The 72,089-nt window shown below is 41.9% G+C and overlaps 1 protein-coding gene across 1 annotated transcript; it reads right to left on the bottom strand.

The window, feature by feature from the left end:
* Positions 1 to 15,460: 15,460 nt before the first annotated feature.
* Positions 15,461 to 55,833, bottom strand: snx7 (sorting nexin 7). The gene is given in 11 exon segments (XM_078408286.1): positions 15,461 to 17,391; positions 17,393 to 17,433; positions 19,345 to 19,497; positions 26,118 to 26,222; positions 26,483 to 26,569; positions 29,304 to 29,503; positions 32,681 to 32,879; positions 34,422 to 34,580; positions 38,309 to 38,419; positions 41,638 to 41,808; positions 55,602 to 55,833. Coding segments are annotated over 11 exon segments (1,422 nt in total). The 5' UTR covers positions 55,761 to 55,833; the 3' UTR covers positions 15,461 to 17,354.
* Between the last annotated feature and the right edge of the window lie 16,256 nt (positions 55,834 to 72,089).

The following is a 72,089-nucleotide window of genomic DNA, read 5'->3' as shown; positions in this document are numbered from 1 at the left end:
GCCATGCAGTCATGACAGTAAAGAGCACGAGACATCCAATTACATAAGTTTAACATAGACAACCATCACAGTGACTCCTCCAGGCACTCCTCCTCACTGTGATGGAAGGCAAAGAAAGTCTTATCTCTTCCTTTGTTATATATTGAATAAAAAGGGCGACAATTAAATAAATACTTTGTCGAAACATGGAACTGCAGACGCTGGTTGAGAAAAAAAAGAGGCAAAGTACTGGAGTAACTCAGTGGCTCAGGCATAATCTCTGGAGAATATGGATTGGTGCCAGTTTGGTTCAGGACCTTTCTTCAGACCCAAAATACTGTGAAATACTTCCAAAATACTTTGGTTCCAGAAGAGGGCACCAATTACTTGTAAGGAATGCTGGGAAAGCAAGGGTTTAATGAAAAGAGAAATTAAAGCAAATTGGTTTTAGTAAAAAAACAGTCCTGGAATAAATAGGTCATGATAATCTGTATTCCAGCATACTAAAAGTCATAGAAACAGCAGATGCATTCGTTGCCACTTTCCAATATTCTATGCCTTGTGGAACAGATCCTGCAGAATAATGGATGAATATTAAAAGACACTTGGACAGGTTCATAGATGGGAAAGGTTTAGAAGGATAGAGGCCAAATGTGGGCAAGTGGGATTAGAATAGATGGGGCACCGCAGGCGGTATGGACAAGTTGAGCCAAAGGGCCTGTTTTTGTGCTGCATGAGTCAATAACAAATGTAATACCATCGATTAAAAAGTGAGGGAGAGCAAAAATGGAGGAACACAAATTGGGTAGCCTGGCATTAGCCAGAGGGACTGTGCTAGAATTCATGATAAATGATCGGATTTGACAAAGTTGATATACGTTTATGAAAAACAAGTTGTGTTTATCAAACCTCCAAGAGTTTACTCAGTACGTAACTGGTAGAAAAGCAAAGGGAGAACATATGGATATGGCATACTTGGATTTTCAGAAGACATTTAATAACATCCCATGCAAACTCTAAGTACCTGAGATCTCTGTATCTTTAGTTTAGTTTATTTTAGAGATACAGCGTGGAACCAGGCCCTTCGGCTCACTGAGTCCACACAGGCCAGTGATCCCCATACATTAACACACAGTTGGGACAATTTACAATTTTTACCGAAGCCAATTAACCTACAAACCTGTAATTTGTTGGGAGTATGGGAGGAAACCTGAGCACTTGAGGAAAACTCATGCAGCCATGGAGAGAACGTACAAATTCCCTACAGACAGCATCACAGTCAGGATTGAACCCGGGTCTCTGGCGCTGTAAGGCTGTGCCACCATGCTGCCCCCCTTGGTCTCTGTCTCAAATATCTCTGTATATTGCTCATTTGTTGATTTGTCTGGCCAATGCAGGGAAATACTTTGTGCAACTGATCTATCAACAAAATAAACCATTTCCTGACGCACATAATTTATTGTTATGTTTGCAATATGAAAGTGATCGGATGTTCTATTCATTCATGACATTGCTTTGCTTGTTGCTAGTTCCATTCATTCAGGAATGGTGGAGTTGTGCAAGTTAATTTTCTACATTTTGACACTATAAAACCACAAGAAAATGGACCTGCTGTTTTGTAGTTAATCAAACAATTAATCATGTCACATTCTCGTGAAGTGAACATGCTGGTGTGGTTGACAGTTTCATACAGAGGCCAGCAGCCAAGTCTAGTTGAACAGGAGTTACATTCAGAATCTCTGCCACCTTGGATTAATTTACCCACTCACCAGAATGATGATTCCCAACCTGGAGATTAGGTGGCAAAAAGGTAAGTTTAGTTATTTAGTTTAGTTTAGAGATACAGCAAGGAAACAGGCTCACTGAGTCCATGTCCACCATCGATTATAAGTTCACACTAGTTTATGTCACTCCACTCTCTACACACTCAGGGCAATTTACAGAAGCCAATTAACCTACAAACCCACACGTCTTTGCAATGTGGGATCCCCACTTCAAGCAAGCTCTGCTCTTAAAGTTGGTTTTCATTCATGGGACTTTTCTATTGCAGAATCATCCTTGTCATTGTGCCGAGAATCATCTCTAATGACCCATTCCTTCTCTCCGGAGATGCTGCCTGAGGCATTCCAGCATTTTGTGTCTATCCAAGGAACTGACTGTTGACTTTGTAAGAAGGTCAAGGATTTACAAGCCTATCTTCATTGATGGAACAGTGGTGGAGAGTCAACATTTTCAAATTCCTGGGCGTGCATATCTCTGAAGATCTGCCCTGGACCCAGCACATTGAAGCAATCACTGAGAAACCCCATCAACGCCTCTACTTCATTAGTAGATTGAGGAGATTTGGTATGTCAATGAATACTCTCTTGAACTTCTACAGGTGTGCAGTAGAGAGTATATTGACAAGTTGTATCACGGTCTGGTGTTCTGCTACTCGAACGCTCAGGAACAAAGAAGATTGCAGAAAGTGGTGAACACTGCCCAGTCCATCACAGGTACTGACCTCCCCACCATCAAAGAGAACTACAGGTGTCGCTGCCTCAAAATGGCAGCCAGCATCATCAGAGACCCACACCCCTCTGCTCACACCCCCATTTCACTCCTGCATTGGGAACAAGGTACAGGAGCCTGAAAACGGCAATGCCATGTCCAGGAGTAGCCTCTTCCCTACAAGCATTAGGCTATTGAATAGCACAACCTCCAAGCCTATGTAGTTCGGAGATTACTTGTTTTCAGGATTTGGGCATTTATTGACTAATTATCTTTGAAAAAGTAGTGGTGAGCCACTTCTGCACACTCTGCAGTGCTTCTGGTGAAGGTACCGCCACAGTACTGATGGAGAAGGAGCTTCTTAAACCCAACTGTTTCTCAGTTGAAGACATTGCAGGACAGGGAAAGAGTTTTGTTTCGATAGCTGTGGTCTATGAAGCTCAGAACTTATTCCAGGATCCTGATGAACTTCGAGAAATGTTATCGATGCAAACACCGCAGTGAAGGAAAGCGTACACGTGAATTTATAAAGCATTTTTCACAATATCAAAACATCCCAAAGATATGCAAGTACTGGTTGGCTGCATAGCAACTGTGACTGTAACTAGGAACACAAGATTCCAGCACCTTGAAATAAGCCAATGGGATCAATAAGTTTTAAAACAGCTATTAATGCACAATGGCATTTTATTTCAAACAATAAGCACCCTCCATTGTGTGACACTACAGCAAGACAAGTGTTTCCTTGGTGCTTGTGTAAACACATTGAGTCAGATGAGAATGTTCGCAGGCTGTGATTAACCGGCTAATCTACCGTGATGCAGTACTAATACAATTGTGTTTTGTCCAAATGTTGTAGCCTAAATGTCCAGCAAATACTATATTTATGCAGTTCAGGGTAGGCTGTGGAGACATCAGGGACCTGTGCCTCAAGTTGAGCAGCAGGGGTGGAGAGGAGTTGCCCTGACGGTGGGGTAAATGGTGGTGGGATTTGATTGAAAGTAAGGAGGGGCACGGTGGCACAGCAGTAGAGCTGCTGCCTTACAGCGCCAGAGAGCCGGGTTCTACGTGGAGATTTAACGTTCTCTCTGTGACTGCTTGGGTTTTCCCTGGTTGCTATGGCTTCCTCCAAAGACGTACTGGTTTGTAGGTTAATTGGCTTTGGCAAAAATTGTTAATTGTCCCTAGTGTATAGGATAGTGCTATTGTACAGGGATCGCTGGTTGGCGCGGACTCAGTGGACCGAAGAGCCTGTTTCCGCGCTGTATCTCTAAACCTAGCCCTCAACGGGGTTATGATCAAGATTGGGGAGCGGTGAAATATGCTAGAAATACAAAAGATAAGGATCCCTGTCCAACTGTGTATGGGATGGACCAGAATTTCCTGGAAATGCCCAGTGATGGTTATTCCCAGGCAAATGTGGTCCCAGATCCCATGCAACGCTCCAACAGAAGGTGGGGATGGGATATTAGGTTATCTTGTGTGCGACTGGGGCATAAATCCAGGCACAAGGATAATTCTAATTTCTGAAGTGACACGAAACACTCATTATGAGCTTCACTACAGTGTAGGATTAATACCAGGCAACAAGACGTACAGGTATGTAGGTTAATTGGCTGGGTAAATGTAAAAATTGTCCCTAGTGGGTGTAGGATAGTGTTAATGGACGGGGATCGCTGGGCGGCACGGACTTGGTGGGCCGAAAAGGCCTGTTTCCGGCTGTATATATATGATATGATATGATAAGAGTTTTAAACATGGAGATGGGATCCCTTTCACCTCTACGAAGAAGCCACTTAGATCCTGATCATACTTCACCTGCAAGGTAGCATCGCTGACATCGTGGCACTTTTTTCAGTCCGCATTGAAATGCCAACCGAAATTATATGCTTGTGTGGAGACACAAAATGCTGGAGTAACTCGGCGGGACAGGCAGCATCTCTGGAGAGAAGGAATGGGTGACGTTTCGGGTCGAGACCCTTCTTCAGACCCTGACCCAAAAAACACGTCTTAACCCAGACCCAAAAAAGTTATTCCCTGCACATTATATACTTGTGTACCAGCTTCAAGCAGTAACCTCGTGGTTCTGACAGAATAATGATCTCACTTGAACCAGCTACAAACCAAACTGTTAAAAGCTTATAACTAATGCATTTCCAGGCTCTGTTCACTCACATCATTGTTAACAACTAGAAACACTGGTTTGGCTGTAGTGCAAGGAGGAAGCCTGGTGGTGGGACCAGAAACGATGTTATTGATATCTCCAGAGATACAAAAACAAAAAATGGAATTTTCCATCTTACCTTCATCATCAGTGCCGTCAATAACTTCCCAATGTGCAAAAAGCGAATGTGTGCTTTTCCATCTGAAAGATAAAATCGTACTCAAAGTGATTGATGATTAAAGAAATGGAGTGCACCTTATAAACAACTACTGATTCACTATCATTTACTTTCCTAGCAACAATAGTGACCAAGTTTAGCCCAACCAGCTTTGAAGGGAGATGGAGCCTTATGCATTAGGAATTTCTATTCTATTGGTTGCAGCAGATAAAATGCAACTAACAAGGCAACATAATTAACTTCATGTGAACTGTCTACTCCGTTAAACCCCGAGGTGCACTTGCACTGAAATGGTTGCGCTGATGTCAATAAAAGGACCATTGTGTGAAGGATTAATGGAGGTTATCTCAAGATGACCATTAAAACTATGGATAGATTGAACAGAATAGAAGTGGTAAGAATGCTTCTGCTTTTGAGGAAATGCAAAAATAAGCAGGATGGTAAAGAGAGTTTCTAAATCGGAGAGTGAGAAGAACGTCGAACTCAGAACCCCAGATTCAGATTAGTTTATCACTATATTACTTTATTACTATATTACTACATATTACGTACGTTATTACTATTATTACTGGGGGGCGGCACTGTGGTAGAGTTGCTGCCTTACAGCGCCAGAGACCCGGGTTCAATTATTGGTGCGGTCTGTACAGAGTTTGTACGTTTTCCCTGTGACCTGCGTGGGTTTTCTCCGAGATCTCTGGTTTCCTCCCACACGCCTAAGGTTTGTAGGATAATTGGCTTGGTGTAAATGTAAATTGGTCCCTAGCAAAGATACTAGAGGAACAAGATAGACCACTCCGTTGAAATCATCTCTGCTGAAGTGTAGTACACAAAGGAGCCATTTTAGTAAGCAAAACCCACCGTTCGTTATGCCTCTCGCAGTGTAATCAGTGTTTTGGGGGAACAGTATGTGTGATGATACCATTAAAATGCAGAATATTTCTCATCTATCAATTCACAGATTTTTGTTATTTTTCTTTAAAAATGTCTCTGCATGTTTCTGCCAACTAAAATGGCGCCGTGACATATTACGGTTTTTAGGGTCGAGCGGTCTGTCTTGTTCCTCTAGTATCTTTGGTCCCTAGTTTGTAGGATAATGTTAATGTGTGGGGATCACTGGTCGGTGCGGACTCGGTGGGCCGAAGGTCCTGTTTCCACGCTGTATCTCGAAACGAAACGAAACTAGACAGGGTTGTGTTTATCACTCTCCCCTGCTTCTGTTGGCCAACAGCCACCTCTTTTATCTTGCTGACAATAAAGACTAAGTTGCTGTTCTGATACCATTACACACTGTTCCTCAAAAACATTCAGCCCAATTAATTTAGATCACAAAATAAGAATATATCAAAGGTTCAAAATGTGGCAGAGGGAATAGAAATGAACTCAGGCAGGGTATAAAGTTGGTGGGGTACTTAAACTGAATGGCTTCCTGCTGAGCTGTCTGCTGTTGGCAATGTTGCTCTCCTGCCTTCCAGAATCAGTTCGGTCAGAGGTCAGATTGTATAACATCCATTCACCTTTAATATAACATGCGTCCTAAAATTCTGCAACCCATTTACATCAATCTCATCCCTTCCCACCCAAACCACCCCCTCCCCAGGTATTTTCCCCTGCAACTGCACGAGATGTAACACTGTCCTTATACCTCCTCCCTCACATCCACCCAGGGACCCCAGCAGTAGTTCCAGGTAAGACAGAGGTTCACGTGCACCTACCTCATCTACTGCATTCTCTACCCCTGATGTGCCTACTTTACATCGGCGAGACCTTGCTATTGAGGGCAATTCTTGCTATTGAGGGCAATTCTTGCTATTGAGGGCGTGCAGCGTAGGTTCACTAGGTTAATTCCCGGAATGGCGGGACTGTCGTATGTTGAAAGGCTGGAGCAATTAGGCTTGTATACACTGGAATTTAGAAGGATGAGGGGGGATCTTATTGAAACATATAAGATAATTAGGGGATTGGACACATTAGAGGCAGGAAACATGTTCCCAATGTTGGGGGAGTCCAGAACAAGGGGCCACAGTTTAAGAATAAGGGGTAGGCCATTTAGAACGGAGATGAGGAAGAACTTTTTCAGTCAGAGAGTGGTGAAGGGGTGGAATTCTCTGCCTCAGAAGGCAGTGGAGGCCAGTTCGTTGGATGCTTTCAAGAGAGAGCTGGATAGAGCTCTTAAGGCTAGCGGAGTGAGGGGGTATGGGGAGAAGGCAGGAACGGGGTACTGATTGAGAGTGATCAGCCATGATCGCATTGAATGGCGGTGCTGGCTCGAAGGGCTGAATGGCCTACTCCTGCACCTATTGTCTATTGTAGACCAGGCAACCATTTTGTCAAATATTTGCGCTCCATCCATCAAGACCAGCCGGATCTCCCAGTTGCTAACCATTTTACCTTCCCTTCCCAGACTGACGTTTCTGTCCTCGGCCTCCTCTGTTGCCAATGTGAGGCCACACACAAACTGGAGGTGCAGCACCTCCCATTCCACTTGGGGAGCTTACAACCCAACGGTATGAATATTGAATTCTCCAATTTTAGTTAACTAACGTACAAACACCTCCCCTTCTCCCTTCCCTGTGCCCCACTTGGATGTGCACCCATTACTCCTATTCCCCTTTCCCTCCCCTTCCACCTCTACTCCTTCCTCTGGTTTTACATTTCATGTTTCTTCTATCCTAATCTTCTTATCTCAACTTTTTGTCATTTCATCGCTGGCCTTTGTCCAACCAACTGACAATCAACCCCACCCCTCTCCCTCCACCCCCACCACTGTATCCACCTATCACTTGCCGTTTTTGTTCTGCCCCACCTCTCTTCCCCCCCCCCCCCCCAAATCAGTATGAAGAAGACTAACCTGAAATATTGCCCATCCTTGTTCTCCAGAGATGCTGCCCGACCCGCTGAGTTATTCCAGTATTTTGTGCCTTTATTTGACATCAAAACAGGCTATTTGACCCAACTGCTCTGTCAACGTATAATCTCCATGACAGCAAATTGTTCAAACTGTGCCCCAAATTTCTCCTATTCTTAAATGTACGCAGATGTACTAATGCACTCAGGATGGCACGGTGGTGCAGAGGTAGAGTTGCTGCCTTACAACACCAGAGGCGTATGCTGTCTGTATGGAGTTTGCATGTTCTCCCCATGACTGCGTGGGTTTCCTCCCACCTCCCAATAATGTGCAGGTCTGTTGGATAATTGTCTTCTGTAAATGGTCCCTAGTGTGAGAACTTGTATACAGGTGATCGCTAGTCGGCGTGGACTCGGTGGCCGAAGGGCTTATTCCCACGCTGTGTTTCTAAACTAAACTAAACCTTCAGTAAAGATGTCTTTAATAACCTTTAGGGAAATTAATTTTCTGGGGAAACTTATTGATCTGTCTATGTTTTCACAACATTTTGCTGACGTTTCCAATTACTGCCCCAGAAAGATCATGATTAACTTTTTGTGATAATTTTTGCTGGTGGAAATGGACATGATTTTAAATTACCATTTATTTACTCCACACTATAAACAAAACACTAGCAATAAGTTAGATTTTCACGGTCATTTTTACTCGAATGAACCAGAGGGGCGCTCGCACGCCGTCCACGATACCCAAACAGACCAAAGTTGCAAACACAATGTACTGTACAACCAATTCCCAATAGCTTAGTTTTACATTTCACATGGAGAAGTACAATAAATAAATAAGCAAATAAATAAGTGAATAAATAAATAGATAAATAAATAAACAAATAAATAAGTAAGTAAGTAAATACATAAATAAAGGCACTGCAAAAAGTCAGCCTATATTTCAAAATAGTTTAAGGCACAAAGTGTTGGAGTAACTCAGCGGGTCAGGCAGCATCTCTGGAGAATATGAATAGGCGAAGTTTCAGGTCGGGACTTAACTCTTCTTCACCTGAAGATGGGTCCCCACACCTGAAACGCCACCTACCTTCCCGTGCTCACCATGGATGTCGCCTGACCCGCTGAGTTACTCTCGCACTTTCTGTCTTTTTATTTTGTTGCAAAGTCGCATCTGCAATTCCTTGCTTCTACTTCCATCGTGTGTTTTTACTGCCCCATCCCGCTTTACCTGCTGCTCGTTGTTTGCGCATTGACCTGCTGCCGATTTGCCTTCATTGCCTCCTTTTTGATCCTGCTGGGTTTCCAGGCGAATGAGATTGTGGGACGGGGTTTAACGTGCGGCGATTTAACGTTTGCTCTTTTCTCACTGAATGGTGGGTGAGTCAGGGAAGGTGACGCCCAAAGGTGTGTTCCTTGCCCTTCCACTACGCACACCCCGATTGCTGGGAACAAGAAGTGCCGATGGACTCTCAGACCACCTTCATAAGCAGGAGGTACTTATTTCACAAAATGCTGGAGTAACTCAGCAGGTCAGGCAGCATCTCAGGAGAGAAGGAATGGGTGATGTTTCGGGTGGCATCACCCATTCCTTCTCTCCTGAGATGCTGCCTGACCTGCTGAGTTACTCCAGCATTTTGTGAAATATATACCTTCAACTTGTACCAGCACCTGCAGTTATTTTCTTACACCTTCACAAGCAGGCTCGGTTCCCGAGTTAGGGGCAGGCAGCTTCGTGCATTTGTTTGGGCGTGGAATGCATCTCACTTCTTAGGACTTGAGAACTTGCATGAACCTGGAGTTTAAGCAGACTAAGAGAGTAGAGAGGGGTGGCACAGTGGCTAGGCTGCCACACAGCGCCAGAGACTCGTGTTCAATGCTGACTACAGGTGCTGCTGTCTGCGCGGAGTTTGCACGTCCTTGCTTCTGCTTCCATCGTGTGTTTTTACTGCCCCATCCCGCTTTACCTGTGACCGCGTGGGTTTTCTTCGGGTGCTCCGGTTTCCTTCTATATTCCAAAGACGTGCAGGGTTTTTTCGGTTAATTGGCTTGTGCAGAATTGTCATTCTGTGTGTAGGATAGAACTAGTTTACGGGCGATCTTGAGTCTCGTCTACACTGACTTGGTCGGCCGAAGGCGAAGGGTCTGTTTCCACGCTGTATCTTAACTGTTACACATTTCCAACTTCTCTACTAAATTCCATAACTAATGAAGGCCAATGTGCCGAAAGCCACCCTATCTACCTCTGATGCCCCTTTCAGTGAACTCTCCTGGCGGAGAGCGAAGAAGGGTTGGTTTAAACTGCACGTATTTTAATGCAATGGGCCTGACTGGTAAGGCAGATGAGCTTAGGGCATGGATAGGTACGAGCGACTGGGATGTTGTAGCCATGTCTGAAAGGGAGGGGCAGGGCTGGCAGCTCAATGTTCCGGGGTACAGGAGCTTCCGGAGAGACAGGGGTGAGGGAAAAAGAGGAGGGGGGGGGGGAGACATCCTGAGTATAGGAGCAGGGAGGTTCTGCTGCAGTTGTACAGGGCATTGGTGAGACCACACCTGGAGTATTGCGTACATTTTTGCTCTCCTAATCTGAGGAAAGACATTCTTGCCATAGAGGGAGTACAGAGAAGGTTCGCCAGATTGATTCCAGGGATGGCAGGACTTTCATATGAAGAAAGACTGGATATACTCGCTGGAATTTAGAAGATTGAGGGGGGATCTTATAGATCTTATAGAAACTTGCAAAATTCTTAAGGGGTTGGACAGGCTAGATGCAGGAAGTTGGATGTTGGGGAAGTCCAGAACAAGGGGTCACAGTTTAAGGATAAGGGGGAAGTCTTTTAGGATCGAGATGAGAAAGTTTTTTTTCACACTGAGAGTGGTGAATCTGTGGAATTCTCTGCCACTGATGGTAGTTGAGGCCAGTTCATTGGCTATATTTAAGAGGGAGTTAGATGTGGCCCTTGTGGCTAAAGGGATCAGGGGGTATGGAGTGAAGGCAGGTACGGGATACTGAGTTGGATGATCAGCCATGATCATATTGAATGGCGGTGCAGGCTCGAAGGGCCGAATAGCCTACTCCTGCACCTATTTTCTATGTTTCTATGTTTCACCATTGTTGGTGAAGGAGGATGTCACGGCTGTACAGAGGCGACATTACGGACGGTTCGTCTAGTGAGGCTATATGGGTGGAGCTGAGGAACAAGGGGTGATCACCTTGTTGGGGGGGGGGGGGGGGGGGGGGGTGTACTACAGATCCCTGAATAGTCAACGGGAATTAGAAGGACAAATGTGCCGGGTGATTGCAGACAGCAGCAGGTCAAATAAGGTTGTTGTAGTAGGGGGATTTTAACTTTCCCAATATAGACTGAGAAAATCATAGCGTGAAGGGTTCAGATGGGGTGCACTTCCTCAAAAGTGTTCAGGAGAGTTTTCTTAAGCAGTATGTGGAGGCCCCCACACACGAGAGGGCAACGCTGGATCTCGTATTGGGAAATTGGGAAGGGCAAGTTAATGAAATGTGTGTGGAGGAGCCTTTTGGGACCAGTGACCACAGTTTGATTAGGTTAAAGATAGTTAAGGATAGGGTCGGAGAGGGTCCATGTGTTAAAATGCTCAACTGTGGTAAGGCCAACTTTGAGGGTATGAGAGAAGGAATCGCTCAAGTTGACTGCAGCAGGTTATTAGAGGGGAAAGGAACATCGGTCAAGTGGGATATTTTTTAAAGTGTACTGAAGAAAGCTCAGGATGTGCACGTCCCCATTAGATTGAAGGGCAAAGCAGGCAAACATAGGGAAGCTTGGCTGTCGAGGGAAATTGAGACGTTAGTCAAAAACAAGGATGCATTGGACAGGTAAAGACAGCTGGGATCAAGTGCATCCCGGAGGAGTTTCGGGAGCTAAGGAGTAAACTAAAAAAGGAAATCAGAAGGGCAAAAGGGGGCCAGGAGATAGCTCTGGCAGGTAGCATTGACAATCCCAAAAGATTTTATAAATACATAAGGGGGAAAAGGCTAACTAGAGAGAGTGGGACCTCTCAGGAATCAAAGCAGTCACCTCTGTGTGGAGCCACAGGAGATGGGCAAGGTCCTAAATGAGTATTTCTTCTCTGTATTTACTGAGGAGAAAGACAGGAGGACGGAGGAAATTGGAGCAGTCACTGGAAGTGTCTTCAGAGCAGTCAGGGTTCCTGTCGAAGAAGTACTGAAGGTACTGTCGGGTTTGAAAGTGGACAAATCTCCAGGGCCTGATCTGATATATCCAAGGACAGTGCGGGAAACTGGAGGAAATTGCGGAAGCCCTGGTTGAAATTTGACATCTCAAAATGTAACATCTCACACTTACTTCCGAGTTAAACTCCATTAGTCTCTCCTCAACCCACTTGCCCAGATGATAAAGATCCTGCTGTAATTCTCGATAACCATCCTCACTGATTCAATCCTCAGATTGTAGTATTATAATATCCTGATGTGCATGGGAAAACTGGTGAGATTATATGAAGGTGTTGACCTTAAATGTCACCTATGTATGCTCTCCAGAGACGCTGCCTGAATTGCTGAGTTACCCCACCATTATGTTCTTTTGGGATTATCTAAATCTTTCCCAATTGGTGAAGCAAACTTAAAATAGTTAAAATCAAGTTCTGACATAAATCTCCTGCTGTTTTGGGATTGGCAGATTCATTGATTTTCCTTTAATACATGGTCTTATAACTACCAATGCATTGGAAATTAAATCCTTCATGTTGACTCTTTTTGTCATGAAAACAATAAATTGGTGGTCCTGACAGAATCTATTCAAGTAATGCTGTGGTGTTTTAAATTTATTGCTTAGCCTATCCTCCCAATGTTGTCGAGCAGAGGAATCTATGACTACAAGTACATAGCTCACTGAAAGTGATATTGGAGGCAACACTCACCCTTTTATTAACTCACTAATTTCTTAACTTCCGTTTTCACATTTTGTTGGTGTTGATACTACATCCAATGACAATATTTATATATACTTTTAGTTATATTGCAACTCAATTGTTTTCATAAGTTCATAAATTATGGGAGCAGAATTAGGCAGTTTGGCCCATCAAGTCTTCTCCGCCATTCAATCATGGGCTCTCCAATCTCTCTCTTCCTCTCGACCCCATTCTCCTGCCTTCTTCCCATAACTCCTGGCACCTTCACTAACCAAGAATTGTTTTGCAAAATCTAGATTTATAATGAAGTTTCTGCTGTAATCTCAGCAATCAAAATTACTTTTAAACAGCAACATTTATGCCAAATTGGCAATTTTATCTATTCAAAATATTGAGCATATTAGAATCGATGGTCTACTTTTATTCCATGCATCTGGTGAATCATCACCAAACCATAAGCCTTCGGGATAAATTGCATACAATTATTAACCAATGTATAATGCCTTGGCATCGGTTGATCATGAAAAACAATGATAAACGACAAAAAAGCAATTAAATCCATCATAAAAATATACATTTACAAATAAAAGAAAATATTTATTGCATCACCAAAATGGCGGTTGTTACAAACCATAAATACCATGAAAAATACATCCCAAACTCTTTCTCACAGTGCAATAAAAAGTGCCAGCACTGACTGAATGTTGCAAGCCTCAGTACATGCATAAAAGTTCCAGGACAATAAAAATAAGTTACCATGGAAACAAAGAACAAAAAAATCCCCCTCCAACATCGGCCATACCGAGTTTGTTAAGGCTTTGGGAACTAATCAAATTCAGCAGAGTTTATAGTGATTATTCTTAATAGTAATTAAGCTGTCAAGAATTTTGATCCTTTTCTTACAAAAGTTTTAATTATATTTGACTTAACGCAAGCTTTCTTTTATAACATAGTGCAGTCATCTGAAGTAGAGGGGTAATTTGGCATTAACAGCCACGTCTGTGTGGTCTGTAATTAAGTTGGGAGGATGCTTCTGCTTTCTGTGAATGACCTCATTTTTAGCATATTTTACCACCCCTCTCATCTCTTAAGACCCTTCCCTATCCAGCGCCAGTTTCACATAGGAAATTCATTTATTTGACTTTCCCTTATTTTGGCATCCATCCTGCACTTTACCAGCCATTGCAAGCTGTGCTTCAGATGGGTCAGCACAGAAACAGGCCCTTGGTCCCATCTGCCCACATTTGGCCCATATCCTGTAATCCTTTCCTATCCATATACCTGTCCAAAATGTATTTTCAATTTTGTTATAGTACCTGCCTCAACTACCTCTTCTGGCAGTTCATTCCACATTCCCACCATCCTCTGAAAATGTTGCCCCTCAGGTTCCTGTAAAATTTTTCACCTCTCACCTTAAACCTATGTTCAAAAAATCTTTTCCCAACCTTTTGACTTTCCAGCTACTATTCCTCCTCAAAGCTCACCAATGTGATTAAACCGTTGCCTCTGTATCTTTTCCTTCTATTCATGCTTCTGCAAGTGACTTGTTTCATCAGTTATCTAATATAAACTAAAGTCATTTGTGTTTAAATCAAGTACAATAAACCTTGGGATTTGTCAAGTATCATGCCAATCATGTCTGAACCAGATACCAAAATGATTCACAGTAGAAACCAGGGGTGATTTATACATAAAGAATACTGCTACTTTACATCATAACTGGGGCAAAAATATAAAGTAATTTCCAATACCCTTTTGTAGCTTTCACTGAACCAATTTACACTGGTGCATAATGCTGCATGGGGAGGAACAACTGGAATATGAGTTTCTAAGTACAGCACTAACTTTGTGCACAAAATTTTCTCGGGTGAAATTAATATTTTTTTCCTAAAATGAAAAGAAGCCAGAGGTCCTGACTATGGATGCTTGTCTGTACGTAGTTTGTACATTCTGCTCATGGGTTTTCTCTGAGATCGTCAGTTTCCTTTCACTTCAGACTTACAGGTTTGTAGGTTAATTGGCTTGGTAAAAATGTAAAATTGTCCCTAGTGTGTGTAGGATAGTGTAAGTGTGTGGGGATGACTGGTCGGTCCGGACTCTGTGGGCTAAAGGGCCTGTTTCCGCATTGTATCTCTAAACTAAACATCCTCACATGTATGAGGAACAACTGGAATTTGAGTATCTAAGTACATCATTAACTTTGCGCACATAATTTTCTTGGATGAAATTAATGTGTTTTCTTACACGTTCTTTTGTCCTAATCCGAAAACACATGAATTCTGCTTTCTGTGAATTGTTTTTAATCATTTGCAAATACTCCACTCTATAGTTGGATGTGAGACTGGGTAGAATGCCTAGTAACCATTGTGTGACTGGGTAGGATGCTTGGCAATCATTGTGCCCTGGTATTCAACCCAGTTCCCTGTCACTTACTTGTGATTCTATTCTACGAAAAAAGGAATCAATTACATTTTTGGCTCAAGATATCTTTAGACTTGAGAGAAGACGAGACGACATTCTCTTGCCGTTAACTGGTTATCATGCAATATAATCTTTTCATTGTACCTCAGTACACATGGCAATAAACCAGACTAAAACTAAGAGTTATTACAGATATACTCCAGTAGAAGTGGACAGAGAGGATACAACAAATTTAACAATCATACCTTCAAGTTAGGTTGAGGCCCCAGCACATTGTGCCAACCAGAAAAAGACAATTCTGCCTACTTTTTCTTGTGATCATAATTATAATTCCTGCTAAAAACCAAGTGAAATCGGTTTAGCTCTTATGAAGTAAGTACAGTTAAAAGAGGCCATTCTATTTACAATGTTAAAAAATATTTACAATGTTAAAAAATGTAATGGTAAAATAATAAGCAACACCATTTTGATTCCATTATTGTACATCTTTAATTTGCCATTTACTATGTCTCTATATTATAAACAATATTCTCAATGTTTACATTTCTGAAATAACCATTCAACAGAATTAAACCCTGCACATCAAGATAAATCATTAAAATACATTGAGTCATGAACTTTACTTCCCTTGTGAATGTTTGAACCCAAATTAACCATTCACAAATTTCACAGGAAATTATAAATTATATACACCACCAATTTCATATTTCCACTTAAAACCTTGCGTTTATTGTTACACAAAATATCAAATCAGATACCAGTTTTACATATAATATTTTGGAAAGCCATTAAAAAAAATGTTAAACCATATAAAGTTGCTTTGGAGATAATATTAAAAATCCTGCAATTGTCAACCATAAAAACATTTTGCAATTTAAAATGCCTGAATCTTTTTGGTGCATGTTTGAGCTGGTATATTTCAATTTAGTACATTTTGTTCTAGCCTATACTAAAATACTAGAGATTAGGCCAAAGTAGTTTCACATCAAAGAAATATTGTACATGGATGCACATTATGTCCAAATTGTCATTGAAGAATACTACTCCATTGTTCGTAAAGGCCAAAATACCTTTCTTATCAATGGCTTAATTATGGAATATTAATGTAGTTATTATCCGTGAAGAATGAATATAACCCTTAAAAGGCACATTCTGTCGCAAATAGGAAAATACAATTTATTTTAAAAGCTCATATCTAACTCCCACAAAAAATATTTTTGCATACAATGTGCAATTTCAAAGTATATGTTTGATAGAATATACAAGATGAAAGTAGAACATTATAGTTTGTTTTAAACTATGTGGTACATAATTGCAGCAATCTTAAAAGAATGAGCATGAGATTCTACAAACAAATCTAATAAAATAGCATGGCTAAACTTTGATGGAATGACAGTTAAATCTCAAGATAAACAAAAATAATTCCTTCTGATTTATACATGCAATATTTCACACTGGCGCTATTGGGGAGCAGATTAACATGGGATGCCAGCCAGCAAGTGGGCAAGACCATTTTAACCCGAACTCATCAACATATTTCAAGTCAGATTCCTTAGTATCAATGTAAGTCAGCAAGGGATTAAGAATTCTCCTCCTCTATTTTAATGATACTGTGTCCCAGCATGAATAAAATTAGACTGTAACAAGCCGGCTACATTATGGATTACAGGACGACTTTTTTTTTAAATTGGGAGAGAAATCGGTCTGTGAAGTTATTCCAAAATAAAGATAAGAGACAGGTGAGGGTGTGGAACAGAAGAGATATGCATCAGGTTTAAAATATCTGCCACTTAGTCCATGCTTTGTGAAATCAGGTCAAATTCATCCCATACATGGCCCACTAATAGAACAACAGTAATAAATAATAAACCTCAAGCCAGCACCAACCTTTCAATCCCAGTGGTAGAATATATTGGCCCATTAATGCACTGATTTGATAAAAAGAACTACTGGCACCTAAAATAATCCATAGAATTTCCCAATCCGGGAAAAGGTGGATGAAAAACGTATTTTGGTGATTGTAATTCTACTAAGACATGATTAAGGCAGCTGTTCATTTCGGAAGATGTGTTCCATTTTGTGGTAATTGATCACAAAATCATTCAGGTGCATGGAGAGCTAATTCTGCAATGGCATTAACTGAGCATGACCTGAGGTTTAAGTTTGATCGTTTCATTGATTTGCTTAAATCTTTGGGCTGCAAAATGTCCGTGTCATCACCATAATTAAAAATTTTGAACTGAGTAAATATATTCTTGCATCAAAAGCTTAAAAGGATCTAAACAGACCCCAATATTTGGTCTGTGAATACATACAGCACTTTAGGTCTGAGAAAATGCTTGAAAGCAGCTTGTACAAATTCTTGCTTGGTTTCTATCCACTGTTTTTACTGTTCTCATCCATCTTGATCTGTCTTGTGAAAGGCCAGAAAAGATTCCCATGTAGCTAAGCACTAAAAGATAATAAGAAAAAAACATTTCTTAATATAGAAGCACAAGGAACTGCAGATGTTGCTTTACAAAAAAGAAAACAGCCTGAAAAGGTTCCCAACCCAGAACATCATCAAAGACACAAAATACTGGAGAAAGGCAGTGGGACAGGCAGCATCTCTGGAGAGAAGGAATGGGTGACATCTCGGGTCAAGACCCTTCTACAGACTGTCTCGACCCAAACACCACCCATTCCTTCTCTCCAGAGATACTGCCTTTCCTGGGGAGTTACTCCAGCATTTGGAGGCTATACCTGAAATGTTACATCTGCTTTTCGGACCGGAATCTATTGAGAATGATCAGGTTATTAACTTAAACAAATTAAAAAGTAAATAACATAAAAATTGGTGGAATTTTTTTTTTAATAGAAAACCAGCTTTATGCACACTATTAATGAACCTCAAATAATTAAATTAAATAATCTAATCTACAGATGGTATAGTGCTCAAGTTCAGTGCTTGAACGTCTGAAGAGATAGGTTGTGGTAGGTAGCCACCAGAGAACAGCAATTATATCACTACAAAGAAAGGTGATCAAATGTTGATAACGTACACTCTTGCTATGTTAAAGTTTACCTGAGATTTCACATTCTCTAGCAACACATTAGTTTACTATGTAGGCACTAGGAACTGGGTCAAGTCAAGTCAATTTTATTTGTATAGCACATTTAAAAACAACCCACAATGACCAAAGTGCTGTACATCTGATTAGGTACTAAGGAGGAAAAAAAATGAAACATACAGTAGGATCTCTAGGGCACAGTGGTAAGAGATGCTGCCTTACAGCGCCAGAAATCGGCCGATCCTGACTACGGATTCTGTCTATGGAGTTTGTACGTTCCCCCTGTGCTCCGGTTTCTTTCCACATTCTCAAAAATTGCATGTTTGTAGGTTAATTGGCTTTTGTAAATTGTCCTTGGTGTGTAAGATAGAACTAGTGTACAGACAATTGCCAGTCAGCACAGACTTGGCTGGCTGAAGGGCCTGTTTCTACACAGCATCTCTAAAACTAAAGGAACTGCAGATGGTGGTTTGCAAAAAAAAACCCAAAGTGCTGAAGTAATTCAATGGGTCAGGCAGCATCTCAGGAGAGCATTGATAGGGTTGCCTATCCAATTCTCTAGAAATGCTGCCTGACCTGCTGAGTTACTCCAGCACTTTGTGTTTTGTTTATTAGTTTAGGTTATTATTATTGTCACGGATCATTATCTAACCAAGATAGTGAAAAACCTGTGTGTTGCCTGGCAAGTTCATAAATTATAGGAGTAGAATTAGGCCATTCGGCCCATCGAGTCTACTCCACTATTCAATCATGGCTAATCTCTGCTCCTAATCCCATTTTCCTGCCTTCTCCCCATAATTCTTGACACCTGTTCTAATCAAGAATCTATCTCTGCCGTAAAAATATCCACTGACTTGGCCTCCAGATCCCTCTGTGGCAATGACTTTCACAGATTAACTACCTCTGACTAAAGAAGTTCCTCCTCACCTTTCTAAAAGAGCACCCTTCACCTGGCATTCAGTTAAAACAAACCATACACCAGTACCATCAACCAGGACATTTTAATCATGTTTATTAATGCAGCACTTGGGATGATTGCCTTCCACTTTGTACATTAAATGAAATTGTGCCTTTATTAGATCAAAAGGCAGAAATGCCAGCTACAAATGAATAAATGGCTATTGCACGATACAAATAGTAATTTGATTGTTCAATCCAGCATTTGCAAATATCTTTCATTTAAAAAGACTATACAGATACTAAATAAGGTTTGCTATCCCAGATGACATTTCAAATGACTAAATCAAGTGCACTTACGTGCATTAACAAATATTTTTAATCCTTCCAGTACATAATTTTTAGAAGTTTCTTACCTCTTCATAATAATTAATATTATTTTCAGCCATATTGCAAAAGGCTGATTTCACATCACTCCGCATGTTCAAATGCCACCTTTTCCAATCCGCTCTCAAGTTGGTATTGGCATATTCTACTTTATCCTCAAGTTGGGCAATATCTGCCTGAAGCTAAAATAAAGTTATTTGCATTAAAATGCAGTTATGCTTCAGAAATATCTGTTTCTATACAGCACCAAGCTAAGAAAATAACAATGTTATTTAATGCAGAATTAAGTCCTTCCACTACCAAGACCGTAAGACATAGGAGCAGAACTAGGCCATTTGGCCTGTTTAGTCTTCTCCGCAACTCGATCATGGCTGATCAATTTTTTCCCCTCAACCCCATTCTCCTGCCTCTCCTGGTAACCTTTGACCAATTGTCAAGGATGTAAAAATATTGCAAATTACAGATGAAAGAAACTTAATAGGCATTGCTACTAAAATGTCCTGATATACATTTAGTTTCCAGTAGCTTTATAGCAACTATTAATATTACCAATAACAGAATAGTTGCAATGAAGTAATTGAAACAAAATTGAATACTAATTAATGGTTCAGCCTTATTACCACAGGTGTATAGTATTTTATCATCATATCATATCATATATATACAGCCGGAAACAGGCCTTTTCGGCCCTCCAAGTCCGTGCCGCCCAGCGATCCCCATACATTAACACTATCCTACACCCACTAGGGACAATTTTTACATTAACCCAGCCAATTAACCTACATACCTGTACGTCTTTGGAGTGTGGGAGGAAACCGAAGATCTCGGAGAAAACCCACGCAGGTCACGGGGAGAACGTACAAACTCCTTACAGTGCAGCACCCGTAGTCAGGATCGAACCTGAGTCTCCGGCGCTGCATTCGCTGTAAAGCAGCAACTCTACCGCTGCGCTACCGTGCCGCCCTTTTGATATTTAAACTTTCATTAGTACTGCTTTCCAGAAGTCAGATTTCTTCTTGAAGTCATTGCATAACAAAGTATCAAGGCAAATAATATTTTATTATTTTTACAATACACTTTTCCACTTAAATGCATAACATTTGTAGTCATCCAGTAAACATTTTTTGCATGCTTTATTAGCGCATTTAAAAGATCACTAGTACCAGTTTTAAAACATATTTATTTAATCCCAACCTTCACCCCAACCCACCAAAAATCTATCTTCCAAGGTTTCATTTGAATTCTATCGTCAAGTTCTTAGTAAAAGCCAAAGATACCAGAGGAGCAAGATGGACCACTCCATTGAAATCGCGTATACTGAACTGTAGTACGCAAAGGAGCGTAACATCCACCATTTTAGTAGGCAAAACCCGCTGTTCGCTATGCCTCTCGCAGTGTAATCAGTGTTTTGGGGAACAGTATTTGTGATGATACCATAAAAATGCAGAATATATCTCATCTATCAATTCACAGATTTTTGTTATTTTTCTTTTTAAATGTTTCTGCAAGATTCTGCCTACTAAAATGGCACCATGACATACTACGGTTTTTAGGGTCGAATGGTCTATCTTGCTCCTCTAGCATCCTTGGTAAAAGCGTAAACTAATTGGAATCAATGGCTACATTCTACACCATCTGTTTGTATTGTGTGTCTCAGATAGCAAGGGATGGTTCTACCACGTTCAAATGTGGGTTGCAGGAGCGATAAGCAACACATCAGCTGGGTTCCCTTTATTCACCCTGCAAGCATTATCCTCAAAGGCCTGAAATAAATTTGTCAAACATAATTTATGTTTCATTAAACTCACGCATTGCATTATATTTTCTATATGTCCCGCTTCTATTTATTGAGACAAATCTTGAAAGAGGCGAGGACAATAGACGCAGGAGTAGGCCATTCGGCCCTTCGAGCCAGCACCGCCATTCAATGTGATCATGGCTGATCATTCTCAATCAGTATCCCGTTCCTGCCTTCTCCCCATACCCCCTGACTCCGCTATCCTTAAGAGCTCTATCTGTCTCTCTCTTGAATGCATTCAGAGAATTGGCCTCCGCTGCCTTCTCATCTCCGTTCTAAATGCCCTACCCCTTATTCTTAAACTGTGGCCCCTTGTTCTGGACTCCCCCAACACTGGGAACATGTTTCCTGCCTCTAACATGTCCAACCCCTTAATAATCTTATACGTTTCGATAAGATCCCTTCTCATCCTTCTAAATTCCAGTGTATACAAGCCTAGTCGCTCCAGTTTTTCAACATATGACAGTCCCGCCATTCCGGGAATTAACCGAGTAAACCCACGCTACCCGCCCTCAATAGCAAGAATATCCTTCCTCAAATTTGGAGACCAAAACTGCACACAGTACTCCAGGTGCGGTCTCATTAGGGCCCTGTACAACTGCAGAAGGACCTCTTTGCTCCTTTACTTAACTCCTCTTAATATGAAGGCCAACATTCCATTGGCTTTCTTCACTGCCTGCTGTACCTGCATGCTTCCTTTCAGTGACTGATGCACTAGGACACCCAGATCTCGTTGTACGTCCCCTTTTCCTAACTTGACACCATGCAGATAATACTCTGCCTTTCTATTCTTACCACCAAAGTGGATAACCTCACACTTATCCACATTAAACTGCATCTGCCATGCATCCGCCCACTCACACAACCTGTCCAAGTCACCCTGCAACCTCATAGCATCTTCCTCACGGTTCACACTACCACCCAGCTTTGTATCATCTGCAAATTTGTTAATGGTACTTTTAATCCCTTTATCCAAGTCATTAATGCATATTGTAAATAGCTGCGGTCCCAGCACCGAGCCTTGCGGTACCCCATTAGTCACTGCCTGTCATTCTGAAAGGGACCCATTTATCCCCACTCTTTGCTTTCTGTCTGTCAACCAATTTTCTATCCATGTCAGTACCCTACCTCCAATACCATGTGCTCTAATTTTGCCCACTAATCTCCTATGTGGAACCTTGTCGAAAGTCGAGATACACCACATCCACCGGCTCTCCCCTGTCAATTTTCCTAGGAGAGGAGAATGCCGTCTTCTTGAAATTCTGACACGGCACCTTTTCCCAGGCATATTGCAAACACAAGTTGTGAGCATTCCCTCTTATTCAGCATAATGGAATGTTACAGTACTGTTCTAGGTAGAATTTTGTCATTGGAAGAATCAAATCACAAAGCACCAATTGAATAATATCCATAAAATCTCTATTTTTTTAGGCTCAAACATTTTCAGAAAAAATGACTCGTCTCATTTCACTGCTAATTAAGTTGGTGCTGTGATGTACTTCTGCTGCAAGGCATGTTTCCATAACACAAAGTGGGCATAACACGAGTGATAAATTAGGGAGCACTGTTTGCATTACACAGGCCGAAATGGTTATCTTGATCGGTAACAAGAGAATCACTTAAAAGTAACCTTGAAACTGACAAGCAGAAAGCTGCGTCTTGGATTTAAACAGTACAGGGGAACAATGTCTCCATGTAACCTCCCTGCAGTAATCAGACATCATTGTCTCTTAAGAACACAATTGCTGCTTTAACAGTGTTCATTGAAGGTGACAAGCAATTACTTCTACTGACATTTATCCAAAGATGCTCTATTAAGCAATGTAGCATACAGCCTTTGGTATTGTAACGAAATTTGCTTTACTATGCCAGAGAACCAGGTTCAATCCCGACTATGGGGCACTGTCTGTATGGAGTTTGCAGGCTCTCCATGTGGCCGTATGGATTTTCTCCGGGCACTGGGGTTTCCTCCCACATTCCAAAGATGTGTAGGTTTGTAGATGAATTGGCTTCTGTAAAATACCCCCGGATACAAAACCGGGATACCACAGAACTAGTGTACGGGTGATCGTTGATCGGGGTGGACTCGGTCGGCCGAAGGGCCCGTTTCCGCACTGTATCGCTAAACTAAACTAATTTGTTGTTCTTGAAAAGCCTGTTACTTTAGAAAATCCTGAGGGAAAAAAAAACTTTGTTATCGTGAATCTGAAACTCCTAATCCCCTTTCCCCCATTGACAACTGTCTTTGTAAAATGAGAGGTTTAATAGGATCACAACAATGGCGTTATTGTAGAACTACCTGTATTAAATTGTTATTTCACCTAAACAGCAATGGACCAAAGTCTTCTTGTGAACAGAGATTCACCCTTTAAGTGGATGATCATTTTTGAAAATAATTTTAGAAATTCTAATTAAAATTGCAAATGTAAACTTAATATCTAGAAGTACTCATGATGGGAGGTAAAAGGACTTTCCTATCTTTCCTCTGGCTATTTTCATCCACTAGGTGTGTATTTTTGTTACACAGAGAAGTGTTCCATTCTAAAGCCGACAATCTGAGAAAATACAGTTTTTGATGTAAACTAGTACAGATACCATTTTAATCTATCATTGATTTAATTCTGGAAATTAATTTACTGCACGACATGACCTACCAAAATCATGTCTCATCCTGCTTCTGCTCTACCTGTTGCTTTATATTTAATAGCTCAGTCAAGGCATCATGGAGTCAAATGCAGCACTTAACTTAAATTTTACTCATTATAAATGTTCTTCACAGTGATTGTAGTTCAAAAGTAAATAAGCTTGTGGCACTATGAAGTCATGCAGTCACTTTATAAATGCTAGTTTCTTATATTTCATGAAAAGATTTGGGGCCAGTTTCCATTGTGTGAAAAGGTTAAATTTGTTTATCTTTCATCCGTTTGAAATGAACACAAGATTTAAAAGGTTTTAATATTTGTTAGTTCAGTCAGCAAAAGGGAGGCAATGATTGAATACTTTTTAATGTGCTAAACAAACTATATATTCAAGTAAATAACATGCAGTCGTAAAATATGACCAGAAAGTGGTGGGACATTAACAAGCTCTCATTTGTATTAGTTAGTTCAATCATTCCATCCCATGGGGACACTGAATTTACAACATCTGTAGTCATCTATGTTTGTCTCTCCCCCCACTTAAAAGCAATGTCCAACAGTGAGATTTGGCTCTGCAACTTGTGTGTTTGGCAGGAAACCCAGTCTTAACTAAAAGAGAAGAAAATAGCTATCTGGAAATCTGGTTATTTTCAAAAGGCATGCATGTTTTAATAAATTTCTAAACATGTTTCTAACACTTAATTCCGATCATTGACATTTTGGTTAGAGTGCCATCTATTGATCGCCTGTGGTAGGTTTCGCAGAACTGTCAGACTGCAAAACCATTGCTATTTTCAAAACTAAAGACAGTAACATTTAGTTAATAGGGCATAGAGAATTTGATTAAAGTTAATCCAATTTACAATACAAATTGGAGTTAATTGGGTACATGAAGGAAGGAAAATAATCCGTAAACAAATTTTAACTTTTCATCCCTGCTGAGGGACGATCTATATCCCTACATTATCTCCCTGTTTGTGTGCCTATCCAAATACCTCAGATTTTGCTATCATATATTTAGAAAAGTTGCCTCACAAATTTCCTTTCAATTTTCCCCCTTCACCTTAAATCTACAACCTCTAGTCTACTGGAAAAATGTTATCTGCCCTGTCTCAATTTTATTTTCTTGGAATTGATGCTTCGCTCAGCCTGTGGTGTCTGGAACCAGGAGTCAAGTTTCAAAACAACAACTATTCAGGACAAGGAGAATATTTTTTTTTCAAAAGGGTGGCGAAATGTTAGAATTCACCACTCAAGAGGGCTGTAAAGACACAGTTACTGGGTATGTTCAAGACAGAGATCGATTAATTTTCAGGGAAAGTCAGGATACTCAATAATTGCAAGAAAAAGGTGCAGCTGTGATCTTATTGAATAGCAGAGGGGCTGCCTGTCCCACACCTCTTCGAAGTGTTTTTCATCATCTATCAGTCTAAACAATGTCATTAGACTTCAACCTTTCTAGTGTTAAACTCAAAATCAAATTCCAACCCACCTCAATATGAAGTTTATGCATATATATTTTCCATTAATTAGCAGGTAGTAATAATCAAATAATGAACTCCAGCGGTTTTTGTTCTCCTTCCTAATGTGCATAAATGCAACACAGACCATGATCAGGGAACTGAAAATAGACACATGATCAAACCTGGGCCCTGCCTTTTCCTTGTCACTTTTAACGTTACACATTGATCAACAACGAGATCTGTGAAGATGCGTCCAGATTTAAGCATCAAAAAAATTCAGCCCCATACATTTAATAATTTATTCTGTACATAGCCACGAGTCATCTGATATTGGAAGTGCTGACCATTTAAAAGCAATTTTAAAAAATTGGGACAAGCTATGTCTTAGTTGTGGAAGAAAATATTTTTGGAAAATTTAAATTTTGGATATTCAAAGTAGACCAAGTTGCATTTTATATTCTGATATTTAGTATGCAGATGATATTTACCAGCCCCCCCCCCCCCTCTACCTCCACTCTCCTTTCTGCCACCTGGTTCTATTTATCCCCCTTTCTCCCTCTTAAGTTTTCCTCTGTTTCTACCTGTCATTCAGCAACTGTTATCTCCCAACTTCCCCCACCATCTGGATCCATATGGCCATCATCCTCACCAGCTGCCAGCTATTGCCTACCAGCCCCGTCTTACCTCATCTCATCTCTTCTACATTCTCAGTCCTGATGCAAACCATTGATTATCCTTCTACCTCCACAAATGATGCCAGATGAGCTGATTTCTGCCAGCAGTTTGCTCTGTGCACCCATCTAAGAAAATACTGGAGACTCAAACCAAGGGTAATTCTCTACCATAAAATGCTGATGTTTCAGTGAAGGCATGCAAGTTAAGTGCAATACATTTTGTTGTACCTCTTCAATTTCTCGATCAATTTTCTGCTGCTTCTGTTGTTTCACTTCCTCTGTGCTCTTACCCAGGATGGCACCAAACGTAAAGCTTGGTTCAGAGTGCTCGAGCTGATTAAAGTGGATTTAAATGAATTTTAATCAAATGATCATAGCATGGGACAGAATACAATAATTTACTCACATGCAAATGAATGTCATGGAACAAGATTATTATGCATTTGGTACATGCGGAATAATCTCAGCTAATGTAAAAGCAAATTTAACATTTAAATTCAGTAGATCCACCTGAACTCGCATCGTATTAATGTGAATAATTCAAGCTCATTTCCTAATCTAAAACACACCAGGACAGAGAATCTGACATTTACCATTTCTCTCTCCGCTCTCTTATTAATCAAGGAATCGGCTCGAGAATCATAATCTGCCTGAATGAGATCCCTTCTCTTCAATACTGACTAAGAAAAAACATGAACAAAGATTATTTAGTCTTATAAATACCACAAACATATAACTAGGTGCATAATATGAAATATGTAATATAAGTGTGCAGTTTACTAAAGGTTAACCATCTGATGACAGACATCAAGTTTCTAAGCAGTAGCATAATTTTCTTGAACATCCCACTGGTGCAGGCAGTATCTTCATTACTTTTGAAATCAGCAAAGCTCATCTGATGTGCATTGCTGGGTTCTCATCAGATCAGTTCACTGTCCTATACAATAGGATGCAATGAAATTCCTTCTTCGCCTGCAGCTTACAGTACACGTTATTTGTACAAGGATAAATACAACTACAAATGCAAAATATTAAATGTACAATACTGGAGTAACCAAATGAGGTAGAGTTAAGGGTTACAGTAAGTTGCAGCACCTGCAGAATGGAGCATTCAAGAGGTGATTGGCCATTGAAATCCGATAGGAATGGGGAAGAAGCTGTTCTTAAATCTGAACATCCAAGCTATCAAGCTTTTATATCTTCTCCCGGAAAGCAGAAGACAGAACAGGGAATGGTCAGGGTGATAAGCATTCTTGGCAACATTTCCAGCCTTTCTGATGCAATGCACCGTGAATATGGACTGCATGGAAGTAACAAGCCTGTGATGAACTGGGCAGTGTTCACCATTTTCTGCAGGTTCAGACTGTGCAGAAATAGAAGAGCAGTTGCAAGAGAAGACACCCCGAATTGTGGAGCTAGAGGAAGGGATACAACATATAACATATAACAACTACAGCATGGAAACAGGCCTGTCCGGCCCTACCAGTCCACGCCGACCATTCTCCCTGACCTAGTCTCATCTACCTGCACTCAGACCATAACCCTCCAATCCCCTCCTATCCATATACCTATCCAATTTACTCTTAAATAATAAAATCGAGCCAGCCTCCACCACTTCCACCGGAAGTCCATTCCATACAGCCACAACCCTCTGAGTAAAGAAGTTCCCCCTCATGTTACCCCTAAACCTTTGTCCCTCAATTCTGAAGCTATGTCCCCTTGTTGGAATCTTCCCCACTCTCAAAGGGAAAAGCCTACCCACGTCAACTCTGTCCGTCCCTCTCAAAATTTTAAAAACCTCTATCAAGTCCCCCCTCAACCTTCTACGCTCCAAAGAATAAAGACCCAACCTGTTCAACCTCTCTCTATAGCCTAAGTGCTGAAACCCAGGCAACATTCTAGTAAATCTCCTCTGTACCCTCTCCATTTTGTCGACATCCTTCCTATAATTTGGCGACCAGAACTGCACACCATACTCCAGATTCGGCCTCACCAATGCCCTGTACAATTTCAACATTACATCCCAACTTCTATACTCGATGCTCTGATTTATAAAGGCAAGCATACCAAACGCCTTCTTCACCACCCTATCCACATGAGATTCCACCTTCAGGGAACAATGCACAGTTATTCCCAGATCCCTCTGTTCCACTGCATTCCTCAATTCCCTACCATTTACCCTGTACGTCCTATTTTGATTTGTCCTACCAAAATGCAGCACCTCACACTTATCAGCATTAAACTCCATCTGCCATCTTTCAGCCCACCCTTCCAAAAGGCCCAAGTCTCTCTGTAGACTTTGAAAATCTACCTCACTATCAACTATTCCACCTATCTTAGTATCATCTGCATATTTACTAATCCAATTTGCCACACCATCATCCAGATCATTAATGTAAATGACAAACAACAGTGGACCCAACACAGATCCTTGGGGCACTCCACTAGACACTGGCCTCCAACCTGACATACAATTGTCAACCGTTACCCTCTGGTATCTCCCATTCAGCCATTGTTGAATCCATCTTGCAACCTCACTATTAATACCCAACGATTTAACCTTCTTAATCAACCTTCCATGTGGAACCTTGTCAAATGCCTTACTGAAGTCCATATAGACAACATCCACAGCCTTGCACTTATCAATTTCCCTGGTAACCTCTTCAAAAAATTCAAGAAGATTAGTCAAACATGACCTTCCAGGCACAAATCCATGTTGACTGTTTCTAATCAGGCCTTGATTATCCAAATAATTATATATATTGTCCCTAAGTATCTTTTCCATTAATTTTCCCACCACAGACGTCAAACTAATAGGTCTATAATTGCTAGGTTTACTTTTAGAACCTTTTTTAAACAACGGCACAACATGCGCAATATACCTGGGAGTGAACAGGAGAGAAAGGGCATGGCAGTGGGAGAAATGGGTGCACATCCAGGTGGGGCACAGGGAAGAGAGAAGAAAATAAAGGGGGGGGGGGTGACATTGTACCTTAGTTACCTCAAATTGGAGAATTCACTGTTCATACTGTAGTATAAGAAAATAACTGCAGATGCTGGTACAAAGCGAAGGTATTTATTCACAAAGTGCTGGAGTAACTCAGCAGGTCGGGCAGCATCTCGGGAGAGAAGGAATGGGTGACGTTTCGGGTCGAGACCCTTCTTCAGACCCGAAACGTCACCCATTCCTTCTCTCCCGAGATGCTGCCCGACCTGCTGAGTTACTCCAGCACTTTGTGAATAAATTACTGTTCATACTGTTGGGTTGTAAGCAAACTATTCATTTTGGAAGCACTTCAATTTGCCATATGTTATATATTGTTAAACATACCACAACTCTGACCAAAAACAGAACTTCATCTCAGCCACAGTTTTCCCAGTCAATTTCTTGGATTCTTTTTTTTAAAAACTCACCTTCAGAGTTTCAGCACATAAAACGTATTCATGCAAGGTAGGAAGCAAATCCTCTGAGAGACCTGTAGTCAGTCCTTCAGTGGCCTTGCAACAGCTGTCAATGGAACTAGCTACTCCTGTCATAGGTTCAGCCAGCTCCTTTTCAGATATAGACCACAGAGTATAAACTGGACTATATTCCTTCATCGCAAGTGAATATTCTTTATGTCCCAAGAAAATTAGAAAACAATCTTCAGTTCAGTCTTACATTTCATCAGACATGATTATCACACTGAATTAAATATGCATAACCAAAACTATATGGGACAGATGCCCATCAGGAACAGGCAATTAACTAATAATTCACTCTGATGCTGCTATAAAATAAATTTTATAGCTAAACATGCAAGTTTAGAAGTTGAATAGGAATATCTTTTGCCCTCTTTCTCAGCAAGGCTTAAAACTCAGTCAACATTCCATAAGACAATTAACATTTCATTAAGATCATTTTTACCTCTAAATTCATGATGGTATAATTTTAATTTGGTGAAAATGGTTTAAAATAAAATGATTATGAAAACAGCTACTTTTCAGATAGTGGAAGATGTAATAGAATAATGAGATGGATAGTTGAACAATATTTGAATATACAGGCCAACGTTATTCTCAGATTTGTGAAATACAATGACCAAGATGCGGGACTTATGATTTTTAATATATTAGGGACAAGATGTTTGACATACATTAAATCAATGGTTTTGTGTGAAATGTCTAGAATTTGACATATTGGTTTGTTCTTAAATTGAAAAATTGCATCTCAAGCATAGACTGTCTCAGTGCACACAACAATTATAAACCAATTTCAAACCCACGATTTTGAATTTTACAAGAAATCTGACCTTCAAAATTAAATTAAATTGCAAAATATCAAAGAGTCCAATAAACACATTTGTGGATGTTGTTAGACTGCAGTAGTGCAAGACAAATGCACTGACTTCAGAAAAACATCAAATTCAGAAATGAGAGGGGAATAAAATGTAATGCAAGTTTAAAAAAAAAACACTGCTGGAATTTTAAAACTGTGACTCTGTTTAACGAGGATCTAAACGCACATCAGGAGGGCAAAGAGGCACGAGATGCTCAGATGGGAGGCCAGCCGGTAGTGCCATGGGATAGTTTGGTCTAAAGGAATCAAAGGCATGTATGCATATTTCAGCAGTGTTTGAAGTGAAATGCGGGTGATGCAAGCAATGCTATTAAGTGAAAGCAGGCAGCCAGTGTTGGCATGAATGTAATGGATGTATGGTCTAGAGCTCACCTCAGTCAAATGGACAACAGATGGTTGGCTTCAATTTCAGATGGTTGCCAAGGGAAAGGATGAAGTCAGTGGAAACAGGTGATGCTGGGGGTTGAAGATAAGACCGAAGAATTTTCTGGGAGCAACAAATGTCAATTCAATCATGTATGCGGGACTGTTATTTTAATAACTTCCACAAATTTTATGAACAGCAGCAATGGGCAAAAGTGACATGGTCTTATGCAAGCATCCAACTTAGGAAATGCTGAAAGACCATTTGGACTACTCATGTTAAATTGGAACACACGTGTAAAAAATCTGTCGCTAGTCATCTTACTCTAAGAAAAACACACTTTCCAGCAATCAATCACATAAGTTTCCATATCCAAATGTCTTTCACTGGGGAGAGTACACTGGCACAGTGAACAGAACTGCTGCCTCACAGCTCCAGTGGCTTGGGCTCAATCCTGTCTACCAATGTTGTGTAGAGTTTGCAAGTTCTCTGTGTGCCTATTTCCTCCATGTGCACTCCTTTGTTCCTCACATCCAAAAGATGTGCTGGTTGGTAGCTTAATTGGCCACTGTAAAGTGCCTCTCATACACAAGAATGGAGGAATTTAAGGGGATTTATTCGGATTGTGAGGGAGGGGGGAGAGTGAGGGAGGAGCAGTAGGCAGAGAGAGAGAATTATATTATTATAGATCTTCCCAGGGTTATGACAGGGTTCGTTCCTGAGGACAGTTCATAATCCATACAGATTGCAAATCGGAGATGTGGCCTCTTGGGAATATATTTAAATTAAAACACAGGCCAACCAATGGCAACGTGTAGTTAAATCAGGCTGTTTAACTTAACCATTCTGATTTATCTGCAAAACATAATCTTGAACAGAGTTCACACATGGCAGAAGATGTCTACAGCCCAGCGCAGCCAGCAAATCCACCCGGTCTCCCAAACACTCATTTGTATGCACACAAGTTGTGTGTTCTTAGCCCAACGGTGGCATCTAGGTTATAGAGGTGTTTGATGACTCACAAGGACCTGTTGGTCCACATCTATCTGCTGTATGACAATTATCTGATTTATGTACATGCATCCTTTTTAGTTGGTATTTGGGTATAATAGGCATCATCAAACCAAATCTCACAACTAGCCTTTTGGACAGAGATACAGGTTTTCAGATGCAAGGAAAAAAAGAGGGATAGAGGGAAAGCAATCTAGAGCTTAGATCACTGATAGCAAAAAGGAATCTCCTGCAAATATGGCACATCTAAAACTTGGGTATCTCAAGAACAAAATTATGAATGATAACATGTTCTAGAAAATTGTTTCTGAAGAAGATTCCAGAAATAAGTTACAAAGCCATGAAGAAATGTAAAAATAAAAATGAGTATTCAAAATTCAAACACTGCTGGAATTTTAAAACGGTGACTCTGTTTAATGAGGATCTAAACACATCAGGAAGGCAAAAAGGCACGAGATGCTCAGATGGGAGGCCAGCCGGTAGTGCCATGGGATAGTTTGGTTTAAAGGAATTAAAGGCATGTATGCATATTTCAGCAGTGTTTGAAGTGAAATGCGGGTGATGCAAGCAATGTTATTAAGTGAAAACAGGCAGCCAGTGTTGGCATGAGTGTAATGGATGTATGGTCTAGAGCTCACCTCAGTCAAATGGACAACAGATGGTTGGCTTCAACTTCAGATGGTTGCCAATGGAAAGGATGAAGTCAGTGGAAACAGGTGATGCTGGGGGTTGAAGATAAGACCGAAGAATTTTCTGGGAGCCACAAATGTCAATTCAATCATGTATGCGGGACTGGATGAGGTAAACTATTTTAATAACTTCCACAAATTTTATGAACAGCAGCAATGGGCAAAAGTGACATGGTCTTATGCAAGCATCCAACTTAGGAAATGCTGAAAGACCATTTGGACTACTCATGTTAAATTGGAACACACGTGTAAAAAATCTGTTGCTATCGTGGTCAATGCAAGTAGTCACTTGTTACTGATAAGAAAGAAGTGTTAGCAAGGAAACTTGGGTTAAAAGAGTACCCAAATTTAAGCTCCGGTAAAAGAGCAAAAGGTTGCAATTACTAACCTTTAAATTCTTTAAAAATTCTTTGGCTGATTCTCTCCAACGTTCCCATTTTTTGACGGAACATGTCCACATGTTCATTCATTACATTGAATTCATCAGGTCTATTCTTAACACTCTTAACTGAGCTGGCAACAGCCCGCATTGTTTCTTCCATTTTACTGAGGAATGTCGAACCAATTTTCTTGTGAGAAGCCAGGTCCTGCATTAAAAATAAAACAAACATTACAACTGACTCGAAAGAAAGGAAATAATTAGATGCTGCATACATACAGGGACAGCAGGTGAAGCAATAGAAAAGTCAAGCCCCTAGACTGTGCAGTAGTTTTAAATATGGCCACGGCAATAGTAATGAGGAATTAAATGTTGTAAAGAGAATGATGAATGCCTAGATTACCTCGACATTACTTGGAAAATAATAGTTTGAAAAAATATCCAAAGGTCAAGGTACAATCTTCTCAGCAAACAAGCAGTCCTCAGTGAGGAGCCGATGCAATAAACTTTCCGAGTGATAGTGAGGCAGAACCAATTCCTGGGTCTGATGGGAATCGCTTCTTAAAAAAACCAACGTATAATTAATCAGGACTGTCATGATTTTCTGAACTATTGGAGCATTCATGATCAGCAGATTTTCAAGTTTTAATCGTAATTTTTCCACTATTTTCAAAAGATTGCTTGGTAGAGAAAGGAATGAATAGTGCAAGGTGCTGGAGGACCAAACTCTTGACTTTCTAAGTTGTGTTGTTGGATCACAACAAAACAAACATGAAAATCTGAGGGAGAGAGAGAGGGGGAGCTGGCACTTAAGCAGACCTCTCAACATTTGATTTTACAAATTCATAATTTTGATGTCCAAAATTCAGAATACTACATCAAAATTTGTAATATGGCTCATAATGCAACTTTTCAGCAAAATAAAGTATGCACACCAAATGCGCATACGTGTTGCGCTACATTCATGTGTGAAAAACGACTATTATTTCCAACAGTTTGTAGTTCGGACTACATGTATAATGCCAGGCCTACCATGAGTATATTCTGCTATTTATAGAAAGGCTATTGAACAGAAATAGTTTTTACAACACAAAGAAAAAATTGTTTTGTTTTTTCTATTTTGCTTTTTCCTTACACATCCCAATTCTCTTGGTATTGAATAAAAGAACAATGGTCATAAGTTATGAAGAAAGAGTTTCATTTCAAACTGCACATACCTAATTTCATTGAAGACATGCTTGCTCCACTGGTCTTCAACAGCAAATCACAAAGGTCTATGCCCCCCCCACCCCCACTCTCCCCCTCCCTTCCTCCCTTCCTCCACCCCCCCTCCACATCCCCTCTCAACATCAACGGGCCTCGCGCTACGCGTCGAGGCCAGGGGCGAGCGGCAAGGCATGGGTTTTGCGGGAAAATGTGAGGCAAAATCGGAATGGTGGAATTGAAATGAGAAAGCAGAAACTTTCCGCCAATTTTGGAAGGGTTGGGAGGTCTGCTTAAGAGAAATTATGAAACTCAAACAAATCTTGCAACAGACGAACACTTTTTGGAAATAATTGCATTTGACAAATAACAATACCAATATTGTTATCTGCCATTAAATTAACCATGCAGATGCCCTTAATTGCACTTTATCAATTTATAACTCTCCTTGTTAAATCTATCTCAATGAATAATTCTGTTGAAGCACACAGAACATTTCTCACTTTTGCTACTATAATGGGTAAATGTGAATAGTTTTTACTCATGCCTGAACAGTGAGAAATGTTTTGAAGTCCTCATTAAAAGACAATGTCGGATGGTCAGCAATTCTGTTCAAAAATTTATGCAGTTGCTTCCGGCGCATTTCTATGAAATCTTCATTTAATCGTTCCACCATCTCTCTCATTGAAAATTTCTCTGGTAACGGCTAAGTAGAAAGAGAAAATTAAAAATTGTTACATTAGCATCACACAGTACCCATCCACATTAAATGAGTACACCATGAGCTCTAGTTTAACACTTAATTTCACACGAATTGAACTACTTAAAATATTGAGCAACAAACCTTAGAGCTAAAAAGCACATTCTGTAAATGATTATAATTTATGGGAATGACTGCTATCTTAGTTATAAAAGTATTGGGCTATATTTCTACTGCAGAAATTTTTTAGAATTAGTAATTGAACAATGGATTTAATTAATTTTATTTTTAGTAATTTAAAATCAAATTTCAATTAGAATACTGAGAATCAGTCAAATCACAAATGAACGATGGCCACTTTCATCTATGACACTATGATTCAAACTCTATCCAGCAAATTTCACATCCTGAAAGTGAAGATAAAACAGGAAATGTTTCTTAAAATCTACCTGCTTTCCCTGCCCACAAATTATTTTGTTATAGCAATCATGACCATGAAATTAGCAAAATCCAAGAATAACCAAAGGGTTATGCTTGATTGAAAGGCATAAAGATTGTAGAATTATACTTTTCATTTATTAGGAACTATTATTTTGTGATGGATACCACCACAGCAAGGAGTGTGAATTACACACGACTCAAACAGTGACGCACCTAGAGCAGAAATAAAGTTCATGCTTCACACAATAAATTGACATGCTACGCACTCTTTCTAACAACAAACCTGCTGGCCATTTCCATTGATGACAACTGGGATATTAAGCTGGAAACAAATGATTTCTTTCCACTTCAGAATTCCTGCATGTTTTCAAGTATCACAAAAGATTTCAATGTCATGAAAAGAAAGATTTCAATGTCATGAAAACAAAGAAAATGCTCAAAAAAATACACACCTCCGATATAATGTAGAAGATGGAATAACTCAGAGGTTAGTTACTTTTATGGACCATGCTCCAAAATTTACAAATCCAATCAATAAATTCTATTCTCCAAAGTTTCAATTATTAGAGATCACAAAAGCTCAGTAGTCATTTTTCGTGATGGGACACTGTCATAATATTCCACAAAATTGGCTTATTTAATTGCTTATTTGCACTGCAGAAACATACAGCACTAATGGCCTGCTGCATTAATGCTGTGCTGCAGAAAAAATAACCATCAAGAGCATGTTAACAATGGAACATGCCATGCCACGTAACAGATAGAATCTAGATTGGGCTTAATGTTGAAGAGAAAATCCAAAACGTTGCTTGATCTTAGAAAATCAAAGAATCTGGTTTTTTGGGGAATTCACTGAAAGCTTGGTCAATTTGATGGGCCAATACTGATGACATGCAATGAACATCAGGCACTTCAACACTGTGGTCTCTCAAATGACCATCTTCAGGAAATCCAGGCACAAGGACAACAGTTTAAGTCTCAGATTTATTCACAAAATGCTGGAGTAACTCAGCAGGTCAGGCAGCATCTCGGGAGAGAAGGAATGGGTGACGTTTCGGGTCGAGACCCTTCTTCAGACTGATGTCAGGGGGGTGGGACAAAGGAAGGATATAGGTGGAGACAGGAAGATAGAGGGAGATCTGGGAAGGAGGAGGGGAAGGGAGGGACAGAGGAGCTATCTAAAGTTGGAGAAGTCGACGTTCATACCACCGGGCTGCAAACTGCCCAGGCGAAATATGAGGTGCTGCTCCTCCAACTTCCGGCGGGCCTCACTATGGCACTGGAGGAGGCCCATGACAGAAAGGTCAGACTGGGAATGGGAGGGGGAGTTAAAGTGCTCAGCCACCGGGAGATCAGTTTTGTTAATGCGGACCGAGCGCAGGTGTTCAGCGAAGTGATCGCCGAGCCTGCGCTTGGTTTCGCCGATGTAAATAAGTTGACATCTAGAGCAGCGGATGCAATAGATGAGGTTGGAGGGGGTGCAGGTGAACCTTTGTCTCACCTGGGAAGACTGTTTGGGTCCTTGGATGGAGTTGAGGGGGGAGGTAAAGGGACAGGTGTTGCATCTCGTGCGGTTGCAGGGGAAAGTGCCCGGGGTTGGGGTGGTTTGGGTAGGAAGGGACGAGTGGACCAGGGAGTTACGGAGGGAACGGTCTCTGCGGAATGCAGAGAGGGGAGGGGATGGGAAGATATGGCCAGTGGTGGGGTCCCGTTGTAGGTGACGGAAATGTTGGTGGATGATATGTTGGATCCGCTGGCTGGTGGGGTGGAAGGTGAGAACGAGGGGGATTCTGTCCTTGTTGCGAGTGGGGGGAGGGGGAGCAAGAGCGGAGCTGCGGGATGTAGAAGAGACCCTAGTGAGAGCCTCATCTATAATGGCGGAGGGGAAGCCCCGTTTTCTGAAGAACGAGGACATCTCGGAAGCCCTAGTGTGAAACACCTCATCCCGGGCGCAGATGCGGCGTAGACGGAGGAATTGGGAGTAGGGGATAGACTTTTTGCAGGGGACCGGGTGGGAAGAAGTGTAGTCCAGATAGCTGTGCGAGTCGGTGGGTTTATAGTAAATGTCCGTCACTAGTCTGTCTCCTGTGATGGAGATGGTGAGGTCCAGAAACGGGAGGGAGATGTCAGAGATAGTCCAGGTATATTTAAGGGCAGGATGGAAATTGGAGGTGAAGTGTATGAAGTCAGTGAGTTCTGCATGGGTGCAAGAGGTAGCACCAATGCAGTCGTCGATGTAGCGGAGGTAGAGTTCGGGGATGGGGCCAGTGTACGTCTGGAACAGGGATTGTTCGACATGCCCGACAAAGAGGCAAGCGTAGCTAGGGCCCATGCGAGTGCCCATAGCTACGCCTCTGGTTTGGAGGAAGTGGGAGGAGTCAAAGGAGAAGTTGTTGAGGGTAAGAACCAGCTTACAGAACCAGCTTATCTGAACAGTTTAAGTCTCAGATCCACTTGGAAAGAAATGCTCTGGGGAAACAAAGTGTTCCCATGCTTTGTATTTTTCCTATTCCTATCTTACTGTCCCCCAGTTACTCGCCTGGTTACATTAATTTATTGCATTTCACTCTTTCATCTTAGTTATTTATCTGCCGCTAGTAGTACCATTAATCATTTGGAATCATGCTATATTTGCTTACTCTCTCAATAACACTGAGTATCATGCTTGTACTTCATGCTTTTCTTCCTATAACTATTTCCTTGGCACCAGGGGAAACAGTATAAAATAAAGCAGCAATGGAAAGTAGTGGCACATGACAGATGTGCATCGAAACAAATTTCAAAACAAATGCAAGCTTTGCTTAAGATTGGCAAGCAAAACCGGGATCAAGTTATTGATTCTGTGAGATAGTTAGAAGGTAGGAAGCCAAATTAGTCACTCAAATTAGATGATACAGTTCACGTTTAAAATAATACAACAGAGGTCCTTACTGAACTTTCATGGTCATATGCCAAAGAATCTGTATACAGAACATGGTCTTCATTTTAAATGGCTGGATCACTCAGGTTTGACACCACAGATTTGGCTCCAGTTCATATCCATAACAAGCACTCCCACAGAAAATGTGGAAATGATCAAGGACCTGATTTAGGAAGCTACACTTAAACAATACCTGCTTGTTCTCATGTGCACACATACAGACCTTCAACTGGTATAAACTGAAAATAAGCCACAATATGTAAAAGATAAGATTTTAATATTAAAAATGAAATTCTTATGAAATGTCCTTGAAATTGTTTAAATATAGACATTTAAAATATTACACAAGATTTCTCAAAAACAATTCACTTACAGGAATAATAAACGTAGAATGAGCTGCTTCAAGTTGTGTTTTTAGCCAAAAGAAATCCTGATAACGTCTACGAACCTCATACTCACTGGAGTCAAATTCACTGCGTGTAGTCTACAAACAGCATTAAATAGTACAAAGAATATCAGTACAGTTCATCTTGAAGCAGAAAAATACAAACATTTTAGATTGTTAAAATATACTTATAATTCCATATAATATATCCCACATTTGCTTTTGTTTTAACTGTTGAACCTTTTGTGCAAGAGTATTAATGGACATATAGATTATGGCATTGCAATGATTATCAAAATGAAGAATACCCGAAGACCTGTGACGAATGAAGGAAAATGCTGATTTAGCTCTAGAACTGCAATGACATCTATACTGGATTCCATTTTGACCACACTATTCCCACACAAGTCATTGGGGCAAATAAGAATTAAATATGTGGATCAACCATGCCGAGAACCTCAAGAATGAGAAATAAGTATTACACTTTTGAGACCAGGTATTTATTCTGAGAATAAAGGTTGGAATTGAGATAAGAAATTTCTGAACTTAGAGCATGATGAATGCTTGATATTCTCTACTTTGGGCAGCTATGGAAACAGTGTTGTTGCATTCATTCAAAGCATTGATCAATTAATATCTGGGTGTTAAGGAAATCAAGAAATGTGTGGATATCTCTGCAGTGAAATATCAGCTAAGTTAGTGATGCAAACAGGACGATGAGGTCCTGCAAAATGAATATAGGAGGTTAGACAAAACGTTAAAAAGCAGAAGGTAATGTATTTTAAATACTTCCCAAAATTTGACCAGTGAAAAGCGAACACGCTATAATTCAAGAACCATGCACCAAGTGCTCAGTGACCACAAAAAAAACTACTGAACTGTGAAGTGGTTATCATTGTTCCCAGAGAACTGCCCAATCTGCTAAATACTTTGAGCAGTTTTGCTTTGTTTCAGATTTCCAACACCTGCATTGTTTTGTTTTCCATCTATTTAGATTTGGCATACTGTTCAAGGGAAAAAAAGGAAAAGGAAAAGAGGTCGCCCCAGGAACAGCTGGAGAAGAAGTGTCCAGGCAGAAATGTCTGGGAATGGGCTCAACTGGGGAGATCTCGAAAGAACCGCCAACAACCGAGTGAGGTGGAGGACATTTGTTAATGGCCTATGCTCCCTTGAGGAGCAAAGGGCTTAAGAAGAAGATACTACTCATCATGCTGTTTCCGCAACTAATGATCTGGTAAATCACCACATTTCTAATCTCTTCTATGCCCCGAGACCATTAAGTGTTGATTACGTCATTAAAATGCAGCTACACCTCATGTAACAAATTTTCCGGGATTTTGTTTTAGAAACAGTGAATTAGTTTGTAAATACCTCTTGTTCTCCTCAGATCACTGATTTCCACAAATCTCAATAAAGGTGACTGCAGCAGCACACTCTGCATAGATGACGGAAACCTTCAACAGCAACTGAATTTCTCCATTTACCCATAGAAACACAGAAAATAGGTGCAGGAGGAGGCCATTCGGCCCTTCGAGCCAGCACCGCCATTCATTGTGATCATGGCTGATCGTCCCCAATCAATAAACCGTGCCTGCCTTCTCCCCATATCCCTTGATTCCACTAGCCCCTGGAGCTCTATCTAACTCTCTCTTAAATCCATCCAGTGATTTGGCTTCCAATGCCCTCTGTGGCGAAAAAGTTTTTTCTCACCTCAGTTTTAAATGGCCTCCCCTTTATTCTAAGACTGTGGCCACTGGTTCTGGACTCGCCCAACATTGGGAACACTCTTCCTGCATCTAACTTGTCCAGTCCTTTTATAATTTTATATGTTTCTATAAGATCCCCTCTCATCCTTCTAAACTCCAGTGAATACAACCCTAGTCTTTTCAATCTTTCCTCATATGACAGTCCCGCCATGTGAGGGTCTACGCTACAAGTTGCTGTCAGATTCCCTCCATTACAAAAAGACAATAACCATACTATTATTCTAATTGGAAACTGCAGGTTTCTTATAATTCAGTGAAGAATATATTACGTTAACTGTTGTATAAGTAAAACGTAAGCTTTCAAAATCGTTAATCATGCTGAAAGCAGAGAGCAAAAGGGACATTTTCTGGTGCATAATTTCATTCAGACTTAATTTGAATAAATTTAGAGTTACTATTGTTTCAAATCTTTTCATAGTTAAGTGATTTGATTAATTTAAAATGCAAATTGATTAAGAGGGTATAAAGGAGAATTTTTATCTAAATTAACGTAAGCAATGATCAAATAAACAAATGTAAATTTCCCCAGTGTGGGACGAATAAAGGAATATATTATTATTATTATTATTATATCCAAGATATTTCACTTCACTAGAAGCAAAATTTGGAATAGGACTTTCAATTAGAAAATGCATAAAAGTAATGAAATTGCATCATATTGCAGTTTAATTAAACCATTTCTAATATAAAGATAAACCTAGATACATTAGTGTATTTAGCTGACTATTCTTAATCGAGTACAAAAAGTCAGTCCAGGTACACTGTGCAGAAGCCTCAGTTTTGTTAAATGAAGTTACATTTCAAAATTTCAAAAAAATGTAATGTTTTATATTAAATACCACTCCTTTTGATTTCAAATGCGTGTTTACAAAACACTGCTATAATATGAAATAAAATTCAATAGTTTAGTTAGTAAGGGTATTTTTCCTTAAACTAAAACTCATCTGATGAAATCATGTGGCCTAATTTTAGCACATCTTAACATAGTGGAGAGCCAGGAAATCTAAACAGAATAGCTCAATATTTTAAAGCTATTTTTAAGCAGACATTTGAACAGCTTCATTAAAAGAATAATAACCTATAGATTTTAAACATTCAGATTCTGGAAAGGCTGTGCTCTTAACTGGCCTATTATACTGGTGAATCGCATTCAAACATAGCGTCTTATGGACTAATTTAGGTGATAACAAAAGCATGAGAGAGATTTTGGGTGTAGCAATGTTAAAAGCCTGACTAAACATTTCTTGTAAAAATTGCCCAACAAAACAAAATTGTGAAAAATTAAAATCTGATAAAAAGCATCCACATTTGGTAGCAGTTGCACATTTAATTATAAAAACCATCATGGAACAATGAAACATGAATGAACTGAGCCATGGAACTGCTCTTTTGTCATTTTTTATCAGCTATCACCTGTCATTCACCACATTGCTCACTATGAACTTACTTGCAAATTCATTACTTTGGAACAAAATGCAAGCATAATTAAGTTGTCAGCTTACTGAATTCAATACAAGAACCACAAAACTGAGTAATTAGTTTATCTTTCACCTTTGTTAAAATTCTGTAAGAAAAATAGTTTTCCATTGCAGTGGCATGATGTTCTGGATCATCTACCGTGACAAAAAGATCTTTGTCTGGTTCATCGTCCAAAGTGTGTTGATTAGTCATGGAGGAAGGTGAAGTCGGCATGTTAGAACTGGCATCAGCAAAAGTACCATCCTGTGGAAAGACAATTCACAACAGTCACTTACCCTTCCTATTATATTTCGTAATACTTATCTTTTACTCATCATAATACTATGTATAGGAAGCTGTTGTACACAAACTGCATATTATATTACTACAACAATGACTACATTTCAAAAGTACTTCAACAGCCATGGAGTGTTTTGAGATATTTTAGAAAAAATGCAAGAGGAATTATAAATGCAAAAATATCACTCCAAGTAGTTACAAAAACCTTTTCCTCTTTCCCATCAAGGAAGAAACAAGAGTTTATTGTTACTTTTGTCACTAACAAGTTTAAAATAAATGTAATTTGGGAATATACAGAACTAATTAGAGTATATTAGTGCAGACTACATAAAAACCATGACATGGGAAAATCCTATTCAAGGATAGAAAACCAGTTTAAATCAGGTCTGCTGACATGGAAATAGGTTTAAACAGTACAAGTCAATCGAAAGATTTAAAAGAATAATTTTTCTAACACTGCGTTTTGTGGATTATAAAGTTTTCAGATTCCTGATTTGTTATATTACCTTTTTTATTCTTGCCTTCTTTACTCATAAATTATAACCAATGCTCTACAGGTCTGTTCTGATAGGTTTGCCTTTGCAACTGAATAAAACATATAAATATCAATTTCAAACATCATAACCTCCATTTATATCATTAGACATTTCCGAAAATTATCTCATTCACATCAGTAAAATAGTTGAGAAAAAAATGATACAGCAGCTAAGTTTAAAGAGAGTCCATGCAGTACAAGGAAATTCAACAACTTAGTTATCTGGAAGGTATCTAAAACTTTGAAGTTCTTATTCTATCCAGTGTGTATTTATGTATTTTTACACCTGACAGCCTTAGCAGCAGGGAATTGAAGCCAAAACAGTTTCACTCTCCGAAAGCAGCACAAGTAGACAAAATGGTGCCTGGAATGTGCTGTCAGGGGTGGTGGTGGAAGCAGATAAAATAGTGGTGTTAGAGGCTTTTATATGGAAACTTGAATATACATGGAATGTAGTGATTTGGATCATGTGTATGTGTAAGAGATTAGTTTGGCATCGTGTTCTCCACAGACACCGAGCTGAAGGGCCTGTGTCCGTTCTATTAATTTGCAAACTTTCACAGCTAATGATAAATTGAGAATTCCTAAAAGAATGAGAAAACAAAAATCATTATAACTGGCTCTGAACAACCTTAATCTGCTTAAAGTGCATTTTTCAAGGTTTAATATTTTAACTTGCATCCAGCAAGTTTCATTGCAAAAAGTAGACCAACATTAGAAAATCCTTATTTCTAAAATCTATTAAATAATTATTTTAAGATCATAATTTGACCTGCATGGTTCTTTTTCCAGCAGAGAAAATTCATCAAACATTTTATCATTCCAATAAATAATTCAACAAAACATGGGAGAACAGAGTCTATCCCTCAGCCACAGTCAGAGTTTTGCAGCAGGGAAATAGTTCCTTCAGCTCAGTATGTCCATACCAACCATCAACTACCTGTCCATACTATTCTCATTTACCTCCACTTATCAACTGCCTACTATTCTGTGTCGATTCAATTGCTCATCCAGAGCTTTCCTAAATGTTGAGAAAATACCTGCCTCCAAGGTAAAATAAGACATAGACTGAGGAGGGAATTTGTAATTGAAATAGCAACCTTTCTCTGGTTAAAAAGATTCTTTCTCAGATCCCCTCTACATACTCCTGACCTTAAACCCAAGTCATCTGGTCATAAACAACTCTGCCATGGGGGAAAAGTCTTACTATCCTGTCTGTCTATTCCTCACATAATTTTGTACTCCTGTATCAGGACACCCCTCAGCCTGTTGTGCTCTAAGGAAAACAAACCCAGCCTAATCTATCTCTCCATATAATTGAAACATTTCATTGCAGGCAGCATCCTAATAGGACTAATTATGTACTGGTATAAAAAGTTTTCTGGATGTTCACTCTGTCTCGTCCTTTCAAACTAAGGCAATTCGAGTGAACAATGGGGCGGTTGAAATCCCTCCTATTATTATAACCCTATAGTTTTTAAACCCCTGCAAGTTACCTGCACCTCTATCCCCCGTTGACTGTTGAGAGGCCATCAGCAAAACGACCACCCTTACTTCAAAACTCTATCCACATGGTCTGAAGAGTGTCGATCCGAAACGCCACCCATTCCTTCTCTCCAGTGATGCTGCCTGACCCGCTGAGTTACTCCAGCTTTTTGTGTCTATCCACATGACCTCATTTGAAGAATCTTCAAAGATATCCTCCCTCATTATGGTTGTGTTGGTGTCCTTGATCAATAATATAATCCCCACTCTTTTTTTTAAAAAACACTCCCAATATTATACCTGAAAATTTGATACCCTGAAACAGTGAGGCGCCAGTCCTGGGCGAAATACTTGTGGGCATTATGAACTTTGGATATTCACAATATCTATACTTTCCAGTCTAGAGAAGTCGTGACTATCAGCTTTGCTGCAATTATCAAAGACATGATTCAAAGCAAAGGGCAAATTACACCCCAAATAAAATCAGAATTCTTATGGAACCCCCCTCAGTCTATGTACTATTTTATCTTGGAACATGGGGCAATAGACTAGCTAATTTTATGTTTTCCCCCTTCAGGTTTTCTGACATGCAAGTTACCTCACATTCCTGCCAAAGATTGATAATCAAATTCTGTCCAATTCTGTTGCCGAGCTCTTGTGACAGCTATCATCTAATAATGGGACTGAATCTTTGCAAATTAAGCATGTGATCCTGATGCAAATCACAAGGTCAAATGAAAGATTCAAATCATCTGTTCTTAAGGTTACGAATAAGTCATTCGTATATCACAGAATTTAGCTCAGAAGACAAAGCACAGAAATCCAGTTGAAGCTATAATGCGTTCCACTCAATTTCTTGGCAAGCTCATCAGCAGAAGCTTCAAAAGCGAGATTTTCTGAGCTATGATTAAACACACGCAGTACTGAATCAATATTAGTAATACTTTTTTCCTCCCTTACACTTTCCTGTCCAGGGTCTTATTTCGCCCAAAGACCTTCAAAGGGTTCTCTTTTTTCAGAACTCCAAAAACACTTGATTCATAAATTCCAAGGCCAATGTGACAATTTTCAATGTACAATTCTTTTGGATCTGTCAACCAATTCTCAATTCTTGCTAGTATGTCCAAGTAACCCAACTAGTTCCGCAATCTCTTGTGCAAGATTTAATTGCAAGCGAAATAAAAATCCAAATATACCATACCCTCACCTATTTTTCTACCTACATCGTCACAGCAGCCCAATTAGTGAAACTTTGTCCACTTTTTATAAATCCACTAAATTGTGATAGCATCTACTTTCATTCCGATTCCTTTCTTTCCAAAAAACAATCTTTCAATATCACCCCCGACTCCTTCCACAAAGCCAATTTGGCATCCAGTTTGCTACCATACCCTCGATCCCATGTGATCTCACTTTCCAGAGCAGCCTCCCATTTGGGACCTTATGAAAAACCTTGCTAAAGTCAAGGCAAAGAATTTCTACTGCCCTGCCTTCACACTCCTCTTGGTCACCATTTCAAAATAAATTCCACAAATTGACAAAAGAGAACTTCCCATGCGTAAAACCACTATCCCAATTTATTTACGAAAGGGAGATAAGAGAGATCATCTGTTATTGTCGATTCTATCATCTTTAATCTGCTAGAGGAACTCAGCAAGTCAAGCAGCATTGCCTTTCCAGATTGATCCCGTGTGACAGAATCTCTGCTGGTAATCTTCCCTGGATGTGTTAGTGACTTTCCATGTGACCTAGGATGCATTCGATTCAGCTGCCCTGCCAAACCTCACTTTTATGGATAATTTACTCACCAGCTACTTGACTATCAAACATCCACAATCCACCAACATCATTTTTGAAGCATGGCATCAGACTTGGCATCTAATGCAAGTGTTGAGTCTCTCCTTTTAATCCCACTCAACATCACACTCTGCCTCAGCTACTTAAAGTTCGTAGTGTACTCAACGCACCAATGTGTTGCAGGAAGCCAACTTTGTACACCCAAGCATTATTAGTGATTCACCTGACTAATTAACTGGCAACCAAGCCGTAACAAATTCCAACCCCACCCCACTTCTTTACCAAATCAAATAGTTAAAAGTCACATCTTTTTAACTCTGCAGCTTTAAAATGTAAATTAATTTCTCACTTTACCTAATATTTTTAATAAACTTATCCTCTTAGTCAAAGTGGCAACTACAATAAATTAATTCGCAATAGCAATTTACTCACAACTAAATCTTAGTTGAGTCAACAATTAAAAATCACTGTTCACAGCACCCTAGATTATTGGATAGGAAAAGATATTCTAAACGATAAAATAATAATGAGTATCCACCATCTAGAACAGGACCTCAGCAAGAGATAGACTTTCAAAAAGGCTGTCTTGAGAAAGGTGGAAGCTGAAGAGTTTTAAGGGGAAATTCTAAAGCAAGACCTAGAACAGGAACCAATTATGGGTGTGCGAATCAGAGGCTGATTCAAACAAAAGACTTGAGGAAAAGCAGAAAAGGGTTGAAATGGTAAAGGGACACAATGACATTTAAAGACTGCAATTGAAAAAATGTGAGCTTCAATATTTCTAAAAGGTTTCAGAGAATCAAAACTAAATTATAGCAGAAAAGCAAAATAGTTGAAGACTTCCCAGTCCTAATCCACAACAGATAACTGAAATATTTTATTTGTCCTTCTAAAGCACATCTGGATTACATGCATAATACACAAAGACTCAATCTCAGTATTGAGAGATAACTGCCACAGCGGCTTAGGTGTAGAATTGGATAGAATAGTTTAAAAATCATTAGCAAGTGAAAGTGATCTGCATGTCAGAGAACATGGCTGGGAAAAATATTTTAAAATGAAACAGGATTATAAATACAATGTGTCAGGGAATTGAAATCTTTAAACGGAACGAATTAATGGGGTTAAATCGTTTGTTCTGCATTTGCTTTCCATTTTGTAAACTAGGCTTTAATTCCCCACTAACAAAGATGCACATTGTGGCTGAACATTTGTGCTGAAACCTAATTTGGAACACCGGCACAATGGCCAGCAGGATTCCTTAATGAGCAATGATGGTTTTAAGAACCACGGGCTCTGGTTCCCTGCAGAGACAAAAGAGCACGAATAAAACACTATTTTCTGCTTTGGAAGGCATGTTAATTTCAATTTAAAGCATGGAAAATTGCATGAACAAGAAAGCAGATGCCAAGAAAGTACATCAAGAACTGGCATCTTTCGTGACCTACAACTGGCCATGTCACAATACTTGAAATATTGTGAACACATTCAATGCTCTCTTTGAAACCTGATCTGAGTTACTGGAAAACCAGGAACAGAAGAATATTGTTCTGATAGAGAATGTAAGATAGCACAAGCTTTCTAAATTTGTAGACAACTGGTGCTATACATTATTATGCACTATCTTTCCTCATTCTAAAATAAACTGGGAAATGGGAAAGGAAGTGAAAATAAAGGAGAAAAGGATCCTTTGATCTATCCCCTTATGTAGTCCTTTATTTCCTTTCCCGAAATCAGTCTCACTTGAAGATCCCAAGACTAAACTCAATTTCCTGTGCTGAGATGAATTGGTTGCACAAAAATAGCTTGCTACTTTACAACTCTAATGGCACGTACATTGAATGCTCGCATTCATGTAATACCATTCTGACTTTTCCTATGCCCCACACCCCAGTATGCACAAATTTCTCAATATCTTCTACCCTCCCCCCTCCTGTCACCTTGCTCCTTTCCCCATCTTCCCATATTCACCCTGCATTTCCCTTTTATCCCCCTTCCTCCTCACATCTCTCCCTCCTTATCCGACACCCACGTCTCTTTTTCACCTTTAGCCTACTCCACCCACTGTTAATCAACCCCACTTCATCAGTATCCACCTCTCACTTGCCAAGCTTTGTACCACTCCCATCCCTCTTTTCCATGTTTCTCCCTCCAAATCCAATCAATCTGAAGAAAGGTCCCGACCAGAAATATCCTCTGTCCATTCCCTCCAGATACAGTTCCTGTGCACCCTGCTTTGTTCAAGATTCAACCATCTGCACTTTCTTGGATCCACATTAAAATACCTCTCAGCCTGCTAGACATTGGAAAATTTGGTTTAAAAGTATGATAGAATGGTCCACTCAGATTAGATGCAAACCTTGGAGATTTATATATCACTTAATCTCTGGCCTCCAATGATCAATCAAAACATCTTATTCTCACAGGAACATGAGCATTTTAATTATATCAATTGACCTCATCTGAGAAGCAGTAGTATCATGATCAAATCTTCTGAACTAATCGAGAGATCCATTTAAATGATCTAGGGAAATAAATTCAAGTGGCAAATGTAAATTAAGTCAAATGAATAAATCTGGAATAACAGTTGTAAAAGTTCATCTGCTTCACTCATGCATTTCTGGGAAGGAAATATAGCAATGTTATTACATCTACCTCGTGTGAGATGCCATGTTTACTGCCTTGCATGATTTTTAAACCTCTGGAAGACTCAAGTTACAGCACGCCAATATGAAATGCCTAAGACTGATACTAAGGTGGGTCAACCTAATTATTACTTTCAGAAACAATAAAAATATAATCAGCTGAGTCAAGCATGCAAAGTCCTCACTAACACTTGGAGACATGCCAAAATTGGGATAGCTGTCACAATGACAAATCAAAAATGCTACTTTTTGGTCATATGGAATAATGCCTTACAGTCTGCGACCCCCAGTTTCCTCCATCACCACCTTCAACTAACGGGTGAAAGGCCAGTGTTCCTTTCATTCTAGATTTTTTTAAGGAAGCACCTGAAGAGATGGTGGATTAGTTGATCGTTAACTATCGACTTTTCCTGGATTCAGTTTCCAAAAGTTTAAAAAACAAAGAGAATGCCAGTATTGGAGGGAAATACATAGCTAAAAGCTATAGAGCAGCTGGACTATTGTGACTGGAAAAATGTTGAAATCCATTACTAAGGCAGTTATAGCAGAATTATAACCCAAATCTACTGCACCCTGGCGATTCTGCAACTGGAATGTAGACTGATTTGGCCTCCTTAACTGAAGTTACTTTTGCATTCAAACAAAAGCAGTGAAAGTATTCATCACTAATTTTGGGTTTGTCATACATGGAGAGATTAAGCAGGTTGATGTACACCCTCAAAGAAAGATTACAATGAAGCACAAAAAACTACACGGTAGATATGCTAGAAGACTTTAATTATCCCAATATAAACTTGAGGCCTAAAGCAAGACATTTAGAAAATCATAAGGCAACCAAACAGCATCAATATGATGTTAAAAAGGAGATAGGACTTGACACATTTGCTAGAATCCTTTGTAGATGTGGCAAATAATTTGGTTATAATATATGTATAAGAAGATAAACACAAAATGCTGGAATAACTCAGCATTTCTGGAGAGAAGGTTTATGGTTGATGTTTCGGTCTCAATGACGTTGCTGGACCCGCTGAGTTACTCCGGCATTTGGTGTCTATCTTTAGACAATAGGTGCAGGAGTAGGCCATTCGGCCCTTCGAGCCAGCACCGCCATTCAATGTGATCATGGCTGATCATTCTCAATCAGTACCCCGTTCCTGCCTTCTCCCCATACCCCTGACTCCGCTATCTTTGGTGTAAACCAGCATCTGCAGTTCCTTCCTACACATCCAGTATATGTATAGTTGGATTTCCAGAGGCAATCCATACATCGCCACTTAAAAGATCAGGGTGTTTGAGTTTGCAGGTAATATATTGGCTAAAAAATTGTAAGATTAGGATAAATGGGTCATTTTCACATCAGCATTGCGCATCAGTGGAATGCCACAAGGATCAGCTCTGGATTCTCAAGCATTCGGTTTAAAGAATTATTGAAAGGGCAAAATAAACTACTGCCAGATTTGCTAATGTAAACATTGGCAGATCAGCTTTTTTCCGAGTGCAAGAAAGTCAAAGAGATATAGAAAGATTGGGCGAGTGATCAAGAAATTGGCAAATGGAAAGTTAAACATGCAGTTGCTGAGAATGAACACGTCTACAGTTTTAGAATATTGTGTCACATCTAAGACAGGAGGAGAACAGACAATTATTCCCTGAAAAGGTATCACTCTCTGGAATTCTATATCACAAAAAGCCCTCTGGAATTCTATATCACAAAAAGCTTAACCCATGCTCACCCCCCTACCACCCCCACAAGCTTTTTGAGGCAGGTCAAACAACCCTGAAGCCATGCAACATGAGCCAGATTAGAGCAGACCACTAGAAAGGCACCCCTTTCATCACTCCATCCAGCCATTCACGTCCTCCATTTCTAATGCAATGTGGCAATCATATGTACCCTTTAGAACAGGCATTGCATCAACTTGCATAGACTTCTTTAATAACATTTTCTAAACTACAGTCATACAAGGACAAGGGCAAAATGCATGCAGTGTAATTAATTCACACAGATTTGAAATCCATTTGCACTCCTTGATATCACTGAGTTAAGATCTTGAATATGCTGTTGAGGATGTATGAATATTGGAATGGTTCAAAAAGGCGACCCATCGCTGACCACATTCTATTACAGACTTGACAACACGCCCTTCCAGTGAAATGGTCTTTTGCAAGTGGAAGTACACCCAAAGGTCTGGTTGCGAAATCTGTAGCTACACCCGAAGGTCTCGAAGTGAAATAGATATTAATGTTGCTGCATCTGCAACATCATCGTGTACCATTGGGCATTCAGAGGCAAGCTGTTTACCTTTGCCCAATGTACCTGCAGGTATTTATTCTTCACCTGGTAAGATTGTTTAGTTAATTTCCACCAAATTTTTTGCCCCATGTTGCAGATAAATGAAAATGACAACGATAGCGCTTAAAATTATGTAGCATCACGAGTTCTTGAGAATCAGGTGTGTAAAGTGTACCAACTTTCAGTAAAAGAACACAGATGTTAAATAAAATGACTGGTAAGTTTTAGACAAGGAGAAGAAAATGGGATTAATACACTGGTCAGCGTGGGTGTGATGGACAGAATAACCAATTTCTATGTAGTGCAATTCTATATGTGTAGGGAGGAACTGCAGATGCTGGTTTAAACCAAAGATATACAAAAAGCTGGAGTAACTCAGCAGGACAGGCAGCATCTCTGGAGAGGGGGAATAGGGGATGTTTTGGGTCTGGAGGATCTCGACCCGAAACATCACCCATTCCTCTCTAGAGTGCAGCCTGTCCCACTGAGTTACTCCTGCTTTTTGTGTCTATCTTTGGTGCAATTCTGTGACTGAAAGGACTGAGAAAGAAAAAGAGATCTATAGAAATTATTGGCGCTACAAAAAGGTGAACCATTAAATTAATTAGTACTGCATAGAAATTGGTTATTGCTTTACAAACTAGCAACATAATTATAGACTAAAAAACAAAAATAGAAAAGATAATCAGGGTAACAACTGAGTTGAATAACTCACAAAAGAGTATACTGGCACAATCTGTCGAACGGTCACTTTTTATATGTTATTCTATCAATGTAGAAATTAAAGACACCTACAGTCAAAATTATTTAAAATTCACAAATTGAAAGAAATACAGTGAACAAGATTTGGAAAAAATAAACGTTATCCGTAAATGATGCACAATGCAGGGAGTTAAAGGTAGGAGCAGCTATTGAATAAATAAACAAACCTCAGCTAACAGAAAAGTAGGAAAATGCTGAGTGCCACATTTCACATCTCTGCACAATCAATTCCAGCTTTGTAAATTTCAGAGCAAAATTGATTTAATGGACTTTAAAGTTGGAGTAAGCACAATAAGAGTTATTATTATAATGAACAGGAGGAACATTTCTCTTGGCTACAATGTTCTTATCCAATTCATACTTTCTAGCTCCCTTCAAAAATATGAATAATTTATTCAGATACTTAGACCAAGATGACATCTGCACTATTGTTCTGTATACTGCATGTCATGTGACTCCAAGCTCTATATCAAACATTGTTGCCCTTGTCCTGATGTCAACTTCCACACGTTTCAATCCTGCATTTACTGGTTCCTGATCAGGAAGGTTAAACATGCTTTCAACTGCTAACAGGCTTCACATCTCTCCATCTCTGAAACAACCTCCCACCATACAACCCACTTAAATAAATCTTCATAGGGTCCAGAGGAGGTTTACAAGAATGATCCCAGGAAAGAGTGGGTTAACATATGATGAGTGTTTGACAGCACTGGGCCTGTACTCGCTGGAGTTTGGAAGGATGAGGTGGGGACCTTATTGAAACTTACCGAATAATGAAAGGCTTGAGAGAGTGGATGTGGAGAGGATGTTTCTACTGGTGGGAGAGTACAGGATCAGAGGCCATAGCCTTTGATAAGGTGCCACAAGTGATGCTGCTAAGGAAGATGAGACCCCATGGTATCAAAGGGCAGATACTAGGATAGATAACAGGATGGCAGAATCCAAAGAGTGGCATAAAGGGGGCTTTTTCTGGTTGGCTACCAGTGACTAGCAGAGTTCCGCAGGGTCGATGCTGGGGCAGTAACTCTTCACATTGTATATTAACGATTTGGATGAAGGGATTGAAGGCTTTGTGGACAAGTTTGCGGATGATACAAAAATAGGTGGAGGGGCTGGTTGTGTAGAGAAAGCTGGGACTATGCAGAAGGACTTGGACAGGTTGGGAGAGTGGACGTGGAGAGGATGTTTCCACTAGTGGGAGAATCCAGGGCTCGAGGTCATAGCCTCAGAATTAAAGGACGTTCCTTTAGGAAGGAGAAGAGGAGGAATTTCTTTAGTCAGAGGGTGGTTAATCTGTGGAATTGCCACAGAAGGCTGTGCAGAACCAGGTCAGTGGATAATTTCAGGGCAGAGATAGATAGATTCTTGATTAGTACGGGTGTCAGGGGTTATGGGGAGAAGGCAGGAGAATGGGGTTAGGTGGGAAAGACAGATCAGCCATGATTGATTGGCAGAGCAGATTTGATGGGCCGAATGGCCTAATTCTGCTCCTTTTACAAGACCTTATGACAATTATTTAATTTGTTCCCAAAAGCAACTACGAAATCGTCAAACACTTTCCACACCCTGGCGATCACGCCCTTGCTTTAACTAGCTAAAAAATCTTGTAACACTTCTTTTAAAAACATTTAAGTCACCAAACCTATAATCTTCACCAGGGGCAGGCCGACTATATAAGAATTCAGTACAATTCTCCACACCCTGACAATCACACCCCAACTTTAAATAGCTAAAATATCTTGCAACACTTCTTTAAAAAAATAAAACTATGTAACCAAACCTGTAAGCGCCACCAATGGCAGACAAATTATATAGAAAATCGGCGCAGGTCTCTAGATGAGCATCGCCAACACCTCGTCTTCATTTTAAATGTCCCAAAAGCATATTTAAAAAAAAGAATAACACCACCTATACTAATAAAACTAATATCTACTACAATATCAACCAAAACAGTAGTAACAGCATGAAGAGCACCAATAATAATGACAGCAACTGCCATAATAACCAACAGCGTCGGCAACAGCACCCAAACTCAGAACAAACTGATTGTGTAACTGAGCGGGTCATGCAGCAACTTTGGAGGGAATGGACAGACGTTTCTGGTCAGTGCCCTTCAGTTTCACTCACAGCCTCAAACTCAAAGGACTCGTACCTATTTCTTTCCTCTCTTTCTGCCTATGTTCCTTCCTCTGACTTCAAAATTTTGCATCTCTTTAAATCCTTCTGTCTCACATTTTCTGCTTTTATCTCTGACCTTATTTCCAAACATCTGCCTATCGAAAATACTCCTCACCCGTGCCCACCTATACGTGTAGGAAGGACCAAAAGATGCTGGTTTACACGGTAGACACAAAATACTGGAGTAACTCTGCAGGATAGGCAGCATCAAATGAGGGAAGGGAGTTAACACCAGGGGGGCCACATGAGTGGTAAGGGTGTGTGGTAAAACTAGGTGATTTGTGTAACCACTATGTAATGACAAATTGAATGTACAGCCTTCAAAAACTGCTCCTGAATTTTCTGCACAGCTCCTGTACAGTGCATATTTATTTACTTGAATAAAGTTTATTTTGATATATAAAAATAAAATCTCTGGAGAGAAGGAATGGGTAACAAAGATGTATCTCGACCCAAAATGTCACCCATTCCTTTTCTCCAGAGATGCTGCCCATCTGCTGAGTTACTCCACCATTTTTTGCCTAACTTTTGCATGCCACTTTGTCCTGTCTCTCCTCTCCCCCAGCTTTCCCCTCAAACTTCCTCCACACAATCAGTCTGAAGAAGGGTCCTACTGGGAGGAGGTGGCTGATCTGGCACTCTGGTGTCAAGACAACAGCCTCCCCTTGAATGTCACAAAAACTAAGGAACTGATTGTAGACTTTAGAAGGGCTCAACATCCGAGGACGACCACGCCACTGGAGTTAAATGGGATTACTGTGGATAGGGTGAGCAGCTTCAAATACCTGGGAGTCCACATCACAAAGGATCTGACATGGACAACACATTGCCGCACTGGTGAGTAAGGCAAGGCAAGGCAGTGCCTTTACCACCTCAGACAGTTGAGGAAATTTAGAGTCTCTCTGAGGATCCTTCAATACCTACTCTGGGGCTGTAGAAAGCATCTTGTCTGGCAACATCACAATCTGATTTGGGAACAGCTCTGCCCAGGACAGGAAGGCTCTGCGGAGAGTAGTGTGTTCGGCTGAACGCACTATAGGAACTACACTCGCCCCCCTGCAGGACCTATACATCAGGAGGTGCAGATCCAGAGCCAACAACATTATGGGGAACCCCTACCACCCCAGCAACAGACTGTTCCAGTCAGGCAATCGCCTCCGCTGTCACGCTGTGAAAACAGAGAAAACGAGACGGAGTTTCTTCCCACAGGTCATCAGGACTGTTAATTCATATTACCAGGGACTAATTTAATTTACTGTATTAATTTATTTTCTGTGTTAAAAATTTTTTTCTCTATTCTGTTTTGTAGTTTAGCACAATCCGCAGGCGTTGCCACTTTCATTTCACTGCACATCTTGTATATGTATGTGACAAATAAACTTGACTTGACTTGAACCCTAAACCTCACCCCATTCCTACTCTCCAAAGATGCTGTCTGACCGGTTGAGTTACTCCAGCTTTTTGCGTCTATCTCAATAGACAATAGGTGCAGGAGGAGGCCATTCAGCCCTTCGAGCCAGCACCACCATTCAATGTGATCATGGGTGATCATTCTCAATCAGTACCCCGTTCCTGCCTCCTTCCCATACCCCCTGACTCCGCTATCCTTAAGAGCTCTCTCTTGAATGCATTCAGAGAATTGGCCTCCACTGGCAGAGAATTCCACAGATTCGCAACTCTCTAACTGAAAAAGTTTTTCCTCATCTCAGTTCTAAATAGCATACCCCTTATTCTTAAACTGTGGCCCCTTGTTCTAGACTCCCCCAACATCAGCTCCACAGAGAGATGCTACCTGACCCGCCGAGTTGCTCCAACTTTTTGCGTCTATCTCCAGTTCGATGACCTGTTGAGTTACTCCAACACGTTGTGCTCTTTTCTGCAGAGGAGTTTGCTGGGCTGGCTGCTCGGGAAGTTGTGGCGGTGCAGCGACTTGAACTGACGGCTGCAGGGTCCCTAAGCCGAGCTGGGTGGTGGGGGATGGGGGGGGCGCGACTCCCATTCCTACCCTGCCGTCATCCCCCTCCCCCACTCCGCCTCCCCAGGCCAGGGTCCTCACACTCACCTTACTGTACACCTCCAGGTCGTCATCGTCCTCCTCCTCCTCGTCGTCGTCGTCGGTGAAGCCCAGCACGTCCTTGGAGAGCGGGTGCGGGGCAGATCGGGGGAGCCTGCCCCCCGCTATTGTTGCCGCCGTACCGGTACCGGTGCCGTCGCCATCCATTGTCGTTCGGTCTCTTCTCTTCTCTCCTGTCCTGTCCTGTCCGCTCCGACAGCCCAAGCTCCGCTCACCTCTCCGCCCACCTGCGCAAGAGCGGAAACTGGATGCGCCGTTCGACCGGACGTGACGCAAGCGGCTCTGCCCCCAAAGATACTAGAGGAGCCAGATGGACCACTCCGTCGAAATCGCCCGTACTGAAGTGCAGTGCGCAACGGAGCGGAACGTCCGCCATTTTAGTAAGCAAAACCCACCGACCTCTGTGGAATCCTCTCGCAGTGTAATCAGTGTTGTGGGGGAACAGTATGTGTGATGATACCATAAAATGCAGAATACATCTCATCTATCAATTCACTGATTTTTGTTATTTTTTCTTTTTAAATGTTTCTGCAAGTTTCTGCCTACTAAAATGGCGCCATGACACACTACGGTTTTTAGGGTCGAGTGGTCTATCTTGCTCCTCTAGTATCTTTGGCTCAGCCCGGCCGGGTCCTCTGCGCACGCGCGGCGCTAGTACCTTAGTCACATTGTTGGAGTCACATAGTGATACAGTGTGGAAATAGAACCAACGTGCCCACACCGGCCAACAAAGTCCTAGCTACACTAGTCCCACCTGCCTGCGGTTGGTCCATATCCCTCCAAACCTGTCCTATCCATGTACCTGTCTGACCGTTTGTTAAACGTTGGGATAGTCCCTGCCTCAACTACCTCCTCTGACAGCTTGTTCCATACACCCACCACCCTTTGTGTGAAAAAGTTACCCCTCGGATTCCTATTAAATCTTTTCCCCTTCACCTTGAACCTATGTCCTCTGGTCCTCGGTTCCCTCACTGTGGGCAAACGATTCTGTGCATCTACTGGATTTATTCCCCTCATGATTTTATACATCTCTAGAAGATCACCCCTCATCCTCCTGCGCTACAAGGAATAAAGTCCCAGCCTGCTCAATGTCTCCCTATAGCTCAGAGTCGAGATTATTTTATTCAGGCATGTGAATTTTCCATGTTTCCGCGGATTTCCGCGTTTTAAAAATCAATTTCCCGCGCTTTTTGCATGATTTCTGCGTTTTTCACTTTGCCAGAATCACGTTTACCAACGAGAAATTGGATCGGAAAAAAAAGAAACGATGTATAGACTTGTAATGAATACTAGGGTTCTGCTAGAGATCGCTAGGGGTTCCGCAAAAAATCCCCCGCGCCCTGGAAGACTCCCTGAAAATGTGGCACCTAAGCTGGGAAAGGCAGCCAATCTTGACCTCATCGGGACTTCCATGGCCAATTTGTCAATTCGACCGCTAGAGGTCGCTCGGGGTTCCTCGAGAAATCGCCCTGCCCTAGAAATCTCTCCGAAAATGTGGCACCTCGGCTGGGCAAGGCAGCCAATCTCAACCTCATCGGGACTTCCATGGTCGATCGGTGGGTTCAATTTGCAACCTGCGGCCGGGGCTCTGAAACTCCAGCCCAGCTGGAGCCAGCAAATCTGTCCCCATAGCCAACTTCCTTGGCCGGCTCGATATACCAGCAAAGCTCCAGAACCAAGAGTGCCAGAAAATCAGTGGTGGGACTGTAATAAGTAAATATTAAATTTAAGTGCAAGACTATATAACTAAATTAATTAAGACGGGGTTAAAATATAAAACACAGCAGAAAAGCCAATTACCACCTTTTTAGGCTGATTATCAATTAATGTGCGAATTTACTTCAAAATGTTATTAGTATACAGTGACATATTCACATTATTTTGTAATGTCTTTTACTTTGAAATGCACTAAAAGAGGCTTGAAACTAATTCAAATTTTTTGACCCCCCACTGTACGTCTAGTGTAAGCGCTCAGCTCGTTTCCTCTTTTATTTTACGTCACTCACATGCCTGTTTATTTGGCCTGTTTCTGCCTAGTTTATTGTCACATGTACCGAGCTACAGTGAAAAGCTTTTATTGCGTGCTATCCAGTCAGCGGAAAGACAATACAATATTATAATTGAGCCATTTACAGTGTACAGATACATGATACATTTAGTACAAGGGAAAGCCAGCAAATCCCAGTCAAGGATAGCCCTAGATAGGATCACCAATGACGTAGATAGTAGCTCAGGATGGTTCTCTGTCTGCAGTGGGATGGTTCAGTTGCATGATAGCAGCTGGGAAGAAACTCTGAATCTGGAGGCGTGCGTTTTCACTCTTCTAAACCGGTGCCATTGCCTTCCATTATCCCTCCCGCCCGCAAACGGCGGCCAATGCTCCGCTCACCTCTCTGCCCACCTGTGCAGGATTGGAAACTGCCGCCACTCAACCGGTTCTTCTGCGCATGCATGGCTTCAGTACCTGAAGCCAAGTTTTGGTTGGAGTCAATCATGTTTTATTGTCACATGTACCGAAAAGGAACAATGAAATCCTTACTTGCAGCAGCATAACAGGTTTGCAAACACAGTACTCAATAGGTAACATAAGAAGCAAACATAAAAACAATGAATGTCTATGAAGAAACTGCAGATGCTGGTTCAAATCGAAGTTAGACCCAAAATGCTGGAGTAACTCAGCGGGTCAGGCAGCACTCTGGAGCGAAGGAATAGGTGATGTTTCGCGTCAAGGCCCTTCTTCAGACTGCAGATGCTGGTTTACATGAAAGATACAAAATGCTGAAGTTACTCAGTGGGTCAGGCAGCATCTCAGGAGAGTAGGAATAGGTGACGTTTCGGGTCGAGACCCTTCTTCAGACTGATGTCAGGGGAGGGGGCGGGACAAAGATAGGATGTAGTTGGAGACAGGCAGTGGGAGAATTGGGAAGGGGAGGGGAAAGAGAGGGACAGAGAAACGATCTGGCTAGAGAAGTCAATGTTCAAACTGCTGAGGTTGTCTTATAACTCCTCTGCTCTTATAATGTTTAGTGCCACAGTAACTGATTTTCATGTGACGCGCTTACCCAGAAAATTGGCAATGAAAGTAAGACTAAGAGTGCTGAGGGTGATATATAGGCAAGAGTAGGGAGTTGGGATAAAGGGGTAATTTTTGGATCAGCCGTAACCAGCATGATGCCACAGCGTTCAGTGTGGGGGTCTCAACTACTTACTATCTAAGTGAATGATTTGAATGGAGAATATCAGTGCATTATTGGTTATCCGCCTTTGAAAGAAGAATGAAAGGTCAATGAATGATTTAAATGGAGTGAAACTACACAATGTTGTGGTACGTAGAAACCTGGGGGCCCTAGCGGATTAAAAACAACAGGTTGATAAGCATTTAACAGCCAACAAATTGGCAGCAAGCCTAATGCAATATTTGCTTTTATTGTAAGAGATATGGAAAATAAAAAAATGGAAGATTTGACAAAATGTTTTACAGGGCACAGCTGGAGTATTGCATACAGTTGCGGTTACCATATTTATGGAATGATATACCTACCTTTCGTAGGTAGTGGAGAAAATATTCAGACCTGATTTCTGGGATGTAGGGGTGGAAGTATGAAGAGAGATTGAGCAAATTAGGACTCATTTGAGTTCAGAAGAATGAGAAGCAATCTTGGTATGGGGGGGAGGATTTGCAGGGTGGTTGCAGTGACAATGCTTCCCCTAGTTAGGTTTTCTGTATTAAAGGAGGGTAATCCGGAGGCTGCAATGGATCGTTCGATCAGCTGAGAAGGTTGTTGGCTGCAACCTTCCCCCCATTGACGAACTGTACACTGCAAGGGCCAGGAAGCGAGTGGGCAAGATCATCTCTGACCCCTCTCACCCTGGCCACAAAATCTTTGAAGCACTTCCCTCTGGAAGGCGACTCCGGACTGTCAAAGCAGTCTGGGGGCGTGGCTGTGTTCTGCAGCTGCGGCTCACCGGCAGTCTCTCTGTTTTTTTTTTGTGTTTTTTTGTCATTGTCGTTCTTAAATGTACGTTTTGTTTTATTTTTAATTCTGTGTATGTGGGGGGGTGGTGGGGGGGTTGGGGGAAACCTTTTTTTTCAATCTCCTCCTCAACGGAGATGCGACCTTTACCGTGTCGTATCTCCGTTCGCGCTACGGCCTAACATCGTGGAGTTGGCGGCCTCCAGCTGGGATCGACCTCGAAGACTCCGGTCGCAGGGCCTGGACTTACCATCTCGGAGGCTTCGGCCGTGGGCCCTGCAGACCGCAACATCGGGAGTTCGCAGGTCCCTGGCTGGCGACCGGCTTTTGGGAGCTCCAGCCGTAGCAGCTTCGACCGCCCCGAAGCGCGAGGTACGATCGACCCGCTCGCAGGCCCTTCATCGCCCTGCGTGGCTCGGCCGCAGCACTTTACATCGCCCGGTGGGGGCTCAGGACTCTCATCGCCCTGCGTGGCTCGGCCCTGGGACTTTACATCGCCCGGTGGGGGCTTCAAGGGGTTGGGAGCCTCGACTGCCTCGTGGCGCCACGGGAGAAGAATGAGGAGGAGATAAGATTTTGCCTTCCATCACAGTGAGGGTATGCCTAGAGCAATCACTGTGATGGCTGTTTTGTGTAAAAAATTGTATCTGTGTGTCTTGTGCTTTTTGATGTCTGCTGCCGGACCCTGACGTGAGAGGACGCTGGCGTTGAGTATTCGCCGCTTTTCCGTCAGGATAGTTTGTCTGTTTGTCTCTATGTTAAATGTATTTGTAAAGCGCTTTGAGCATGTGATAAGGTGCTATATAAAATAAATATATTATTATTATTATTATTAAAGCAGCCACAGCCAGACATAAAAACAACTTTTTACCACGAGTAGTAGTTCCACTCAATCACCAAAGTCTGTAGACTCTTTTTTGCTCTGGTTTATTTTCACCCACATGTTTAGACCGTAATGTTGTATCCTTACTGTTTTGATGTGTTTATGCTTTAGTCTTCATTGTTAACTGGATGTCATTTGTGAGTGGAGCACCAAGGCACATTCCTTATGCACATACTTGGCCAATAAACTTATTCATTCATTCATTCATTCATTCATTCATTCATTCATTCATTCATTCATTCATTCATTCATAATATCAGAATAAGGGATCACCCACTTCAGATGGAGATGAAGAAGAATTTCTTCTCTGAGAGAGCGGGGATTCATTGGAATTCTCAAATGAAAGAACTGTGAAGGTGGAATCATTGAATATATTCATTATAAAAGATTAACAGGGAATCAAGGGTTATGGGGAGAGAGCTGGAAATTAATGATGAGGCTTAGAACAAGTAAGGTGTGGAATGGTGGAAAGAGCCTGAGAGGCCTATTGGCATATCCCTGCTGTTTTTTTTAATGCTCTTAATCCTCTTTATCTGAGAAGATAGTAATCACAAAGTGCTGTAGTAGGTCAGGCAACATCGCCAGAGAACAGGGAGAGGCAACGTTTCGGATCGGGACCCTTCTTCAGATGCAACCCAAAACGTTGCATATCCATGTCCTGTCGAGATGTTGCCTGACACACAGAGTTACTCCAGCACTCTGTATTTTTTTGGTCAAGATTCCTGCATCTGCAGTTCCTTGTGTCTTCTACGTGGGTACATGTTTGGTTTCCCTGCATAAGAAAGTGGAAGACTTCTAACATGTTCCTTCTCATAGAACGTTAAAAAAGTAGAATAATAATAGAGATCTGGGTGTTTGATCTGCAAAAAAAAAATTGAAGTTATTTTGTATCCTTGAAATAAATACACTATTTTTAGATTTAAGGAGGAGGTTTTTATCACCAATTCACCAAATACCACCCACTTCATTCATTTGAAGCCAATTATTTAAAGGTAATTAGATGACCCTAGTTTATTAATAATAGTCTTTTAATATCAATTTCACCTTTTTCAAGTATATAGTTTATCAAACACTGAAGAAAATCTTTGAAAGTAGTGTATTTAGTTTTAGTTTAGTTTAGTGATACCACGAAAACAGGCCCTTCGGCCCAACTAGTCCACACTGATCAGCGATCCCTGCACATGAACACTATCCTACACACACTAGGGGGAATGTACACTTATACCAAGTCAATTAACCTACACACCTGTGCATCTTTGGAGTGTGGGAGGAAACCGAAGATCTCGGAGAAAACCCACGCGGTCATGGGGAGAACATACAAACTCCGTACAGACAGCACCCGTAGTCAGGATTGAAACCAGGTCTTTGGCGCTGCAAGTGCTATGGCAGCAACTCTACCTCTGCGCCACCTTTTAGCACAAAAGCAGTCCCCCACGACCACAAATTTTGCAATTGAGCATCCCACATATGGGGACATCGTAGGCGTCAGTGCACCCATAGTGCAACGGGATCGCCTCGTCCTAGGAGATCGGCCATCGTGACCACTGATTCCCCCTAATGTTGTCCATAGAATTTAGAGACATGAGAAGTACACGCTGCAATTGATAATCCGAGTTCTTCTGCTACACTTTAAACCATCCAGAGCTCCCAGGGCTTCTGGGACAGATCTGCTCTCTGTGTCCCAGAAGTAGACCTGGAAAAGCAGCGTTTAGTTTTTTTATGCACCACATATATGAAACAAACTCTCAGGAAACTGCAGGTTCGCTGCAATACTCAGTTCCTTTAAATCGAGGCTGAAGACTTCTGTTTGACGCTGACTCTTATTAAATCAAATAATTATTCACTGTAACCTTTATTCTGGTATTTTATACCTGTCTTATTCTATTTCACCTTCCTGCTCTTTAATGTTTTATGTAAAACACTTTAAATTGCCTTGTTGCTGGAATGTGCTATATAAATAAACTTGCTTTACCTTCGGCTTTTACATTCCATTCTTCCCCCACACTGACCATCCTTCGTCTCCTAATCTCTTGGTTACAAGCTGATAACTGTGTGTAATCTGTACGTTTTCTAGGGTCTAAGTAACACATATCCCCCCCTTTCCCCTCCAGGAGGGAAACTAGTTTGACATAGTCCACACTGACCAATTCACAAAATATTTCTACAGACCCCATCCTCCCTGAAATGGGTTACTCAATTTAAAGTCTCCAATTCATAAAACTTTCTTACTCGGTATTGGCTTCTATGTGACCACTGTGTTCCCAGGAACCTTTTTCAGGAGTCCAGACACAAAGGATCTGATAGTGCACTTTTACTCCGTTGTTGGAGATGGTCCCAGCGAGATCCTGCCATATATAATTTCAGCAGGACTCAGCCGTGCTTCCCCAGCCAGGGTGATACGTGTCTGGAACAGGGCTACGGGAAGTAATTTGAACCATGTAATTCCCGTTTCAGCCTGTAGTTGGCCAATTTACTTTTAAGGTCTGATTAACCCTTTCAACTAGTCTGGCAGCCTGAGGTCTGTAGGCACAATGCAACTATTACTGGATGCCCATCTGGGTACAGAATTCCTTGTTTATTTGACCCATGAAATAAGAGCCATTGTCTGAACTTAATCGATTTGGAATTCCATACCTGGGAATAATCTCATTAACACTTCACAACAGTAGAGGCTTTGTTATCCCTTGTCAGGTGAGCCTCAATCCATTTATTAAAATCATCTATAATAACTAATACATATTTATAACACTGACATCTCTCCAGCTCACTGTAGTCCATCTGGAGGGTCTCAAAGGGACCCACGGACAATGGTGTTTTACCCATCTCATAAGGTACACGCTTTCCAGGATTATGTTGCTGACAAATCAGGCAACGATTGCTAATATCTTGCGCCAGAGATTGCAACCGTGGATGCCAGCATGTGGCTAGGAGCGTATCACTGGTTGCTTTAGCACCACAATGAGTTGCAAAGTGTATACATTCAATAACCCACATTGCTAAATCATCTGACATACAAGCCTGTCCAGCAGGGGTGATCCACAGTTTAGATTCACAATCAACTGTTCACCCGAGCTGTTTCCACAGTACCTTATCCCGGTCAGGAGCGTCCTGTAATTTAATGACGTCTTGGATGGTTGGCATTCCTTTCCAAGGGAGACTTGCTTTTATTTGAGCTTTTAGTCTGTCCCATCATTTTAGGCACAACCACCCATATCCCCGAGACGCCTCTCGAGCTTCCTAATCAGTTCCCTACATCTACTGGTGTTTGACCTGTTGTGTGGGCAGATCATTTAATAACGGAAATCTGCTCTGTTGTATTAGGACAAACAGTTCAGCTGGCTGAGCAGAATGCTCAAAGCTGCTGACTCCAGTTTGCCATCCTGACAACATATGGGGGAGTTAGGGAGTTAGGAACCACATACATTCTGTGATTCCATTCATCCAAATTAGAAAAAAACAGCCTTCCTTTGTTAGGGGAAGGCCAGCCATTGGACTACGTAATCCACTTACATCAATATCCTCAGACCCCATCAGGGTCTTACCAGACTTCTGTCTCAAAAGTTTCTCATGAGCACATTCCTTCTTTAACACTCCGGCTGATTTAGCCACTCCCCCTTCAGTAATTCTATTCCCAACTTTAAAATATTCTCTTACCAACTTGACAACACCGAAACTTCCTTTATTCATCCAAATATCTCCTGAACCTTTTTCAACAACATCCAAAGCCTTAGTTCCTTCCAATGGCCGAATTCACTTACCAATGTCGTCCACATAAGATTTGTAAAGCACTGTTTAATTCAGTTGTAGTATCCAAATGATTACCCATTTTGCTTACTGATAATTCGACACAGTGCATTGCAAATGGCACAAATTTTACACAGTCGCATTCCAAACGTCCCAAATCTTATTACCTCCCACAACAACTTCACACACGCTCACACAACAACCTCACAACACATTCACACAACAACCGGACCCAATCTTACAGTGACTGTAACCCACGCTCTCAGGACTGAACCCTGACCAGCGTCCACGCTCTCAGGACTGAAACATGACCAGCGTCCACGCTCTCAGGACTGAAACCTGACCAGTGCCCCACTCTCAGGACTGAAACCTGACCAGTGGTATTGATATCGATATCATACAATGTTAGTCGACTCCCAGTGATATCAATCACTGACCAAAATATCTGCCTATTCCAATATTCGCCAGACTGACCTGATTTCGTCGAGACATCACACAAGAGTTAGCGAATGGCCAATTCGTCATCAGACAACAGATCAGAGGAAACCGATGCCGTAAAACAAACCACTTACATCGGGGCCCAATTCCCCTCTCTGCCTCCGAGACTTCTCAGCTCCTTGGCCACAAACTCGTGGTAATTGTCTTTTGAAATCCCACTTCTGACACCAAAATGATAATCCGAGTTCTTTACCTGCAGCCTGAATAACTGGATGAGTACAACAGATTTATTCCACAGTGGGGTTCTTCCCATGAGGATCTCCAGATACAATGCTAGTGTCTGAAAAGATCTCAACTGGGGAGAGGGAAAGAACAACTTTTCCACGATTGTTTACTTTTTATACAGAAAGGAAAAAGGGGTGTAACAGATAAAATCAAGGACCAATTACAATTCTAATACAATTCCCATGGTTACAGAGAAAACAAAACCATTAATACAAGTCACATGCTTAGAAAACAAAACCATTAATATAGGTCACATGCTTTCGAGGAAACGCATCAATTTACCTAGAGTGCATTCGAAACTTTCCCTACTTTCACACGCACCCATATAAGGAGTTGTTATTGAGAAATAAACTTGTAATCTACTATATATGAGCAATCTCGCAGCTGCACGACCTTGCTTCTAACTGTTTTAGTACGCACGCTAACACTATCAGACAAGGGAGTAATTTAAGAACAAAGAACCCCTAAATCTCAGTCAACTCCCTATCACTCGTAAAGGGACAAACACATTCCATTTCCAATGATAACATTTCTGCCACAAGCATCCATCTTACTGCTTTCTACTGAAAATAAGCATTCGTTTTATATTAGCTAAGACAACAACAAAATAAACCATCTTCAACCATCTACAACAAAATATCAATATCTCTAATTAACTATATCAGCTAATAGCATAGATTCTCACAATAACTCATTTAGTTTAATCTCAAAATACTCAGTCTGCATTATTTACAAAATATTTGTGGAAAGTAACATCCTAGGTCAAAGAAAGGAAGTGTGTGTCGGAACCAGGCGAAGCAAATGAAAGAAAAGCAAGCTCCCTCTTTTTCACTGACTTTAAAATATCGGGATAGAGGAAGCTACAGTGTAATAAGGGTCATTCATAAGAATTAATGATAATAATTGTTCCTGTTTATTTAACGAGAATCATTGTTAGAATTGTATGTGTGTAGTGAGTCCAGACGAGTGGTTTTATCTGAATCCTTTATTAGTATCAAAACCCGTAACAAACGCGACAGACTTCTTCCTGGACAAACACTACTTTACTTATTAATCTAATCTCATTTGGCGCCAAGCATTTAAATACCCCGCGCTTCCTTAACCCATGACCGTAATCCAATCCGAGGGTTCTATTACCTGGCCAATCCCTATGTCCCTACATGACCCCCCCCAGAACCCTCGAAACCATACCTCACGGGCGGCCGAACCTCCCGCCCAGAACGTGTACGGATGGGGGAAACCGATACCCCCAGTGTGACAGGAGGCGGGGGGGACGCCGCCGCTGGAGGCGATGGGAGGTTCACCGGAGCGGCGGGTGCAGGTGACGTGGGGCACTTGATAAACAACGGCAGCCCGGGACCAACCATAGGCGGCGGAGGCCCAAAAGGTGGTAAACTGGGCGCCGCTGACGGGACCAGTCGAGCAGCCACAGGCCGGCCCCGGCGCGGCGGCTGAGCCACCGACACGGGGAGGTCCTGGTCTAAATGGGCCGGCTTGAGACGGGACACTGAAACCAGCTCCTGACGATTTCCTACCTGCAAGGTGAAGGTTACAGTCCCTCTTTTGAGCACCTGGAACGGGCCCTGGTAAACCGGCTGCAGAGGGGGACGGTGGCAATCTTTCCGAAGAAACACGAAATCACAGCTCCGCAATTCCGAAGGAACGTGAACTGCTGTGCTTCCGTGACTAGAGGTGGGGACTGGAGCCAGAGAACCCACCCGTTCCCGGAGGGAGCCCAAGACTGACGTGACGGATGGCGGCAAGGCGGGAATGGAAGGGAGAATATCGCCCGGCACCCGCAGGGGCGAACCGTAGACGAGCTCGGCCGAAGATGTGCCCAGTTCCGCCCGCGGGGCCGTACGGATGCCGAGGAGGACCCAAGGCAGCTGGTCAGCCCAATCGTAGCCAGTCAGGCGAGCACAGAGGGACGCCTTCAGCTGCCGATGGAAACGCTCAACCATCCCGTTGGCTTGGGGATGATAGGCGGTGGTCTGCTGTAATCGAGCACCATACAGCTGCGCCAGCGCGGCCCAGAGACACGAGGTGAACTGGGCTCCCCGATCTGTGGTAATAATAGCCGGGACCGCGAAACGAGCCACCCAATGCAACGCCAGGGCCCGTGCACAGGAGGCCGCCGAGGTGTCCGACAACGGGAGCGCCTCCGGCCAACGAGTGAACCGATCAACCACCGTCAGTAGATGAGTGTAACCCCTAGAATAGGGCAATGGACCCACCAAATCCACATGGATGTGGAAAAAACGGGCGGGGGGAACCTCAAATGTCTGGTGCGGGGGCTGGACATGACGATGGACTTTGGAGGTCTGGCACGGAATGCAGGCGCCTGCCCAGGCTGCCACCTGCTTCCGCAGGCCATGCCAGACAAACCGGTCGGCCACCATGGCTGAAGTCGCCCTGATGGACGGATGTGCCAGGCCATGAATGGCCTCAAAAACCTTACGCCGCAAAGCGGCCGGCACCACTGGGCGAGGACGTGGGAGAGTAACGTCGCACCACAACTTGATACCTGTGGGGCCACACGCCACCTGTTCTAAACGCAGTCCCGAGGTTGTGGAGGCGTACACCGCGGCAGTTCCTTCCAGGCGCTGAGCCTCCGCTAGCTCCTGGAAATCCACATGGTCACCAACCACGGCTACGGAGGGAATGGCCGGCCGGGACAGGGCATCAGCAACGGCATTCAACCTACCCGCAACATGACGGACATCGGTCGTGAACTCCGAAATGAGGGTTAGGTGCCGCTGCTGGCGAGCCGACCACGGATCAGAAACCTTAGCAAAAGCGAATGTCAAAGGTTTGTGATCCGTGTAGGCCACGAAAGAACGGCCTTCTAAAAAGTAGCGGAAGTGCCGGACTGCTAAATACAGGGCCAGGAGCTCCCTATCGAACGCACTGTACTTGAGCTCCGCTCGAGAGAGCTGCCTGCTGAAAAACGCAAGAGGCTGCCACTCACCGTCAACCTGCTGCTCCAAAACCCCACCCACTGCCACGTCTGAGGCGTCCACCGTCAGAGCTGTGGGGGCGGAGGAGCGCGGGTGCACCAGCATGGTGGCATTGGCGAGGGCCTGTTTGACCGCAACAAAAGCCGTCTCCGCAGCTACGGACCATACCAACTCCGCGGGGTTACCTGCGAGACACTGAAAAAGGGGACGCATAACCCGAGCTGCTGCAGGCACGAACCGATGATAAAAATTGACCATGCCCACAAATTCCTGCAAGCCCTTGATGGTAGTCGGGCGGGGGAAAGAGCGGACCGCATCCACCTTAGCTGGTAAGGGAGTGGCACCGGCCGGAGTAACCCGATGACCCAAAAAATCCACCGCGGACAGGCCGAATTGGCACTTGTCCGGATGGAGAATCAGGCCATGGTCTTGCAGCCTCTGGAACACGGTGCGGAGGTGGACCAAGTGCTCCTGGACCGAACGGCTGGCAATCAATATATCGTCTAGATAAATAAAGACGAACGGCAACCCTCGACCCACCCGGTCCATCAGACGCTGGAATGCCTGAGCTGCATTTTTAAGGCCGAAAGGCATTCGCAACCACTCAAACAGTCCGAACGGGGTGATGGTCGCTGTTTTCGGAATATCCGGCGGGTGGACCGGGATCTGATGGTATCCCCGCACCAAATCAATTTTTGAAAATATTGTAGCCCCCTCCAGGCTAGCTGAAAAGTCCTGAATGTGTGGAATCGGGTATCGGTCCGGCCGTGTTGCCGCGTTGAGTCGACGGAAGTCACCACATGGTCTCCACCCCCCAGATGCTTTGGAAACCATGTGCAAAGGGGATGCCCACGGACTACTTGACGGCCGAATGATTCCCAACCTCTCCAAGTTTAGGAACTCCTCTCGCGCCCTGGCCAGCTTGTCGGTTGGAAGGCGCCGTGCCCGGGCAAAAACCGGCGGCCCTTCGGTTGGAATGAAATGGACGACCCCGTGCTTCTCCGAAGGTGAATCAAAACGCTGGACGAGGAGCTGCGGGAAGTCGGCCAGGACCGCATCGAACTGACCGGGAGCCGTGGTAATGGACTGGATGACTAGGCTGGGTGGGGCGGCGCTTGTAGAAGCCTCTGGCCCAGTATCCCGAGGCCGTACATCAGCCAAGGGTTGTAGGCCCCTCCCTCGGACGTCTGCGACCAAGGAAAACGCCCATAGAAAATCTGCCCCCAATATGGCCTGGCCCACATCCGCAACGATGAATTCCCAACGGTAAGTCCTGGACTCGAAGGACAAGGACATGGTCCTTTTACCGTACGTACGGATGGTGCTACCATTCACTGCAATTAGGGGCGGGCCCTTTTCCCCCACTCGAACTTCACAGTCATAGGGGGGCACAATACTTACAACCGCTCCCGTATCCACCAGGAAAACGATCCCGGTAGTCTGATCCGTAGCGTAGAGGCGGTGGTTACGGCCAACCGAGACTGCCTCTACAGTCGATCGGCCCCGGCGTTTCCCGGAAACGAATACGGGGATCTACAGCTTCGGGCGTCGCTGCCCCACCGCCGATGGAAAGAGCACCAGCGACGCTTATCCGGCTCTGTTGGTCGAGCCCGCTGCCAATGAACAGGCGCCGCCGCCCTCTCTTGGCGGGCCGGCTGCGCAATAGCGGCCGATGCGTCGCTCTCCCGGCCGCACTCCCGACTGCCGCTGGGCCTCGAGACCCGGTTAACGGAGCCGTCTCGGGCGTTGCGTTCCCTCACCAGCGTGTCTGCCTTCTCGGCGAACGCTACCGGCTCTTCAAAAGGGAAGTCCGCCAACACCAACCTGACGTCCCCAGGTAGCTTCTCCCGGAAGGCCGCCTCAAACATCATACATGGCTGATGGTCGCCCGCCAACGCCAGCATCTCGGACATCAGCTCCGACGGCAGCCGCTGCCCCAGGTCTGGCAAATGGAGGAGCTTCAGAGCCCGCTGGCTCTGGGCCCAGCCGAAGGTCCGCAGCAGGAGCTTCTTAAGCCCCACGTACTGCTCCGTTTGGGGTGGACTGGTCAGGTATCGGCTGACCCGCGCAGCCACCTCCGCCTGCAGACAGCTCACCACATGATGGTACTTCTCCTGGTCTTCCTCCACCTTCTTGAGATGGAACTGTGACTCTGCCTGCACAAACCACAGGTGCGGCTGATGGGCCCAGAATGGCGGTAGATGGATTTCGCCCGCGCTCGCTCCCGCCTGCGACATGCTGCTGCTTTCTTCCTACGTTCGAGGTCACCAATGTAGTGAGTCCAGACGAGTGGTTTTATCTGAATCCTTTATTAGTATCAAAACCCGTAACAAACGCGACAGACTTCTTCCTGGACAAACACTACTTTACTTATTAATCTAATCTCATTTGGCGCCAAGCATTTAAATACCCCGCGCTTCCTTAACCCATGACCGTAATCCAATCCGAGGGTTCTATTACCTGGCCAATCCCTATGTCCCTACATGTGAATATTATCCTTATAAGCTGATAAGATTGTCTATAAAACAATTTATTGCAATTGGTTCAGTCTTGTTTTTATTTTTATACTATCGCTGTATGATTTCATAGTAGTAATGGCTATCGAAGTGGGACTTTGAGATGGTAAAGAAACTGCCATTACACATTCCTTTCGTGCTTCTTAAACGTTTGCAATTAAAAAGTTGCATATTTTATGGAAAATGGCATGTGTGAATCCATTAAATATTTGAACAGGATATCATTTTTTAAATGCTTTTTGGGGCAGTACAGTGGCGCAGCGGGTAGATGTGTGCCTCACAGCGGCAGCCACCCGGGCTCGATCCTGACCTCGGGTGCTGTCTGTGTGGAGTTTGCACCTGCTCTGGTTTCCTCGCGTATCATGATGTGCGGGTTTGTAGGTTAATTAGCCTCTGTAAATTGTCCCTAATGTGTAGGAAGTGGGTGCGAAAGTGGGACAATATAGAACTGGTGTGAATGGGCGGTCGGTGTGGACTCGGTGAGCTGAAGGACCTGTTTCCAGACTGTTTCTGTAAAGTAAGCTCCAAACTAAACTGAGATACATTCAAATATCCCAAAATAACTGTCATTCTTTTCCTCCATATCATCCTTTATCCACTAGATGTTGCTGTTGTATAGGGTTGTTTTACTCAACATCTGCTTTTCTAAATATACCTTGCTGTGATTCTTCAAAATGAACCAATAGAAAACAATTAATAGCATCTTTTCCACATACTTATTTTTGAAACAGTACTTGCCGACGTAAAGAATAGGGTACTTGAGATATTAAGATAAAATATTAGTTCAGTTGGATTCATTTGGGATAAAGCATCTCATTAGCACATTTATCTAAGAAAACATGTAAAGATCAATGCATTTGTCAAAAGATACAAAGGCTTGCTAATGATAACACATTTAAAAGGCAAAAAACTGTATTTACCAATTGGCCATAATTAAATAATAAAGATAAATTTGTGAAAAATAATTGAAGGAAATTCTACAGATTAAAAAAAAATCAGTTTGGCTGTCATGTTTAATGATGGATTCTCTCTGAAAAGACAATACAAATAAAATATATGTCTTCTTAGCTTATAATATCACCTAGATTGACATTAAGTGATGGCACTGTTAAGATAAAAATATCCTAAGCATCTGTTGATAATTTGCAAATCTGTGTTGATTTTTATTTGGTAATCTACCCGAATTCCTCATTTATATTCTGTTAATTATTTAGAAATCATTTGACTAACATGATGTGAATATAATAATAGGTTATACATATCATAAAGAAATATAGAAGTCAAGTGAAATGTTCATATTTATTGACTGCCTTCGTTTTTGCTTCTATTCCGAGATTAATTATAATTCAGTAATAATAATTAAGAATTTAAATAAAATTCAAATTTATGGCACGTTTTCTCTGGCATTAAATAAAATAATTATTCAGTAAAATTCACCTGCAACAATTGTCTTAAGAACAATTGACCTGAAACATCACCCATTCCTTTTCTCCAGAGATGCTGCCTGTCCTGCTGAGTTATTCCAGGATTTTGTGTCTATCTTCGGTTTAAACCAGCATCTGCAGTTCCGTCCTACTCAATAATCACAGGAACTAATTTTAAGTGGTCCTTTGAAGTGCTGAAACGTGTTTCTTTGCTTTATTGCTAGGATTAAATTTGGGATTTATTATTGACACCGG

Source organism: Rhinoraja longicauda, chromosome 11 (assembly GCF_053455715.1).
Source record: "Rhinoraja longicauda isolate Sanriku21f chromosome 11, sRhiLon1.1, whole genome shotgun sequence".
Lineage (NCBI taxonomy): Eukaryota > Metazoa > Chordata > Chondrichthyes > Rajiformes > Arhynchobatidae > Rhinoraja > Rhinoraja longicauda.
This window is presented reverse-complemented; position numbering and strand designations above follow the sequence as displayed.